At 44.5% G+C, this 72089-nt stretch overlaps 1 protein-coding gene across 1 annotated transcript; it reads left to right on the top strand.

The window, feature by feature from the left end:
• Positions 1-30850: 30850 nt before the first annotated feature.
• Positions 30851-35513, top strand: LOC125544944 (purple acid phosphatase 2-like). The gene is made up of 8 exons (XM_048708741.1): positions 30851-31393; positions 33041-33241; positions 33326-33437; positions 33557-33783; positions 33981-34119; positions 34250-34470; positions 34754-34875; positions 34975-35513. The coding sequence occupies exons 1-8, from the start codon at positions 31211-31213 to the stop codon at positions 35168-35170; spliced, it is 1401 nt and encodes a 466-aa protein (XP_048564698.1). The 5' UTR covers positions 30851-31210; the 3' UTR covers positions 35171-35513.
• The last annotated feature ends 36576 nt before the right edge of the window (positions 35514-72089 follow it).

The following is a 72089-nucleotide window of genomic DNA, read 5'->3' on the forward strand; positions in this document are numbered from 1 at the left end:
TAGGGGGGCGCGCCCACCCCGACCAGGCGTGCCCTCCACCCTCGTGGGCCCCCTATTGCTCCACCGACGTACTCCTTCCTCCTATATATACCTACGTATCCCCAAACGATCAGATACGGAGCCAAAACCCTAATTCCACCGCCGTAACTTTCTGTATCCACGAGATCCCATCTTGGGGCCTGTTTCGGAGCTCCGCCGGAGGGGGCATCGATCACGGAGGGCTTCTACGTCAACACAATAGCCCCTCCAATGAAGTGTGAGTAGTTTACCTCAGACCTATGGGTCCATAGTTAGTAGCTAGATGGCTTCTTCTCTCTTTTTGGATCTCAATACAATGTTCTCCCCCTCTCTTGTGGAGAACTATTCGATGTAATCTTCTTTTTGCGGTGTGTTTGTTGAGACCGATGAATTGTGGTTTTATGATCAAGTCTATCTATGAATAATATTTGATTCTTCTCTGAATTCTTTTATGTATGATTGGTTTTCTTTGCAAGTCTCTTCGAATTATCAGTTTGGTTTGGCCTACTAGATTGATCTTTCTTGCAATGGGAGAAGTGCTTAGCTTTGGGTTCAATCTTGCGGTGTCCTTTCCCAGTGACAGTAGGGGCAGGAAGGCACTTATTGTATTGTTTCCATCGAGGATAACAAGATGGGGTTTTCTTCATATTGCATGAGTCTATCCCTCTACATCATGTCATCTTGCTTAAGGTGTTACTCCGTTTTTAACTTAATACTCTAGATGCATGCTAGATAGCGGTCGATGAGTGGAGTAATAGTAGATGCAGGCAGGAGTCGGTCTACTTGTCTCGGACGTGATGCCTATGTACATGATCATACCTAGATATTCTCATAACTATGCTCAATTCTGTCAATTTCTCAACAGTAATTTGTTCACCCACCGTAGAATACTTATGCTCTCGAGAGAAGCCACTAGTGAAACCTATGGCCCCCGGGTCTATCTTTATCATATTAATCTCCTACTACTTAGTTATTTTCTTTGCTATTTACTTTGCCTTTATTTTACTATGTATCTTTATCATAAAAATACCAAAAATATTATCTTATCATATCTATCAGATCTTACTCTCGTAAGTGGCCGTATAGGGATTGAATACCCCTATTTGTGTTGGTTGCGAGGATTTATTTGTTTTGTGCATGTACAAGGGACTCACGTGTAGCCTCCTACTGGATTGATACCTTGGTTCTAAAAAACTGAGGGAAATACTTACGCTACTTTGCTGCATCATCCCTTCCTCTTCGGGGAAAACCAACGCAGTGCTCAAGAGGTACCACTGAGCTTGACGGTTCAATAGTTGATGGATCAAGAATGGTTTCGTCAACAGACGGCTCTGGTAAATCCGGTCGAGCGTTGACAGCAGGATCTTCCGGTGCTTCAGAGTGTTCCGGTACAAGGGTTGGCTGATCCGATTCAGCAGTTTTTGGATCTTTGGCCGGTCTTGTCACCTTTGATTTTTTGGGCTTCGCTTGCCCGCTAAAGAGAATTTTGGGCAAGTCAGTATAATGATAAAGATATGAAGGTACGGAATAAAGATAATTTGCTTTACCCGGGGGCGTTCTTGAAAGCCGGTAGTTGAGTTTGTGATGAGTCGCCAGAGGAAGAACGGGAAATCTCCTGCAAGGATAGAATCAAAATTGAGTGATTAATAAAAGTAACTCATTGGTAAATACAAGGGTTAAGGTTAAAAAGAACCTAATTTTGGCATTTCCGAGGAGTGTTCGGTAAGCCGGAGGATAAATCGTCATCTCCACAATCCGGGTCTAGCGGCGGCTCTCATGTTGCGGTCATTTCAAAAGAAAATGAGGATCTAAATAAGCCAAGGGGTGTGAAAACCTTACTTTCCGGGTTACCCTCCGAAGTTTCTACCTTGGTAAAGGTTCTGAGTCGGAGGAAATAATAGTTACCTCTTCTTCGACTGCCTGGTGGCCCCCGTGTCATCCTGGCAATAGTCAGTGTCAATAAGGTTGTTAAAATATAGGCCAAGAGAGTCAAGGGCTACCTCCGACTCAGAGGTATGATCCAGCTTAAGTAATTCAGAGGCAGTTGGTTTCTTCTTAGACTTCCTAACAGTCTTTTTGGCGGCTCTCACAGTAGCTTTAGCCTTTTTGGCAGCCTCATGGTCATATTTGGCCTTCCAGAAATCAGATTTAGCCTATGGAAGGATAATATGTTGAAGTTCATGCAATACTTAACTGTTGAGGGAAAAAGAAGTCAAAAGATTTACCTCTGGCACCGGGTTAAACTTGCAGAAAGGGTTCAAACCCACTAAACTGCAATCTTCATATTTGCTATTGACAAGCGTGGTTGCCATCCCAATGATGGCCTCTTCAGTAAGACGCAAAGAGCTATGATGTAAGGGATCATCAGTTCCCCCGGTGTATGAATACATCAAGCCGGGTCGATGGCTTAAAGGTATGATCCGCCATGCGACCCAGTTCCGGATTAAGTTGACTCTGGTTAAGCCATTTCCTAGCAAGGCTTGTACTCTTTTGATTGTAGGGACAAGTTTCTTGCGTTCAGCAGGGGTAAGTTTATCAGGGAGTTGGTATTTGGCGTCAAGACGCTCAGGACGGTAACCCGGCATCGGATTTTCATCAGACGGCGAGATATCTTTATAGTAGAACCATGTTTGATTCCAGTCCTTGGGATGGCTTGGCAGGACTACTTGAGGGAAGATGGCATCTCGTCTGTTTTGAATTGAAATCCCGCCAAGTTCCAAGCTGGGACCATTGGTATACTAGTTCTAGCGGTTCAGGTAGAAGTATTCCCTGAAGAGCTCAACACTAGGTTCTTCTTGAAGGTATACCTCACAAAAAACTTGGAAGTTACAGATGTTTGATGCGGAATTGGGTCCGATATCTTGCGGATGGAGTTTGAAAACGTGCGGAACATCCCTAAAGAATTTCGATCCGGGCGGCGAGAAGCCCCGGGTCATATGATCAGTGAAGACAATAATTTCATCGTCCTTTGGCTGAGGTCTCTCTTCAGCCGGGTCAGGAGCACGATAATGCATGACACTTTTCTCTGGTAAATATCCAACAGTGACAAAATCCTTCAAAGTGCTCTCGGTGACTGTGGAAGGAACCCAGTTACAAGTTGTCATCGTCTTCAGCGACATGGTGAAAGGACAATCTAAAAGGAGATAATTTGCTGGCTCAAGTCAGTTGGTAGGATTGCAAGTTAACAATTACAGTACATGTTTATAATGGCAGCTTAAGCGAGGGCTAATGATATATGAAGTAAAGATAAGCCGGCAGAGTAAGCCACCATGACTAAGATATTCAAGAGTTACCGAAAGCAAAATTTGCTAAGTATTGGGACAAACAGATTTCATAGATTGAGGTTACAAATTTGGATCTACCGCTGTTCAGAAAAAGGAAATAAATTCATAACAATGGAAAAGCAGAGGTGCCTTAAAGGAGATCTGTCGTGGTGGGGATATATTCTGATGTTAAAACAAGTGTAATACTACTACCGTGCAAGTTTCCTATGGTTTTTGGATCTAACCTATGGATCTAAACAAAGAGAAAGAAGGACGGTGACGAACACTGATGAACACCGATGAAACCTAATGACAGATCTGTGAAGCAGGAAGGAAGGCTTACTGATGCTGTTAGAACGGCGGAGTGGCACCGCTATTTTCTGGTCTACTCAGGGCGATGCAGCGGCCGGAGTTGAGGTTGAGGACGGAGGTCGATGGCGGCGAGGTTCGTGCGGATGATGCGTTGCAAGGAGGAAGAAAGGAGAAGGAGAAGAATGGAAAGATGACCCTATGGTCCTATTTATAAGGAGACATGGAAATAGGAAGGCGCGAAAGACGAGGAGGCCAAATGATGGCTATCCAGCTAATTGGACGCCTCGATTTTCGGAAAGACATTAAGATAAAGATCTGTTAAAGATGACGTGATGGCGGGTTTCCGAAATTCTTGGAGATGACGTCATGGCGGGTTACAAGGTTTTCGTAGCGGAAATGGAGGGATTTTTCTAAGTCTTGAAGATTGACATGAACAAGTTCAAATCAACCTGGGGCGTAATGTTGGGGATATAACTATTAGGTATGACCCGCCCAGGAGGGGCCGGGTCATCCCTATGACGATTCATCACAATGAAGCCCATGATCAGATGGCGGTTCATAGATAGGCTTAGTACAGGGCCCATACCCGAAGGCGGCTTAAGGACCATAGATATAAACCGCCATGTATGTAAAACTTGTACTATAAGGTATGTAAGAAAGGTCACCGAGCCGGATACGTTGTATAAACCGGCCGGGACTCTATAGCTCGCAGGACGTCAACCCGTGTATATAATGGGACGACCTAGCGGCGGCTTAGGACAAGAAACAACAGATCGAGAGCCGGGTCAAGCGTATTCTCTCCCTGCTCATCGAAACCCTAGCAATACCACCTACAACTGGACTAGGCTTTTACCTTCACCGTAAGGGGCCGAACCAGTATAAACTCCTTGTGTCCTTTGTCCTGATTAACCCCTTTAAGCTAACCTCATCGCGATGGCTCCACGACTAAGTCCTCACACTAGGACATCTGCCGTGACAATTCTACGACACCCACCGTTTGCTATTTTTCTCGAGAGAAACCACTAGTGAAACCTACGACCCCCGGGTCTTCTTTCTCATATATTTGCCTTTGCGATCTACCTTTTTATTTGCTTTTATTTTCAGATCTATTAAACCAAAAATACAAAAATACATTTCTGCAATTTATTTTATTTGGCGTTCGATCTATCCATATTTACAACTTTATCTCCCGTCACACGCCGTTTCTGGCGCCGTTACCCGAAAGGGATTGACAACCCCTTTAACACGTGGGGTTGCGAGTGGTTGTTATTTGTGTGCAGGGGCTTTTTACGTTGTGTTGCTTGGTTCTCCTACTGGTTCGATAACCTTGGTTTCATATCTGAGGGAAATACCTACCCCCGCTGTGCTGCATCATCCCTTCCTCTTTGGGGAAATACCGACGTAGCTTCAAGCGATATCAGTGATACACATATTCATAATATTGATGCCAAAAAAATGCAAAGTTGATAATGATAATGCAACATATTTGTGGCACTATCGTTTAGGTCATATTGGTGTAAAGCGCATGAAGAAACTCCATGCAGATGGGCTTTTGGAATCACTTGATCATGAATCATTTAATACTTGCGAACCATGCCTCATGGGCAAGATGACTAAAACTTCGTTCTCCGGAACAATGGAGCGAGCCAATGACTTATTGGAAATAATACATACCGATGTATGCGATCCAATGAGTGTTGAGGTTCGCGGCATCTATTGTTATTTTCCGATCTTTACAGATGATTTGAGCAGTTATGGGTATATCTACTTAATGAAACACAAGTCTGGAACATTTGAAAAGTTCAAAGAATTTCAGAGTGAAGTGGAGAATCAACGTAACAAGAAAATAAAGTTTCTACGATCTGATCGCTAGGCGAATATTTGAGTTACGAGTTTGGCCTTCATTTAAAACAATGTGGAATAGTTTCACAACTCACGCCACCTCGAACACCACAGCGTAATGGTGTGTCCGAACATCGTAACCGCACTTGATTAGATATGGTGCGATCTATGATGTCTCTTACCGATTTACCACTATCGTTTTGGGGTTATGCATTAGAGACAACTGCATTCACGTTAAATAGGGCACCATCTGAATCCGTTGGGACGACACCGTATGAACTATGGTTTGGCAAGAAACCTAAGCAGTCGTTTCTTTAAGTTTGGGGTGGCGATGTTTATGTGAAAAACTTCAGCCTGATAAGCTCGAACCCAAATCGGAGAAGTGCGTCTTCATATGATACCCAAAAGAAATTGTTGGGTACACCTTCTACCACAGATCCGAAGGCAAGATCTTTGTTGCTAAGAATGGATCCTTTCTAGAGAAGGAGTTTCTCTCGAAAGAAGTGAGTGGGAGGAAAGTAGTACTTGATGAGGTAATTGTACCTTCTCTCGGATTGGAAAGTAGCTCATCAGAGAAATGCGTTCCCATGATGCCTACACCAACTAGAGAGGAAGCTAATGATAATGATCATGAAACTTTAGATCAAGGTACTACAGGACCTCGTAGGTCGAACAGAGCATGTTCCGCACCAGAGGGGTACGGTAACCCTGTTCTGCAAGTCATGTTACTAGACCATGACGAACCTACGAACTATGAGGAAGCGATGATAAGCCCAGATTCCACAAAATGGCTTGAGGCCATGAAATCTAAGATATGATCCATGTATGAGAACAAAGTGTGGACTTTGGTGGACTTGCCCAACGATTGGCAAGCCATTGAGAATAAATGGAACTTCAAGAGGAAGACAGACACTGATGGCAGTGTTACTATCTACAAAGCTTGAGTTGTCGCAAAAGGTTTTCAACAAGCTCAAGGTGTTGACTACGATGAGATTTTCTCACTCGTAGCGATGCTTAAGTCTGTCTGAATCATGTTAGCAATTGCCATATTTTATGAAATCTGGCAAATGGACGTCAAAACTGTATTCCTTAATGGATTTCTTAAAGAAGAGTTGTATATGATGCAACCAGAAGGTTTTGTCGGTCCTAAAGGTGATAACAAAATGTGCAAAGCTCTAGCAATCCATCTATGGACTGGTGCAAGCATCTCGGAGTTGGAATATATGCTTTGATAAGGTGATCAAAGCATATGGTTTTATACAAAATTGTGGTGAAGCCTGTATTTACAAGAAAGTGAGTGGGAGCTCTGTAGCATTTCTGATATTATATGTGGATGACATATTTTTAATCAGGAATGATATAGAATTTCTGGATAGCATGAAAGGATACTTGAATAAGATTTTTTCAATAAAAGACCTCGGTGAAATTGCTTATATATTGAGCATCAAGATCTATAGAGATAGATCAAGACGCTTGATAGGACTTTCACAAAGCACATACCTTGACATGTTTTTGAAGGAGTTCAAAATGGGTTAGTCAAAGAAAGGGTTCTTAGCTGTGTTACAAGGTGTGAAGTTGAGTAAGACTCAAAACCCGACCACGGCAGAATATATAGAGAGAATGGAAGTCATTTCTTATGTTTTAGTCATAGGTTCTATAAAGTATGCCTTGCTGTGTACCAAACCTATTGTGTGTCTTACCATAAGTCTAGCAGGGAGGTACCAATAGTGATCCAGGAGTAGATCACTAGACAACGGTCAAAATTATCCTTAGAGGACTAAGGAAATATTTCTCGGTTATGGAGGTGATAAAGAGTTCGTCGTAAAGAGTTACGTCGATGCAAGCTTTTACACCGATCCAAATGACTCCGAGTCTCAATATGGATACGTATTGAAAGTGGGAGCAATTAGCTAGAGTAGCTCCATGCAGAGCATTATAGACATAGAAATTTGCAAAATACATACGGATCTGAATGTGGTAGACCCGTTGACTAAACTTCTCTCACAAGCAAAAACATGATCACACCTTAATACTCTTTGGGTATTAATCACATAGCGATGTGAACTAGATTATTGAATCTAGTAAACCCTTTGGGTGTTGGTCACATGGCGATGTGAACTATGGGTGTTAATCACATAAATATGTGAACTATTGGTGTTAAATTACATGGTGGTGTGAACTAGATTATTGACTCTAGTGCAAGTGGGAGACTGAAGTAAATATGCCCTAGAGGCAATAATAAAGTTGTTATTTATATTTCCTTATATCATGATAAATGTTTATTATTCATGCTAGAATTGTATTAACCAAAAACTTGATACATGTGTGGATACATAGACAAAACATAGTGTCCCTAGTAAGCCTCTACTAGACTAGCTCGTTAATCGAAGATGGTTAAGTTTCCTAGCCATAGACATGTGTTGTCATTTGATGAACGGGATCACATCATCAGGAGAATGATGTGATATGGACAAGACACACCCGTTAGCTTAGCATGTTGATCGTTCAGTTTTATTGCTATTGCTTTCTTCAAGTCAAATACATATTCCTTCGACTATGAGATTATGCAACTCCCGGATACCGGAGGAATACCTTGTGTGCTATCAAACGTCACAACATAACCGGGTGATTATAAAGATGCTCTACAGGTATCTCCGAAGGTGTTTGATGCGGCTTGAAGATACGTCGGTATTTCCCCGAAGAGGAAGGGATGATAAAGCACAACGACGGTAGGTATTTCCCTCAGTGATGAAACCAAGGTTATCGAACCAGTAGGAGAACCAAGCAATACTACGTAAACAGCACCTGCGCACAAATAACAAATACTTGCAACCTGACGTGTTAAAGGGGTTGTCAACCCCTTTTGGGTAACGGTGCCACAAATTGGCGAACAAACGTGAGAGAGTTGTAACTACGGCCGGATGCGTTCCCGTGATGCCTACACTAACTAGAGAGGAAGCTAATGATAATGATCATGAAACTTCAGATCAAGGTACTATAGGACCTCATAGGTCGAATAGAGCATGTTCCGCACCAGAGTGGTACGATAACCCTGTTCTGCAAGTCATGCTACTAGACCATGACGAACCTACGAACTATGAGGAAGCGATGATAAGCCCGGATTCCGCAAAATGGCTTGAGGCCAAGAAATCTAAGATAGGATCCATGTATGAGAACAAAGTGTGGACTTTGGTGGACTTGCCCATCGCGCCGCCGCCACCCACTCACAATTCCCCTCGGGATCGTCCCGGTCCAGTTCCACCCGAGATGAATCGAAGCCTCCACTTTCTCCTCGTTTTCCCCTCCCGTCCAACCACCGTCGTTGCCCAAATCCTACAGGAGCCAGAGCTCCTCTGCCCGTGAGCCTACCTCTCCCGTAGCTCCCATGGCGCCGGGGTGCACCTCGACCCCGTCATCGACCCAGCCGCTGCCGGCGAGCAGCAGCAACCAGCAGACCATCCTAAGCAGCAACAAGGAGCACGAGCACCCATGGCCGCCACCGAGCCGCTTGAGCACCTCCTCCTTCCTCTCGTCGCCTCGCCGCACCAGCAACCCCGAGCATCCAACTCCTCCCGTCGCGCCTGTCCTTCTGTCCCCGAGCAAGCCGCAGCTCACCATAGCCAGCAGCAGCTCCAGGCCGGCTCCCTCGCCCCGCGCCCTTGTCTCTTCTCCCTTTGCTTTCTCTCTCTCCATCTCATATCCCTGCTTCCTCTCTCTTGTAGGGAACACAGGGCACATCAAGCTCCATGGCCTCCCGATGCTCAAGCCGCCATCGGGAACCGCTCCTCCGCCTTGGGTCCTCCCAGATCGGACGTCCCGGCCTTCCTCGCACCTCTTGACACCAACTGCCACCCCGCTCCTAGTTCCTCGCTATCGTCTCTTCTCGGGAACGTGCACGAGCTCGCCAGACCGTGCGCGTTGACCGAGCCCCCTCCACCTCGTTCGATCCAGCCTGCCAGCAGCCAGATCCACCAAGCCCAACCGGCCTCCTCTGCTTCCAGCTGGGCCATGGCCCACTGGGTGAGGCCACACCCCAGCGCCCCACCTTTTGTTTTTTTCTGTTGGGTTTGTCTCAGTTTCGGCCCATATAGTGTTTTCCCTATCTGCGAATTTTAGCTATATCCAGAGTTTGCCCGTTTTACAGAAAACCCCTTGTACTTCATGCATTTAATAACTCTTGAACTATGCATCATATGTTAAAACTCCAAATATGAAACTTGCTTAGTTTTTCATCTAGTTTAATAATATGCAACTTTCATCTATGTTTAAAATGTTGTTTGTTTTAATTTGCTTAAATATCTTGCTAAAACGGCTTAATTCATAACTAAATAACCGTAGCTCGGTTTCTAATAAACTTTATATGTAAATGGGGTGGAAAATGCCTAGTTTAACATGGTGGCTTTACTTTGCATGTTCAACAACTCCAAAATATGGTTTAGGGCAGAACAGGACCAAACCTAATATATGCACATGAGGAGTTTTCGGATTTGTTGTTCGATGTTCCGGCCTCATTTAAACTTGCCTAGATAGGTAGTTTTACTTTGCTTCACCTCTTGCCATGCTAACAACATTTAATCTTGTTGGGTACATAAACAAGAGAGAACTAAATAAGTCATGTGGTGTTTCGTCAATATGCAACGGAGTTGCATGTTGAGCTCCACTTAATTTGTAGGATTGTTTGTGCACTTTGCCATGCCATGCTTCATTATACCGGACATGCATCATACTTGATTGTGCATCATGCCATGTTCATGTGTTGGTTGTTTACTATGTTGTTTGCTCCTTTCCGGTGTTGCTTCTTCGGGTTGGTTCCGATAACGTCGTGTTCGTGAGGATCCGTTCGACTACATCTGTTTGTCTTCTTCATGGACTCGTTCTTCTTCCTTGCGGGATCTCGGGCAAGATGACCATACCCTCGAAATCACTTCTATCTTTGCTTGCTAGTTGCTCGCTCTTTTGCTATGCCTACGCTGCGATACCTACCACTTGCTTATCATGCCTCCCATATTGTTAATCCAAGCCTCTAACCCACCTTGTCCTAGCAAACCGTTGTTTGGCTATGTTACCGCTTTGCTCAGCCCCTCTTATAGCGTTGTTAGTTGCATGTGAAGATTGGAGTTTGTTCCCATGTTGGAACATGGATATTTTGTTGGGATATCACAATATCTCTTATTAAATTAATGCATCTATATACTTGGTAAAGGGTGGAAGGCTCGGCCTTATACCTGGTGTTTTGTTCCACTCTTGCCGCCCTAGTTTCCGTCATATCGGTGTTATGTTGCCGGATTTTGCGTTCGTTACACGGTTGGGTTATAATGGGAACCCCTTGACAGTTCGCATTGAATAAAACTCCTCCAGCAATGCCCAACATTGGTTTTACCATTCGCCACCTAGCCTTTTCTTTCCCTTGGGTTCTGCAGACTCAAGGGTCATCATTATTTTAACCCCCCCGGGCCAGTGCTCCTCTGAGTGTTGGTCCGAAATGGGCAGCCTGCGGGGCCACCTCTGGGAAACTCGAGGGATGGTTTTACTCGTAGCTTGACCTATCTGAGTGTGCCCTGAGAACGAGATATGTGCAGCTCCTATCGGGATTTGTCGGCACATTCGGGCGGTGTTGCTGGACTTGTTTTACCATTGTCGAGGATGTCTTGTAACCGGGATGCCGAGTCTGATCGGATTGTCTTGGGAGAAGAAATATCCTTCATTGACCGTGAGAGCTTGTGATGGGCTAAGTTGGGACACCCCTGCAGGGTTTTGAACTTTCGAAAGCCGTGCCTGCGGTTATGGGCAGATGGGAATTTGTTAATGTCTGGTTGTAGAAAACCTGAAGTTGATCTTAATTAAAATACATCAACCGCGTGTGTAACCGTGATGGTCTCTTCTCGGTGGAGTCCGAGAAGTGAACACGGTGTTGGAGTAATGCTTGACGTAGGTTGTTCTAGGATCACTTCTTGATCATAGTTTCTTTACCGTGCTTTTGCCTTCTCTTCTCGCTCTCTTTTGCGAATATGTTAGCCACCATATATGCTAGTCGCTTGCTGCAGCTCCACCATCATACCTTTGCCTTACCTATAAGCTTAAATAGTCTTGATCGCGAGGGTGTGAGATTGCTGAGTCCCCGTGACTCACAGATACTTCCAAAACCATCTTGCAGGTGCCGAGGATACCGTGCAAATGACGCAACCAAGCTCAAAGAGGAGCTCTATGAAGATCTTGTCCTTTGTGTTGTTTCATTCTAGTCGATCAGTAGTGGAGCCCAGTTGGGACGATCGGGGATCTGTGTAACATTTGGGGTAGTCTTCTTTATTTTGGGTTCCGTAGTCGGACCTTGATTGTATCTGGATGATGTAATGCTTTAATTCATGTATTGTGTGAAGTGGCGATTGTAAGCCAGCTATGTATCTCTTTCCCTTATGTATTACATGGGTTGTGTGAAGATTACCCCACTTGCGACATTGCTTTCAATGTGGTTATGCCTCTAAGTCGTGCTTCGACACGTGGGAGATATAGCCGCATCGAGGGCGTTACAAGTTGGTAATCAGAGCCTTCCCCGACTTAGGAGCCCCCTGCTTGATCGAATCGTTGGCGTTGTTGAGTCTAGAAAAATGTTTTGAGTCATTTAGGATTATATATATCGGAGAGTAGGATTCTTTTTACTCCTCAGACCCTTCGTCGCTCTGGTGAGGCCTCCTGACGTAGAGTTTTGACTCTTCTCTTCTCAAATTTCACTAAAAAAAATTTTAGGATCACGCGGGTATCTTGGAATCGTTCTGATGGTTTTGTGACGAGAACATTGTTCTTGGTGCCTCCTGACATTTAGGGGTTGTGGCAGTGTCCCGGGGAGTTGAGCTCCGAGGTGTTGTCGTCACAATTTTATCGTTGCAGTTCTGGAATACCTGAGTTTTGCCGACATCGAAAATCCCTTTTATGCTGTTGTTGGTGAGATAACCTCGACGCCACCCAGTACTGGGGCGGGAGTTCAGGAGTATTGCCATAACTCATATAACGGATGCTTTTCGAAGGTTGAGGTAAACGATTTCCGAAGGTTTCTTGGTTATGTGTTGAAGGATGGATACAGCTGGATGTAGGATTTGTTAGTTTTGGGTGAGATATTATGCTTCCCCTGTATCCCCAACACCTGATTGCATGACCGGAAAATTCCGGGAGTTTATAAGTGGGAATTCAAGTAGCTCTTAGGATATCTTTTCGACAGAGGTATGATATGAAATTGGGGTTCGACGTCTAGTGGTCCGCCTATCCACGGTTGGTTTTACAGTGGTCTCGTTGTGTCTTAAAGAGTCTTTGGCTATGCCGACTCGGGGACGCTTCGTATGTCATGTGCACCGCCTTGTACATGATGGTGCTGTACGATCGAGCCCGTGTAGGCCCCACCACAAAAACTTCGGACGAAATCTATATCATATGTTTGTTCCGGCTTATTCCGCAAGCCAATCCTTTGTTTTGTTTTGAGTTGTGCTATTCGAGTTGCTTCGAAGTCAAATGTTGATTCCATACCTTTCCTAAATGGTATTCTCATGTTCCTATGTGAATACCAACCCTTCATGATAATCGAGATTGTCATGTCAATCCTTTTCAACCGGTGTGTCTCTCGTCAAGCGGATCCGTTCATTTACAACATCCGCAAGATTCAATCTCAGCTTTCTAAACGATGTTCGTTTCAGCCATCCCAAGTTGTCTTTGTTGTCCCTCCCTCCCACCCTTTTTCTTCAAGGACTCAGATTCCTTATTCAACTATCCATTTTATTGATGGGAACCCAATCCATTCTTTCAGTCAATGTTCTTATCCGGTGATTCTCATGAAGATGCTCTTCAAGTCCATCACTGTTCGTTCTCTTTCTTCTCCGGTGGATTCAAGTCAAGATGTGTTGATCATATCATTTCCTTGTTTCAAATGTCTTCTCTTGCTGGTGCACCTCTTAATCATCCATTTCTCGCTATTCAATTGTTCCGGAGTGCCGAAGATATCTCAGAAGATTCGTGTTTTCCACTTTGCATTCGTTCAAGATCTTTCAAGAATGTTCTCTCATTCAAGCCATTTAGTTCAACCGGTGCAATCTCCTTTTCAAGTAATCTTTCAACGGTGTATTTTTCAGTGGGCCCTAACCCATAGGTCTTTTTCCAGGATCTTACCTGACTCTTCTTCTTTTCCCGGAGCTATCCTAAATTCTTTTCGAAGTTTGACGTAAGAATGTTTTGTCATCAGTCATATGTGTCTCTCCAAGATCTTTCAATTTTTTTTCATCGTTGGCTTAACCTTTCCAATTTTAATTCTGGAGTGCCTCAATAATTCATGGTGGTGTTTCTCATCGTCATTCCCAGATTTTGAAGACCGAAGAAGATTTTTCTCTCAATCTTGCTCCATTCTCTTCAAGATTCATGATGCTAGCTTGCCGCCATCCTCTCATAGTTTTTTTGGATTGTGAGAATTCTTTTCACCTATCCGGAGCAATTCAAGAGTCTTCTCAGTTTGTTAACCGGAGTCCATCAATTCAGGTTTATTCATTCTCAGCTGTCAGTTATCATTCTCCAATCTTACCAGTGCATCGTTCAAGTGATCTCTAATCAGTTCGTGATCCCTTCGTTCTCATGTACCTAGATTGTCTCAAGTATCTTCGTTCATTTCATAATTTTTACCCGGTGATTCATCCTTTTTACTTCGTTTATTTTCAATTCTACCGGTGGTTCGTCGAAGACCTTCTCAAGTTTGAGCTATATCTCTCATAATCCTTTCTACGGGAAAAAGTTGTATGCAATCCATTTTCTTGTCATCAATTTAATTGGTGAAGGATACGCATAATGTAATTCTTATTCTTGTTTCACCCAAGTAATCAATTCCTTCCTTCGGAGTTTGCTCATGACGAATAGATTCTTGATCTCTTTGGCTAATCTTTCTTTTACGGATCTCCAAGTTATTTCAATTATATCATTTCAAAGCTCCATCTTATCATTGCAAGGTTTCAATCTTATTATTTTCATCCTTCACTTCCTTTTGATCATCCTTTTATTACCGGAGTTCTCACAAAGGCTCTACATGATGGTTCAGGAAGGATTTAATTCCTTCTCCAAGTCTTCATTGAGATTCTTTTCAGAGGAGCTCAAGCATTCTTCATCTTGCATTCCGAAGTGCAATTCGTTCTATCTTATCTTTTGAGGTGGTGTTATGTCATTTTTGATAATTTCCCTTCGTGTTTCATGGATCACAAGTTTTCCAAGAGTGACATATTTAAATCCATCATTTTCTCTTCGCTCAAGTCATCTTTTCTACCCATCAATTTCTTCGAGCATGAGCTCTTCTCAATCCATCAATATCTTCGTTGGAGTTATCTTGGGTTATATTTCACCTAAAGCTCTTCCCTAAGGATCGTGCTATTTATGGTTCTCATAAATGACCCAAGTTTTTCATCTATCCTCCAGGTGATATAGTTTCTCCTCTCCTTGTTAATATCTATCCAATCTATCGTTTCCGTTAGTGGCAGTATTTCACCTCTTGGTCTTGAGATGTTTTCTACAAGTCCACTACAACCTTGTTCTTCTCGTTGTTGGTTTTCCAAAAACTCCGTGAGACCCTTCTCCTATGGATGCCTTTTTCAAGCTCTTTTGGTGGCAGAAGTTGGCATTTTCTTCTCCATTCTTTTATTTCAATGATCCATCTTCTATTCTCTCTTCCGGAGGCGTTGTGATGTTGCTCTTTTCTCGCATCATCTCGGATGGTGTTCTTTTCGTGCTTACCCATTTAACCGGAGTGTTGTGCCCCTTTGCTCAAGTCCTTTTCATCCTATCAAGTCTTGTATCTTTTTTCAACCGGAGTGCTATACGAATTTGTTCTTCCTTGTTCCTCTTTTCTAACGGAGTGTTCAACTTTGTTCATCTTTGTTGTATTCTGTCTTTCTATCAATTTAACCTCTCAAGGTTCTTTGGTTTCACTCATTGGTCTAAGAAGCAACTTAGTATTACCTCTTCTCTTTCTCTTCCGTTTTCCCTCCGGTGCCATTCTAGATCTCGGGATGAGATCCCCTTGTAGTGGTGGAGTGTTGTGACGCCCCGAGACCGATCCGCCAGGTGTCTTCCACTTATTCGTTGTCTTTGCCATGTCATTCGCTTGCGTGTTGCATCTTGTCATGTCATCATGTGCATTGCATCATCATGTTTTCAAAACTTGCATTCGTCCGGGTCTCCCCGTTCTTTCCATTGTCCGTTCTGAGCCCAGACACACTCGCATGTGCCCGCGGCATGTCCGAAATAGTATTTTTATAAGTAGCCGGAAAATGTTCTTGGAATGGGTTGAAAGTTGGCGTGCGGTCTTATTATAGTGTAGGTAGGCCGCCTGCCAAGTTTCATCGCATTCGGAGTCCGTTTGACGCCCCAACGGATAACTATAGCGGCAATATAGCCGGTCTAACGTCGGATGTTTTCGGTCTCCGGAAACAGTCGTCGGGCCTCCCTCTCTTCTCTTCTCTCAGCTCGAGACCGTCCACACAGCCCACTACCTACCGCCAGGTCCAACCTAACCTCTCTCGTCAGCCCGCGGCCCTCCTCGCGCGTGCATCCGAAAATTGTCCCGGACCCGACCGAGCAGTCGTCACCGTCGTGTCCAGATCATCCCCAAACATCTACAAAACGTCTCCGTTTTCTCATTTGGGCTCCCTAGCCTATTTTTCCCGACCGTCCGATTACGATCGGAGGGACGGATTAGCCCCTACCCAAAAATCCTTTTGCTATATATATGTCAGACCAACCCTAAAGATCCTCCCCCGTGTCCCATCGCGCCACCGCCACCCACTCACAATTCCCCTCGGGATCGTCCTGGTCTAGTTCCACCCGAGACGAATCGAAGCCTCCACTTTCTCCTCGTTTTCCCCTCCCGTCCAACCACCGCCGTCGCCCAAATCCTACAGGAGCCAGAGCTCCTCTGCCCGTGCACCTACCTCTCCCGTAGCTCCCATGGCGCCGGGGTGCACCTCGACCCCGTCGTCGACCCAGTCGCTGCCGGCGAGCAGCAGCAACCAGCAGACCATCCCGAGCAGCAACAAGAAGCACGAGCTCCCATGGCCGCCGCTGAGCCGCTCGAGCACCTCCTCCTTCCTCCCGTCGCCTCGCCGCACCAGCAACCCCAAGCATCCAACTCCTCCCGTCGCGCCCATCCTTCTGTCCCCGAGCAAGCCGCAACTCACCATAGCCAGCAGCAGCTCCAGGCCGGCCCCCTCGCCCCGCGCCCTTGTCTCTTCTCCCTTCGCTTTCTCTCTCTCCATCTCATATCCTTGCTTCCTCTCTCTTGCAGGGAACACAGGGCACATGGATCTCCATGGCCGCCCGATGCTCAAGCCGCCATCGGGAACCGCTCCTCCGCCTTGGGTCCTCCCAGATCGGACGTCCCGGCCTTCCTCGCACCTCCTGCACCAACTGCCGCTCCGCTCCTAGTTCCTCACCGTCGTCTCTTCTCGGGAACGTGCATGAGCTCGCCAGACCACGCGCGTTGACCGAGCCCCCTCCACCTCATTCGATCCAGCCTGCCAGCAGCCAGATCCACCAAGCCCAACCGGCCTCCTCTGCTTCCAGCTGGGCCATGGCCCACTGGGTGAGGCCACACCCCAGCGCCCCACCTTTTGTTTTTTCTCTGTTGGGTTTGTCTCAGTTTCGGCCCATGTAGTGTTTTTCCCTATCTGCGAATTTTAGCTATTATCCAGAGTTTGCCCATTTTACAGAAAACCCCTTGTACTTCATGCATTTAATAACTCTTGAACTATGCATCATATGTTAAAACTCCAAATATGAAACTTGCTTAGTTTTTCATCTAGTTTAATAATATGCAACTTTCATCTATGTTTAAAATGTTTAAATGCTGTTTGTTTTAATTTGCTTAAATATCTTGCTAAAACGGCTTAATTCATAACTAAATAACCATAGCTCGGTTTCTAATAAACTTTATATGTAAATGGGGTGGAAAAATGCCTAGTTTAACATGGTGGCTTTACTTTGCATGCTTAACAACTATAAAATATGGTTTAGGTCAGAACAGGACCAAACCTAATATATGCACATGAGGAGTTTTCGGATTTGTTGTTCGATGTTCCGGCCTCATTTAAACTTGCCTAGATAGGTAGTTTTACTTTGCTTCACCTCTTGCCATGCTAACAACATTTAATATTGTTGGGTACATAAATAAGAGAGAACTAAATAAGTCATGTGGTGTTTCGTAAATATGCAACAGAGTTGCATGTTGAGCTCCACTTAATTTGTAGGATTGTTTGTGCACTTTGCCATGCCATGCTTCATTATATCGGACATGCATCATACTTGATTGTGCATCATGCCATGTTCATGTGTTGGTTGTTTACTATGTTGTTTGCTCCTTTCCGGTGTTGCTTCTTCGGGTTGGTTCCGATAACGTCGTGTTTGTGACGATCCGTTCAACTACGTCTGTTTGTCTTCTTCATGGACTCGTTCTTCTTCCTTGCGGGATCTCGGGCAAGATGACCATACCCTCGAAATCACTTCTATCTTTGCTTGCTAGTTGCTCGCTCTTTTGCTATGCCTACGCTGCGATACCTACCACTTGCTTATCATGCCTCCCATATTGTTTGAACCAAGCCTCTAACCCACCTTGTCCTAGCAAACCGTTGTTTGGCTATGTTACCGCTTTGCTCAGCCCCTCTTATAGCGTTGTTAGTTGCATGTGAAGATTGGAGTTTGTTCCCATGTTGGAACATGGATATTTTGTTGGGATATCACAATATCTCTTATTAAATTAATGCATCTATATACTTGGTAAAGGGTGGAAGGCTCGGCCTTATACCTGGTGTTTTGTTCCACTCTTGCCGCCCTAGTTTCCGTCATATCGGTGTTATGTTGCCGGATTTTGCGTTCGTTACACGGTTGGGTTATAATGGGAACCCCTTGACAGTTCGCATTGAATAAAACTCCTCCAGCAATGCCCAACATTGGTTTTACCATTCGCCACCTAGCCTTTTCTTTCCCTTGGGTTCTGCAGACTCAAGGGTCATCATTATTTTAACCCCCCCGGGCCAGTGCTCCTCTGAGTGTTGGTCCGAAATGGGCAGCCTGCGGGGCCACCTCTGGGAAACTCGAGGGATGGTTTTACTCGTAGCTTGACCTATCTGAGTGTGCCCTGAGAACGAGATATGTGCAGCTCCTATCAGGATTTGTCGGCACATTCGGGCGGTGTTGCTGGACTTGTTTTACCATTGTCGAGGATGTCTTGTAACCGGGATGCCGAGTCTGATCGGATTGTCTTGGGAGAAGAAATATCCTTCGTTGGCCGTGAGATCTTGTGATGGGCTAAGTTGGGACACCCCTGCAGGGTTTTGAACTTTCGAATGCCGTGCCCGCGGTTATGGGCAGATGGGAATTTGTTAATGTCTAGTTGTAGAAAACCTGAAGTTGATCTTAATTAAAATACATCAACCACGTGTGTAACCGTGATGGTCTCTTCTCGATGGAGTCCGAGAAGTCAACACGGTGTTGGAGTAATGCTTGACGTAGGTTGTTCGAGGATCACTTCTTGATCATAGTTTCTTGACCGTGCTTTTACCTTCTCTTCTCGCTCTCTTTTGCGAATATGTTAGCCACCATATATGCTAGTCGCTTGCTGCAACTCCACCTCATACCTTTACCTTACCCATAAGCTTAAATAGTCTTGATCGCGAGGGTGCGAGATTGCTGAGTCCCCGTGGCTCACAGATACTTTCAAAACCAGCTTGCAGGTGCCGATGAGTCCGTGCAGATGTCGCAACCAAGCTCAAGGTGGAGCTCGATGAAGATCTTGTCTTTTGTGTTGTTTCATTCTACTTGATCAGTAGTGGAGCCTAGTTGGGGTCGATCGGGGACCTTGTCGCATTTGGGGTTCTTCTTTTATTTTGGTTCCGTAGTCGGACCTTGATTATATCTGGATGATGTAATGCTTTATTTATGTATTGTGTGAAGTGGCGATTGTAAGCCAACTATGTATCCCTTTCCCTTATGTATTACATGGGTTGTGTGAAGATTACCTCACTTGCGACATTGCTTTCAATGCGGTTATGCCTCTAAGTCATGCTTCGACACGTGAGAGATATAGCCGCATCGAGGGCGTTACAGCTGTCCGTCTCTCACGGCCTGGTCTACATCAACATACCGGGCCGCACCTGTCTGCATCAGATGTTTATTGGGTATGAGCAAGTCACAGCTTGGGTAGCCCGGTTTTCTTTCAAATTGGAGACAGATTATCATCAACCGCCGTTTGCACTGGATGGTTCAATGGGCAGGCGCACAAGCCGCCGCCACTACAGTTTTGATTAACTTCAAATCACCAGTTGGAAGGAACCATTGGCCGAGTTGCTGACACAGCTCATATGGGATCATTTACAACCCGCCGCAGTCACCTCAACCTTCTATGGATTCACATCATGCTATCAACACCAATGATATACAAGTTATGCCGGTTTATATCACGGTCAAATATGGAGAATCTCAAGGCAACTCCTCGAGTCACCTTGAGACTTGGGGGCTACAATGATATGACTTAGCAAACGTTGCCGGTTTTCAGTGAAGTCAAGAACCCCAATATGTTCCGGATTAGAAAGTATATGACAGTTACAAAATCCCGGCTCAATAAAGAAGTTTCGGGTCATCAGAAAAGGATTCCGGTTTACAATCCGGTACAAGGGAAATTTGTTCTCCGACAAAGCTCTGAAGCTCTCAAATCCGGTTTAAGAATTTCCGGTTCAAAAAGGAATTAACTTCTCGCAAGTTCGAGTTTAAAGGCCGTCAGAAAATTTCCGGCTGAAAATGAAGATTCCGGTTTAAAATCCGGTTCAAGGGAAAGATGTCTCCCACAAAGCTTTGACGCTCTCAATATCCGGTTCAAAATCCCGGTTCAAGAAGAATTTGTCTCTTGCAAAAAGTTAAAAATTGCCGAAGAGGACCTGCTGCCACGATGCGCGGTTCGAACATGGGTATCCCGCCTTACTGGCCTGACATATTATTGATCACATGGGGGCTTCTGCTTCATAAAGCGGGGTCTCTGTTCTTTTACATCATGTGTGGTTACACGGAGTTGTTCTAAAACGGCCTCCGGTTTACCCCTTGAGTTAGCTTTTCAAAAGCATCATGTTATATCACTTGGGGCTTGGTCGTGTCCGAACCAATGCAATACCTCTTGATAGGCGAGAGCCACCAGATCACTTGGGGACTTGGTCATGTCTGAACCAGTCATGCCTCTTGATCGGCCTAAGGCCACAGAATCACTTGGGGGCTTGGTCGAACCCGAACCATTGCCATGCCACTTGATCGGCATAAATGCCACGGTTTCATTTGGGGACCTGGCTGACTTGAACCATAGCTACACCTATCGGGAGCTTGGTCGTGTCCGACCATGGTAACGCCATCTGATCAGCTCAAATAAGCCTCTTTTTGCAAACGGTTTTGTCATTGCCTTTGCTTCACATTTTTCTTTGAAAGATATTTCTTTCTTTTTATTGCGTTTTTTAAATTGACAAAGTTTTAAGCCGGTTCAAACTGTCAATTGACGGAACACAGTCCATTTTAATCCAGAGACTATTTGCTCGGTTTGATTTTCTGTTACCATCCTATTATGGAGTAAACCGGTGTTTATTACAACCCGGTACGGTTTCATCATAAACCGGTACAGTATGATGAGAAATTATCCGGTGTTTGTTAAACTGGCCTGGCTTTTGACTATAAGTCGCTAGTATGATGAGAAATTATCCGGTGTTTGTTAAACTGGCCTGGTTTTTGGACTATAAGTCGCTAGTATATATATATTTGGATTGCGCCATCGGAATTATGCGCTTATAAATCATTGGGTGATATTATTCAAATAGCCAAACTTGGCTGAATTTTCATTATGATATTGAATGAATAAGGTTTTCACCGGATTATATTATCTTGAATAGCCAACATGGCTGGATTTTTATGGTTATTAATAACCGGTATTATTGAGTTTTCAAAGTCGCTATAGCGCAATGTCTACTATTTTATCAAAGGATACGATTTATTCTACAATGGAAGGAATAGTCCCGAGTCGCTGCAGGCTTACAACCGGGCACTTGGGGGCTACATTATTCAAATCGAGATTACATGCAAGTCTCATGTCGCTGCAAGCATGCATCATGACACTTGGGGGCTAATGCCAAGTCATTTTTAGTCTTATTGAAGACCCGACTCATCATATTATAATAAGCCGGCCCTTGGGGGCTACCAATTGCTCCTGTCAACAATTCAAGGTACACAAGTTTTTATCCATTATATTGAAGGGTCCACTCCTCAGTTGGTAAAGCACAAAGCTCTTAACCTTGTGGACGTGGGTTCAAGCCCCATGATGGGAGTTACATCATATGATGTTATTTTCAATGAAGTATATATAAAGTCCCAGCTCAATATTATCTTACTGAACCGGCCCTTGGGGGCTACACTGATTGAAGTTTTTATAAGCAATTACAAGTCCCAGGTTGCTGCAAGCATGACAACCCGACACTTGGGGGCTACATATATGGAGTATTCAGTTTATATAATTGAGATGAACAAACCGGATTTCTTCAAGGTTAAAACACTTATTGGAGCAAGTCTTAAGTTATCACTATGTTCTCCTCTTAAGACTTGGGGGCTACAGGTATTATGCATATAAAGGAGGAACATCTTCATTTTATCAGTTTTAAGCAAATCAGGAAGATCAATTACATGACCCGATGTCGACAAAAATTATGACCCGGCGCCATCAATATTTATAAACCGACTATTTTGGTAATATTAAACCGGCAAGTTTTACATCTTCAAACCGGTTGAATATCAGATAAGTATTTTCAGACCCATGTTTCTTAAACCGGCGCTTTGGGAGCTGAGTCAAAGGAGTTATTCTTCACGATATTTCTTTGTGACAAACCAAGGTCGGCAAATTGATTATGAAGCTGGTCTGTTGACCCAGATTTCTCAAAAGGAGGAAATAACAAGGACTTAAGGATGATCAGGTACCGGTTTACAAAAATTCTTAACCCGGAGCATAACCTGTCAAATTTGTTCTTGTGTTTATTTTGCAGCATAAGTTTACCATGAATAAATCCAAGCTAAACTTGGGGGCTAATGTCGGGGATATACCCCGCGGCATAAACCGGCCGGAAGTATAACCCGGCCGGACTAGGCGTTTCATTGGTAAACCGCCAGAGGATTGGCGGTTTACATGTCTGGCGGTTTACATGTCTGGCGGTTCACTGGTATGACGATTCACGAGCCTGAAGACTCATTGGTGATCCGGCGCGTATTCCAGATGGATGACAAGGCCCAAGGCCCAGCAGGCCGGTTTAGGTTAATGGTGGGCCGGTTTAAGAGGAAAGGCATGAGGAACATTTATCTTACAAGGAGTTAAGACCTGGACTTGTATCCGGTTTGTATTAAAATAGACTAGTCCTAATCCTAATAGGACTCCACATGTAACCCGCCCCTTCAACATATATAAGGAGGGGCAAGGCTCCCCAAAAGGGGACAAGATTGACAAGTTCCACAAGTTGGACAAGTTAGGTTTAGACAATAGCTCTTGAGATAGAGCACTCTTGTAATCGTGATCATCATCATCAATATCAATGAAGCAGGATGTAGGCTTTTACCTCCACCATGAGGGGCCGAACCTGGGTAAAACATCGCGTCTCTCGTCCCGCTCAACCCCTCTCAAGCTACCACGTAGATGCGTTGGCCTCGCGACTAAGTCCTGACACTAAGGACATCTGCCGTGATAGTTCCACGACAGTACCTCCCTGCTAAACTGATAGCAAGGCACACATCAGGACTGGTACACTGCATTGCATACATGATAGAGCCTATGGCTGAAGCATAGGGAACACCTTTCATTTTCTCTCTATCTTCTGCATTGGTCGGGCATTGAGTCTGACTCAACTTCACACCTCGTAACACAGGCAAGAACCCTTTCTTTGCTTGATCCATTTTCAACTTCTTCAAAACATTATCAAGGTATGTGCTCTGTGAAAGTCCAATTAAGCATCTTAATCTATCTCGATAGATCTTGATGCCTAATATATAAGCAGCTTCACCGAGGTCTTTCATTGAAAAACTTTTATCCAAGTATCCTTTTATGCTATCTAGAAATTCTATATCATTTCCAATCAACAATATGTCATCCACATATAATATAAGAAATGCTACAGAGCTCCCACTCACTTTCTTGTAAATACAGGCTTCTCCAAAAGTCTATATAAAACCATATGCTTTGATCACACTATCAAAACGTTTATTCCAACTTCGAGATGCTTGCACCAGTACATAAATGGATTGCTGGAGTTTGCACACTTTGTTAGCATCCTTTGGATTGATAAAACCTTCAGGTTGCATCATATACAACTCTTCTTCCAGAAATCCATTCAGGAATGCAGTCTTTACAACAATTTGCCAAATTTCATAATCATAAAATGCAGCAATTGCTAACATGATTCGGACGGACTTAAGCATCGCTACGGGTGAGAAAGTAACATTGTAGTCAACTCCTTGAACTTGTCGAAAACCTTTCGCAACAAGTCAAGCTTTGTAGACAGTAACATTACCGTCAGCGTCTGTCTTCTTCTTGAAGATCCATTTATTCTCGATGGCTTGCCGATCATTGGGCAAATCAACCAAAGTCCACACTATGTTCTCATACATGGATCCCATCTCAGATTTCACGGCCTCAAGCCATTTTGCGGAATCTAGGCTCATCATCGCTTCCGCATAGTTCATAGGTTCATCAAGGTCAAGTAACATGACCTCCAGAACAGGATTACCGTACCACTCTGGCGCGGATCTTACTCTGGTTGACCTACGAGGTTCAGTAGTAACTTGATCTAAAGTTACATGATCATCATCATTAGCTTCCTCACTAATTGGTGTAGGAGTCACATGAACATATTTCTGTGATGAACTACTTTCCAATAAGGGAACATGTATAGTTACCTCATCAAGTTGTACTTTCCTCCCACTCTCTTCTTTCGAGAGAAACTCCTTCTCTAGAAAGGATCCATTCTTAGCAACGAATATCTTGCCTTCGGATCTGTGATAGAAGGTGTACCCAACAGTCTCCTTTGGGTATCCTGTGAAGACACATTTCTACGATTTGGGTTCGAGCTTATCAGGTTGAAGTTTCTTCACATAAGCATCGCAAACCCAAACTTTAAGAAACAACAACTTTGGTTTTTTGCCAAACCATAGTTCATAAGGAGTCGTCTCAACGGATTTTGATGGTGCCCTACTTAACATGAATGCAGCCGTCTCTAAAGCATAACCCCAAAACGATAGCGGTAAATCGGTAAGAGACATCATAGATCGCACCATATCTAGTAAAGTATGATTACGACGTTCGGACACACCATTACATTGTGGTGTTCTGGGTGGCGTGAGTTGTGAAACCATTCCACATTGTTTCAAATGAAGACCAAACTCGTAACTCAAAAATTCTCCTCCACGATCAGATCGTAGAAACTTTATTTTCTTATTACGATGATTTTCCACTTCACTCTAAAATTCTTTGAACTTTTCAAATGTTTCAGACTTATGTTTCATTAAGTAGATATACCCATATATGCTCAAATCATCTGTGAAGGTGAGAAAATAACGATACCCGCCGCGAGCCTCAACATTCATCGGACCACATACATCAGTATGTATGATTTCCAACAAATCTGTTGCTCGCTCCATTGTTCCGGAGAACAGAGTTTTAGTCATCTTACCCATTAGGCATGGTTCACAAGTACCAAGTGATTCATAATAAAGCGATTCGAAAAGTCCATCAGAATGGAGGTCTTCATGCGCTTTACACCAATATGACCCAAACGGCAGTGCCACAAATAAGTTGCACTATCATTATCAACTCTGCATCTTTTGGCTTCAATATTATGAATATGTGTATCATTACTATCGAGATTTAATATAAACATACCACTCTTCAAGGGTGCACGACCATAAAAGATATTACTCATATAAATAGAACAACCATTATTCTCTGATTTAAATGAATAACCGTCTCGCATCAAACAAGATCCAGATATAATGTTCATGCTCAACGCTGGCACCAAATAACAATTATTCAGGTCTAATACTAATCCCGAAGGTAGATGTAGAGGTAGCGTGCTGACTGCGATCACATCGACTTTGGAACCATTTCCCACGCGCATCGTCACCTCGTCCTTAGCTAATCTTCGCTTAATCTATAGTCCCTGTTTCGAGTTGCAAATATTAGCAACAGAACCAGTATCAAATACCCAGGCACTACTGCGAGCATTAGTAAGGTACACATCAATAACATGTATATCACATATATCTTTGTTCACCTTGCCATCCTTCTTATCCGCCAAATACTTGGGGCAGTTTCGCTTCCAGTGACCAGTCCCTTTGCAGTAGAAGCACTTAGTCTCAGACTTAGGTCCAGACTTGGGTTTGTTCACTTGAGCAGCAACTTGTTTGCCGTTCTTCTTGAAGTTCCCCTTCTTCCCTTTACCCTTTTTCTTGAAACTGGTGGTCTTGTTGACCATCAACACTTGATGCTCCTTCTTGATTTCTACCTCCGCAGCCTTTAGCATTGCGAAGAGCTCGAGAATTGTCTTATCCATCCCTTGCATGTTATAGTTCATCACGAAGCTTTTGTAGCTTGGTGGCAGTGATTGAAGAATTCTGTCAATGACACTATCATCCGAAAGATCAACTCCCCAGTTGAATCAAGTGATTGTTATACCCCAGACATTTTGAGTATATGTTCACTGACAGAACTATTCTCCTCCATCTTGCAGCTATAGAACTTATTGGAGACGTCATATCTCTTAATCCGGGCATTTGCTTCAAATATTAACTTCAACTCCTGGAACATCTCATATGCTCCATGACGTTCAAAACATCGTTGAAGTCCCGGTTCTAAGCCGTAAAGCATGGCACACCGAACTATCGAGTAGTCATCAGCTTTGCTCTGCCAGACGTTCATAACATCTGGCGTTGCTCCTGCAGCAGGTTTGGCACCTAGCGGTGCTTCCAGGACGTAATTCTTCTATGCAACAATGAGGATAATCCTCAAGTTATGGACCCATTCCGTGTAGTTGCTACCATCATCTTTCAACTTAGCTTTCTCTAGGAACACATTAAAATTCAATGGAACAACAGCACGGGCCATCTATCTACAACAACATAGACATGCAAAATACTATCAGGTACTAAGTTCATGATAAATTAAAGTTCAATTAATCAAATTACTTAAGAACTCCCACTTAGATAGACATCCCTCTAATCATCTAAGAGATCACGTGATCCATATCAACTAAACCATGTCCGATCATCATGTGAGATGGAGTAGTTTTCAATGGTGAACATCACTATGTTGATCATATCTACTATATGATTCACGCTCGACCTTTCGGTCTCAGTGTTCCTAGGCCATATCTGCATATGCTAGGCTCGTCAAGTTTAACCCGAGTATTCTGCATGTGCAAAAATGGCTTGCACCCGTTGTATGTGAACGTAGAGCTTATCACACCTGATCATCACGTGGTGTCTCGACACGACGAACTTTTGCAACGGTGCATACTCAAGGAGAACACTTGTACCTTGAAATTTAGTGAGAGATCATCTTATAATGCTACCGTCGATCTAAGCAGAATAAGATGCATAAAGGATAAACATCACATGCAATCAATATAAGTGATATGATATGGCCATCATCATAGAGGCAATAATAAAGTCGTTATTTTATATTTCCTTATTCATGATAAATGTTTATTATTCATGCTAGAATTGTATTGATCGGAAACCTAAATACATGTGTGAATATATAGACAAACATTGTGTCCCTAGTAAGCCTCTACTTGACTAGCTCGTTAATCAAAGATGGTTAAGGTTTCCTAACCATGGACATGAGTTGTCATTTGATAACAGGATCACATAATTAGGAGAATGATGTGATGGACAAGACCCATCTGCTAGCTTAGCATAATGATCGTTCAGTTTTATTGCTATTGCTTTCTTCATGTCAAATACATATTCCTTCGGCTATGAGATTATGCAACTTCCGGATACCGGAGGAATACCTTGTGTGCTATCAAACGTCACAACGTAACTGGGTGATTATAAAGATGCTCTACATGTATCTCCAATGGTGTCTGTTGGGTTGGCATAGATCGAGATTAGGATTTGTCACTACGAGTATCGGAGAGGTATCTCTAGGCCCTCTCGGTAATACACATCATAAGAAGCCTTGCAAGCAAAGTAACTAATGAGTTAGTTATAGGATGATGTATTACGGAACGAGTAAAGAGACTTGCCCGTAACGAGATTGAACTAGGTATGTGGATACCGACGATCGGATCTCGGGCAAGTAATATACCGATGGACAAAGGGAATAACGTATGTTGTCATAACGGTTCGACCAATAAAGATCTTCGTAGAATATGTAGGAGCCAATATGAGCATCCAGGTTCCGCTATTGGTTATTGACTGGAGAGGTGTCTCGGTCATGTCTACATAGTTCTCGAACCCGTAGGGTCTGCATGCTTAACGTTCGATGACGATTTTGTATTATATGAGTTATGTGATTTGGTGACTGTTGTTCGGAGTCCCGGATGAGATCACGGACATGACGAGGAGTCTCGAAATGGTCGAGAGGTAAAGATTGATATATAGGACGATATATTCGGACACCGGGAGTGTTCTGAAGGGTACCGGGTACATATCTGGTCACTAGAAGGGGTTCCGGGCACCCCCGGCAAAAGATATGGGCCTAATGGGCCAGGAGGGGAAACGCAGCAGCCAGCAGGGGCTGCTACGCCCCCCATATGGGTCGAACCAGCGGAGAAGGAAAGAGGGGAAGAGAGAAGGAAGGGGAGGGATTCGGTCTCCCCCTTCCTTCCCTCCCTCCTCCTTCCTTCCCCCTCCGAAACTTACGGAAGGGGGGAGGCCGAATTGGGGAGGCGCCCAAGTAGGATTCCTCCTACTTGGGGCGCTCCCTTGCTACTTCCCTCCCTCTCCCACCTATATATACATGGGGAGGGGGCGCCTAGGACACACACCAACAATTGTTAGCCGTGTGCGGCGCCCCCTCCACTTTTTCACGCCTTCGGTCATATTCTCGTAGTGCTTAGGCGAAGCCCTGCGTGGATCACTTCACCATCACCGTCACCACGCCGTTGTGCTGACAGAACTCATCTACTTCCTCGACACTTTGCTGGATTAAGAGTTCGAGGGTCGTCATCGAGTTGAACGTGTGTAGAACTCGGAGGTGCCATACGTTCGGTGCTTGATCGGTTGGATCTAGAAGAAGTTCAACCACATCAACCGTGTTGTCAAAACGCTTCCGCTTTCGGTCTACGAGGGTACGTAGACACACTCTCCCCCTCGTTGATATGCATCTCCTAGATAGATCTTGCTGAGCGTAGGAACTTTTTGAAATTACATGCTACATTTCCCAACAAAAATCTCTATCCAATACTGGGTGGGCCAATCAAAATAATAATTTAGAATGGTCTATCCGGGCGCACATCCAGGAAGTTTTTTCCCTCCATCTAAAATTTGCCACGTTAACCGAGGAAGCTTATGATGACACTAAGTGGAAATTTACCGCCATTGAAATATGTTCAGAGGCTTCGGCTTAGAAGATGCAATTCTTGGAAACCATGGTGTTGGACAATGCCAAAGTTGATTTGGAAGAATGGGCACCTCCAATGCTTTTTTTTGTGGCTTATCACACATGAAAAAGTATGGACATCACAGAAATTGGAGTTTCATGGTTAACAGAATTGCAACCTTTATCAACTTTGCAAAAGCAAAGATGGTTCCACATGTCATGTTTAAATTTCACTACGCTTCATGGATTTGAAACATGATCAATAAGTGTTAGCGCCTATACAACCTCGACACTAGTTCATGTATTATTCCGTCAACAATCAAAGCTCGACAATGCTCGAGGATTATTGATATTCACAGAAAAGCCATGAATTCCCTCATCATGCTTCTCTCCTAGAGGTTTGGTGCGAGCGGAACACACAAGGTTTCAACAACATTACCACCTTGCTTCGACCATAGTCTGCCGGATCAACAGCAACATGAGAAATTGGGTCATCGCCGATGCTGAGCACTCGAGTGCTATTTTATTAGGAGAGTAATCCTTTTGCACATGCCTTTGTTTCATCTTTTCTCTCTTACTTTGTGACTCATCTCCTTAATTAATGAGATGAGGCGGCTCTTTTGATCCATTTCAAAAAACAAAATGCACGCCAAATTCCTTTGTTATTGGACAACCAAACAACAAATGCTATGTCTTCTGAACCTGGCATGCCTATAGGGTATTAATCGCTTGTTCCAATGTGCCGGGAAACCACAATAGACTTGAGACGTAGAAAAGCTTGTAGCGCCCTCCAACAATGAACATTTATCTTGCCCGACACGTACACGTTCCAAGGATTATCCAGTACAGAATGAGTTGTCGATGGTCAAGCCTATAGATTTGTGTGGCTAAATTGGTGCCGCCACTCCACATGATAAGCATATTGGACCAAGAATTGCTTCCACCTTGTATATTGCCGTGTAACAAAATCATCAAAAAACTTTACGTTAAACATTGTTTGTAATATTTTTCTTATATCCACCGGCCAGAATATAAACCTTATAAGACATTCATCCCATTTTGCAGTCAATGAGTATATGGGATTATTCACTTTTCTACTGACAACCCCCCCCCCCCTCTCCCAGGGTTAGTATTTTCCTTGATGAGCTTACTGGGTCTTCCCAAATGAAATGCTATCCCTGGATTCTCCAAATATATCCGTATTTAGAAGTTCAGATCGAGGCAACAGTGATTTGAAGTAAGCATTTGAACCGCTCCTAGGTAGCCTTCGATAACATCACAATTTGGCGACAATTCTGATAGTGGATTATCAAAGATTGCCAAATAAAATGAGCCTAAATATGGAAAATCATGACCACCCTCCCACGTAGGAAAACTCAATTTCCGCCAAGCATATCAATGCATAACATCCATGACACTCTCGCATGCCCCTTTTGGAGCTTTCAAAGCTAGCATAGGATATGAGTGGAATATATTTTCCTCCCATTGATAGTTGTTTCTCCTTCCATGCATGCAACTTTTGATTCACCCTCTTTTGGAAGGAAACAGCCACTTGCATCTGCCCCAACCAAGGCGTCCAATCCCAATTATTTCTTTTTAGTGTAGTAATAAACAAATTCTGCGTGGCCAAGCCATCTTCAAATGATCAAATCGTTCAAGAAACAAAAACATATCATGTTTTTTTAGAAACGAAAAACAAATCGTGCACTGTATACATAAATCAATTGTTTGAAGGTCCTTGCCTGCAAAAAAAAAATTAGATAAATAAACAAGTGAAGTTCTTGTCCCCTCCAAAATCCGGCCCACTCTTCCACTTGGCGGCTTCCGATCGCCGACAAGTCCCAACCTGGCCGCTCCCTACAATCCCCGTCCTACCTCAACCCGCGTGCGTGTTCGAAGTTCAAACCATGAAGTAATCAATCAATGCTCGCCGGCGGTCGCCATCCCCGATTTTATTTCTTGGCAGCCCGGATGAGCATATTCCATCCCCCCTCCAAATCCCCCGCCTTCCCCCTTTGACCCATCTTTATTTATCGGTCAAGAAATCGAACAAGCGATCCCATTCCCGTCCCCGGAGTGCAGCCTCCAAGAAGCCGCGACAGGAAGGAAACCAAGAACCAGGGCGCGGAGCAGAGCAGAGGAGGCGGAGAGCCCCCCGGGAATGGGGCTGGCCAACCGGATCGGCGCGGTGGCCCTGGCCGTGGCCTGCGCCGTCCTGCTGCTGGGCGTCGCGTGCCGGGCCGGCCAGACTAGCGAGTACCGGCGGCTGCTCGGCCAGGCCATCGACATGCCGCTCGACGCCGACGTCTTCCGCGCTCCACCCGGCCACAATGCGCCGCAGCAGGTAACCAACCGCGGACTGCTCTTGTGCCTCGTTGATACTGCCATCTGTTTAGGCTACAGTCTACCTGTACCTGGCGTTTGGCGAACAGTTGACCACACTGCTGGTAATTGCAGCATGAGATGGATATACTATTGTGGATTCTTCTGTCCTTATTCTTCAGTGAAACATATAATTGTGGATTCATTTGCCCTTTCTCGCCATGTGGTTGGTATATATCCTGCAGTTGTCGTGAACTCAAGCTGTAATTACGTGTAGTACTTGTTTTACATGCTGGTCTTACAGTAGCTGTTACTTGTCGATACTATGATTCAGCCAAAGACTTTCAGGATGACTCCAAAACTTCCGGTTGGTTGGCATTTCAGTACTTTCTATTTTCCTCCTCTAAAGCCATATGTTCCTGAGTTCGAGCTTTTCTGCTTCGTAAACTATGCCTCCTAAATGGACTTATACTTGTGTTCATTTTTAGTTCTTTTCATCAGTTTACCAGTGAGCCTTTTGTGCTTGAAATAAATAATAATTGTTCCGAGAGAACCTTGTACTAAGATAAGAGTTGGCCATTGATACATGGTATAAACATAGCCACCTTAATGAATTAACTGACTTGTTTTACTTAAAATAAAAATCTAAAATTTGACCTGTTAGTGTTCTAAGTTCAAAAGTCTAGTAAAGTAAAAAATATTTTTTATGTATCCTTAAATGATATAGGGTTAAATGTTAAATGGGGGTTCTTATGTCTCATAAAACTTGTTTGTTACGTCAGAATCTGAAGAAACTAATTCTGTATGGAGAAACAAAAAATCTCTCATTTCCGACACGAATAGATTTTTTTTATTTCGAAATAAAGGTTCTTGTCTTGTGGGGAAACCTATTATTGAAAATTTCGTATGGTTCCTTTATGTTTGGCTGTTGGCACAGTTGCGCTTCAACAAGTTCAGTTTTTCAATTCATTAACTGTGCATTTTCAGTATCCGGTGTAAACCAGCTTCTCCATGAAAGCTTCTTCAAAAACATGTGTAAATACAATCACTGTTTTACTGCTTCATTGACCTATGCTATGCTCTCAGGAGATCTACAGTTTCCAGTTAACCTCATGGTCTCGAAACAGTTTCCAGTTAACTCAGTGATTGTGTAGCAGATTTTCAGTGTACTCTGATACTCTGCGGATGGGTTCAGTGGCTTCCAATTATGTGCTGTGCTTTTTGAGCTACTTCCAACACTTACTTAATGCCAGTCTACAGTTTAACCTCACAAATCAGCGATCTTGTTTTAAAGTAATTGTTGTTCGTCTCATCTTTACTTTAGTCAGTTCTAAAGGCATCTTTGGGGCTACTCTGCCATCATATATTTCTGTTGGACTGTTGCTTATTGGCTGCGGAGGCCCTTTTTAAGAAGTTCTTTATTCTTAGTCTTACTCCATAGAATTAATTACTATGGCACCTTTTCCATGACAAGTACTTCTCCGATCTTTCTTTATCTTAGTTCACAATTTTATAATTCGGTGCCTTTTCCATGATACTGATGTGTGCTATTTCTTACTCCATATAGTTACTTAACATCGCTGTTGCATAAACAAATAGTACAAAACGCGTGCCCACGCTCTGTGGTGTATTCTCCACTCTCATACTGATTGATGAGGTGCTCTAACAGGTTCATATAACGCAAGGCGACCACGAAGGTACAGCCATGATAATCTCATGGGTGACAACAGTCGAACCTGGATCAAGCACAGTGCTTTACGGGACTTCAGAAGATAATCTCAACTGTTCCGCAAAGGGAAAGCATTCGCAGTATACATTCTACAAATATACCTCGGGATACATTCATCATTGTACAATCAAGAAGCTGAAGGTTACCGGCCCGGCAAACATTTAATGCTTATGTTTTATGAAGATTGGAATCTTGATTCAAGACTTAATTATAACTTTATTGCAGTTTGACACAAAGTATTACTATGCCGTTGGAACTGAAGAGACGCTGAGGAAGTTTTGGTTCAGGACCCCTCCGAAAAGTGGCCCAGATGTTCCATATACATTTGGTCTGATAGGTACTAGTATTATCTAATTTGCTCAGGATATAGCTTGCATGCTCATGTCTGAACTCCAACATAATTTTACTATTGTGGTTTATGAGTAATATTACTTAGAATTTTACTATTGTGTTTAGGTGATCTTGGTCAGAGTTTCGACTCGAATGTCACGCTCGCTCATTACGAGTCCAATTCAAAAGCCCAGGCGGTACTTTTCGTCGGGGACCTGACATATGCAGATAATTACCCATATCATGATAATACAAGGTGGGATACGTGGGCAAGATTTGTAGAACGGAATCTTGCATACCAGCCTTGGATCTGGACAGCTGGAAACCATGAGATAGATTTCGCTCCTGAACTTGTAAGGATAGTTCTCTGAGATACTTTATTGCATTTCTTATGTTTCAGTGGATGCATTTACAGTTCAAATAGAAGCACCAAGTAGAAAACAATCCAGTGGAGCCATGATATATACATTTAAGCGCTCATTGAATTACACTGTGCTACATTTAAAAGTTCATATTGCTAGTTAAAAAAGAACATCACACGTATTTGCAGGGCGAAACGAAGCCATTCAAGCCATACAGCAGCAGGTATCACACACCCTATAAGTCTTCCGGTAGCACGGCACCTTACTGGTATTCCATCAAAAGAGCCTCAGCCTATATCATTGTCCTGGCATCATACTCTGCATACGGTATGTTCTGTTCTTCTGACTCCGTGTTTTAGCAAGTTCAGCATATACTAGTGCGGAATCTGCAGCATATTTGAAGATAAGCCGGTACCAGAGCTGAAGGTGACTTGACAGGTCTGTTGCTTTTTCCCAGGAAAATACACCCCTCAGTACAAGTGGCTTGAATCCGAGTTCCCCAAGGTAAACAGGAGCGAGACGCCATGGCTGATCGTTCTGATGCACGCCCCATGGTACAACAGCTACAACTACCATTACATGGAAGGTGAAAGCATGAGAGTGATGTACGAGCCGTGGTTCGTGAAGTACAAAGTCGATCTTGTGTTCGCAGGGCATGTCCACGCCTACGAACGGACAGTAAGTGGACTAATCCTCTCCAAAGTTTGCTTGCTTACATTCCAAGTTATCCTCCAAGGATACCTATCATTTTGTTGAATTCAGTTTCATTTGAAATTGGAGCTATCTTGGGTGCATTTCTTTGGGTTTCAGTGACGCAGAATATTTCTCTCTTTACGCCTCTTAGCACTCCATCCAGTACTGACTGTATCAGTTCAGTGCGCTAGCTCCATTCTTATGCTTAAGAGTAACACCTCAGTCATGACTTACTTACATAGAGCTTTTTTTCTTTCTGTGATTGCAGCATAGGATTTCAAATGTTGCATACAACATCGTAAATGGCTTGTGCTCCCCAATCCAAGACCAGTCGGCGCCGGTCTACATAACCATCGGCGACGGAGGGAACCAGGAAGGGCTGGCCACCAAGTAAGATCGAACAGAACTCACATCCTCTAAATCAGTGATCAAGAGCATTTTGGAATAACCATGTAACTTTGGCTTGCTTTATCTGTGGGGATGGTGCAGCATGTCAGAGCCGCAGCCAAGCTACTCAGCCTTCAGGGAGGCGAGCTTCGGGCACGCCATCCTGGACATCAAGAACCGGACGCACGCCTACTACGCCTGGCACCGCAACCAGGACGGCGCCGCCGTGGCCGCAGACTCCCTCTGGTTCACCAACAGGTACTGGATGCCCACCGACGACTCCTTCGACGATGTCTGAAACAGACGGTGGGGATGGATGGTCCACGCTTCCTCTCGTTGAATAAGCATTGTTCGCCTCCAGCGCGTATAGAGGGTACTACGGGTTAGAGTCGCTGCTCAATCTGTACCCCAAAACTGTGTATAGAGAGGAAAAAATTGCCGTACGTGCATTGCGTGCGAGTGAGCAAGGCACGCACCGTGTGGATTGTATTAGCCGATTCTTGTATGCGCGCCAGTAACGATTTGATTTGGAGGCACATCGTATGTTGTGCTTTGGGGTCCTTGGTGTCGAGACTTTGTTGGATCACACGTGAATGAATGCTCATGAAAAATAGATACACATGAGTGGTGGAGTTCTCTTCTTTTTCTTTTTTTACGGTGCAAGGTAGGACCTCTTTTATAAGATAGAAAAAAGAATACAGTGATTCCTCCTATAGACTGGACGGTGGAAAATGCCTAGAGCGTGCGCATGCGATGCATGTTATGGGACGCCTAGACTGGATGATCTTAAGGCCATTGGATTAGATTATATCTGTTATGAAGACATGACACATTTATATACTTGTAGGTGTAGCGACTTTGTTCGCCTAGAAGGTGGCTTTGGATTGATGCTTGTATTTATTTTGTTAGGCTTTGATGAATAAGTAATAAAGATGGTTGTGTGCATCATGCTGATGCAGAGGCAGGGGTAATCCTCCTTTTCCAAAAAACTATTGAGTGACCCAGTTTATGAGAAGAAACTAAAACCACAATACCCCAATAGAAGTCCCCGCATAAACCAAAAAAAAACACTAGAGGTGGGGATGGTGACTAGTAGAAAAAACCCACACACAATATCAAGGAACATCGTCTCAGCGCGACACAAGAGTGCCAATGCCCTAAAACTAACAAATGAAACTCCATAGCAACCAAAACAACCACAATGACCACCACACCGTCGAAGACTCTTCCACACCGAGCGAGGCCACCGCCTATGCATTCAAACATCATGGACTAAAATTATCATGTGGAAGACATCCTGCAAGGTCGACCTTCGACTTCCCGATGCCCGCCAAAGCTTTGAATGCCTTGATCACTTGCGATGAGAGCATTTTTTCTGTACATTTCCACATAGGCCTTCATCTTGAGAAAGCCTTCAACAATCTATGCTCAACATGCTTGTCGTTGGGATGTTGCACATATCGCTCTTCTTTACTATGCATCCGCTATGCTGCTCTAGGAGCATCTCTAGCAAACCCCGTATAAGTGGTCAAACCCTTATAATTTTTGCGTTTTACAGTTTTGGTCGAAAAAAGTGTCCAGAACAGAAACCGTAAAAGTGGTTCAAAACTCATAATTTTTTTAAGGGCCACCGAAAATGCACACCCGAAACCCTTATATTTGGAGGTTGGAAGGCCGAATCTAAGGGGCCCCATATACCGGTCAAACCTCGTCGGAGCAAACATGCCGCCGCGGAGTTTGCCGGAATCCGCCCTAAACTCACCGGAATTCATCACCGTACACCGGAAAAGGCCGCTAGACTCTGCAATCGATCGTCGCCGGTTCGAATTGGACGAGCTCGACATCACTGTGGCCTCCCATGACCTCAGCCTGGCCGCCGGAATCCTCCCGGTGTGGCAGGCAAAGAGGCACGTCTCAGCTGGCGCGGCTAGCAATAGAGCAAGGCGCGGACGGCGGAGGCGACGGGGCGTGGCAGGCAAGGCTGGGCGCGGCCGATGGAGGCGACGGGGCGTGGCCGGCGAGGTTGGGGGCGGCCGACGGGTGACGGGGCGAGGCTGGGCGCGGCCGACGGGTGACGGGGCACGGCCGACGTGGCCGGCTGGGGGAAGGGGCGGCAGTGGTTGGATCGGAGGAAGGATCTCTTTATCCCAATTTTAAAGGTTGTTTTACAGTATCTGTTTGGCCGTCGCTAAAATGAACTCTTAAAATGCATTTTACTCGATCCGTATCTCAGTTTTACAGTTTGCAATTTTAAAAGGTCTACTAGAGATGCTTTAAGAGGGAGGCTTTTTGTGAGCATATGGTGGTATGTCGGTGTCCCAAGCAGAGGACATTAAACTACACGATTAATCTTACTGAGAAAGTCCTCCAGAGAAATTGATGGTGTAGCTGTTGGGGAACGTTGCAGAAAACAAAAAAATTCTACTCGTTTCACCAAGATCTATCTAGGAGTTCATCTAGCAATGAGTCATCAGATGCATCTACATACCTTGTAGATCGCGTGCGGAAGCGTTCAAAGAACGGTGATGATGTAGTCGTAAACGACGTGATCCAAATCACCGATGACCAAGCGCCGAACGGACGGCACCTCCGCGTTCAACACACGTACGGGACGGGAGACGTCTCCTCCTTCTTGATCCAGCAAGGGGGAAGGAGAGGTTGATGAAGATCCAGCAGCACGACGGCGTGGTGGTGGATGCAGGGCGTCACAGTAGCAGGGCTTCGTCTATACTGCGAGAGAGAGACGTAACGGGAAGAGAGGGAGGCGCCAGGGGCTGGTGTCAAGTCTCTCCTCTCCCCCACTATATATAGGAGGGCCAAGGGGGGGGTGCGCAGCCTAGGAGATCTGATCTCCTAGGTGCGGCGGCCAGGGGGAGGATTCCCTCACCCCCAAGGCACCTAGAAGTGCCTTCCACCACTTGGACTCCTCCCCCATGGAAACCCTAGGCGCATGGGCCTAGTAGGGCTGGTGCCCTTGGCCCATGTAGGCCAAGGCGCACCCACTACAGCCCATGTGGCCCCCGGGACAGGTGGCCCCACCCGGTGGGCCCCCGGGACCCCTCTGGTGGTCCCGGTACAATACCGATAACCCCGAAACTTGTCCCGATGGCCGAAACAGCACTTCCTATATATAATTCTTTACCTCCGGACCATTCCGGAACTCCTCATGACGTCCGGGATCTCATCCGGGACTCCGAACAACATTCGGGTTCCTGCATATACATATCTTCACAACCCTAGCGTCACCGAACCTTAAGTGTGTAGACCCTACGGGTTCGGGAGACAAGCAGACATGACCGAGACGACTCTCCGGCCAATAACCAACAGCGGGATCTGGATACCCATGTTGGCTCCCACATGCTCCACGATGATCTCATCGGATGAACCACGATGTCAAGGATTCAATCAACCCCGTATGCAATTCCCTTTGTCAATCGATATGTTACTTGCCCGAGATTCGATCGTCGGTATCCCAATACCTCGTTCAATCTCGTTACCGGCAAGTCACTTTACTCTTACCGTAATGCATGATCCCGTGACCAGACACTTGGTCACTTTGAGCTCAATATGATGATGCATTACCGAGTGGGCCCAGTGATACCTCTCCGTCATACGGAGTGACAAATCCCAGTCTTGATCCATGTCAACCCAACAGACACTTTCAGAGATACCTGTAGTATACCTTTATGGTCTCCCAGTTATGTTGTGATGTTTGGTATACCCAAAGCACTCCTACGGTATCCGGGAGTTACACGATCTCATGGTCTAAGGAAAAGATACTTTGACATTGGAAAACTCTAGCAAACGAACTATACGATCTTGTGCTATGTTTAGGATTGGGTATAGTCCATCACATCATTCTCCTAATGATGTGATCTCGTTATCAATGACATCCAATGTCCATAGTCAGGAAACCATGACTATCTGTTGATCAACGAGCTAGTCAACTAGAGGCTTACTAGGGACATGTTGGTGTCTGTTATTCACACATGTATTACGATTTCCGGATAATACAATTATAGCATGAATAAAGACAATTATCATGAACAAGGAAATATAATAATAATGCTTTTATTATTGCCTCTAGGGCATATTTCCAACAGTCTCCCACTTGCACTAGAGTCAATAATCTAGTTACATTGTGATGAATCAAACACCCATGGTATTCTGGTGTTGATCATGTTTTGCTCTAGGGAGAGGTTTAGTCAACGGATCTGCTACATTCAGGTCCGTATGTACTTTACAAATCTCTATGTCTCCATTTTGAACATTTTCACGAATGGAGTTGAAGCGACGCTTGATGTGCCTTGTCTTCTTGTGAAACCTGGGCTCCTTGGCAAGTGCAATAGCTCCAGTGTTGTCACAAAAGAGTTTGATTGGCCCCGACGCATTGGGTATGACTCCTAGGTCGGTGATGAACTCCTTCACCCATATTGCTTCATGTGCTGCCTCCGAGGCTGCCATGTACTCCGCTTCACATGTAGATCCCGCCACGACGCTCTGCTTGCAGCTGCACCAGCTCACTGCTCCACCATTCAACATATACACGTATCCGGTTTGTGACTTAGAGTCATCCAGATCTGTGTCGAAGCTAGCGTCGACGTAACCCTTTACGACGAGCTCTTCGTCACCTCCATAAACAAGAAACATCTCCTTAGTCCTTTTCAGGTACTTCAGGATATTCTTGACCGCTGTCCAGTGTTCCTTGCCGGGATTACTTTGGTATCTGCCTACCAAACTTACGGCAAGGTTTACATCAGGTCTGGTACACAGCATGGCATACATAATAGAACCTATGGCTGGGGCATAGGGGATGACACTCATCTCTTCTATTTCTTCTGCCGTGGTCGGACATTGAGCTGAGCTCAATTTCACACCTTGTAACACAGGTAAGAACCCCTTCTTAGAATGATCCATATTGAACTTCTTCAATATCTTATCAAGGTATGTGCTTTGTGAAAGACCTATGAGGCGTCTCGATCTATCTCTATAGATTTTGATGCCTAATATATAAGCAGCTTCTCCAAGGTCCTTCATTGAAAAACTCTTATTCAAGTAGGCCTTGATGCTGTCCAAGAGTTCTATATCATTTCCCATCAATAGTATGTCATCTACATATAATATGAGAAATGCTACAGAGCTCCCACTCACTTTCTTGTAAACGCAGGCTTCTGCATAAGTCTGTGTAAACCCAAACGCTTTGATCATCTCATCAAAGCGAATGTTCCAACTCCGAGATGCTTGCACCAGCCCATAAATCGAGTGTTGGAGCTTGCATACCTTGTCAGCATTCTTAGGATCGACAAAACCTTTCGGCTGCATCATATACAATTCTTCCTTAAGGAAACCATTAAGGAATGCCGTTTTGACGTCCATTTGCCATATCTCATAATCGTAGAATGCGGCAATTGCTAATATGATTCGGACGGACTTTAGCTTCGCTACTGGTGAGAAAGTCTCATCGTAGTCAACCCCTTGAACTTGTCGATAACCCTTAGCGACAAGCCGAGCTTTATAGATGGTCACATTACCATCCACGTCTGTCTTCTTCTTAAAGATCCATTTATTTTCTATGGCTCGCCATTCAACGGGCAAGTCAGTCAAAGTCCATACTTCATTTTCATACATGGATCCTATCTCGGATTTCATGGCTTCTAGCCATTTGTCGGAATCCGGGCCCGCCATCGCTTCTTCATAGTTCGAAGGTTCACCGTTGTCTAACAACATGATTTCCAAGACAGGGTTGCCGTACCACTCTGGTGCGGAACGTGTCCTTGTGGACCTTCGAATCTCAGTAGGAGCTTGATCAGAAGTATCTTGATCATTATCATTAACTTCCTCTCTAGTCGGTGCAGGCACCTCAGGAACATTTTCTTGAGTTGCGCCATTTGCCGGTTCAAGAGGTAATACTTCATCAAGCTCTACTTTCCTCCCACTTACTTCTTTCGAGAGAAACTCTTTCTCTAGAAAGGACCCATTCTTGGCAACAAAGATCTTGCCTTCGGATCTGAGGTAGAAGGTGTACCCAATAGTTTCTTTTGGGTATCCTATGAAGACGCATTTTTCCGACTTGGGTTCGAGCTTCTCAGGTTGAAGTTTCTTCACATAAGTATCGCATCCCCAAACTTTTAGAAACGACAGGTTAGGTTTCTTCCCAAACCATAATTCATACGGTGTCGTCTCAACGGATTTCGACGGAGCCCTATTTAAAGTGAATGCGGCAGTCTCTAAAGCATAGCCCCAAAAAGATAGCGGTAAATCAGCAAGAGACATCATAGACCGCACCATATCCAATAGAGTGCGATTACGACGTTCGGGCACACCGTTACGTTGAGGTGTTCCAGGCGGCGTGAGTTGTAAAACTATTCCACATTTTCTTAAGTGTGTACCAAATTCGTGACTCAAGTATTCTCCTCCACGATCTGATCGTAGAAACTTGATTTTCCTGTCACGTTGATTCTCAACCTCACTCTGAAATTCCTTGAACTTTTCAAAGGTTTCAGACTTGTGTTTCATTAAGTAGACATACCCATATCTACTTAAGTCATCAGTGAGGGTGAGAACATAACGATAGCCACCGCGAGCCTCAACACTCATTGGACCGCACACATCAGTATGTATGATTTCCAATAAGTCGGTTGCTCGCTCCATTGTTCCTGAGAACGGAGTCTTGGTCATTTTACCCATAAGGCATGGTTCGCACGTGTCAAATGATTCATAATCAAGAGACTCTAAAAGTCCATCTGCATGGAGCTTCTTCATGCGTTTGACACCTATGTGACCAAGGCGGCAGTGCCACAAGTATGTGGAACTATCATTATCAACCTTACATCTTTTGGTACTCACATTATGAACATGTGTAGCATTACGTTCGAGACTCATTAAGAATAAACCATTCACCATAGGAGCATGACCATAAAACATATCTCTCATATAAATGGAACAACCATTATTCTCAGATTTAAATGAGTAGCCATCTCGAATTAAACAAGATCCCGATACAATGTTCATGCTCAAAGCTGGCACTAAATAACAATTATTGAGGTTTAAAACTAATCCCGTAGGTAAATGTAGAGGCAGCGTGCCGACGGCGATCACATCGACCTTGGAACCATTCCCGACGCGCATCGTCACCTCGTCCTTCGCCAGTCTCCGTTTATTCCGCAGCTCCTGCTGTGAGTTACAAATATGAGCAACGGCACCGGTATCAAATACCCAGGAGTCACTATGAGTACTGGTAAGGTACACATCAATTACATGTATATCAAATATACCTTTAGTGTTGCCGGCCTTCTTGTCCGTTAAGTACTTGGGGCAGTTCCGTTTCCAGTGACCCTTCCCTTTGCAATAAAAGCACTCTATCTCAGGCTTGGGTCCATTCTTTGGCTTCTTCCCGGCAGCTTGCTTGCCGGGCGCGGCAACCTCCTTGCCGTCCTTCTTGAAGTTCTTTTTACCCTTGCCTTTCTTGAACTTAGTGGTTTTATTGACCATCAACACTTGATGTTCTTTCTTGACTTCTACCTCCGCTGATTTCAGCATTGAGAACAACTCAGGAATGGTCTTTTGCATCCCCTGCATGTTGAAGTTCATCACAAAGCTCTTGTAGCTTGGTGGAAGCGACTGGAGGATTCTGTCAATGACTGCATCATCCGGGAGATTAACTCCCAGCTGAGACAAGCGGTTATGTAACCCAGACATAGTGAGTATGTGCTCACTGACAGAACTATTTTCCTCCATCTTACAGCTGAAGAACTTATCGGAGACTTCATATCTCTCGATCCGGGCATGAGCTTGAAAAACCATTTTCAGCTCTTCGAACATCTCATATGCTCCATGTCTCTCAAAACGCTTTTGGAGCCCCGGCTCTAAGCTGTAAAGCATGCCGCACTGAACGAGGGAGTAGTCGTCAACACGTGTCTGCCAAGCGTTCATAACATCTTGGTTCTGTGGGACGGGTGGATCACCTAGCGGTGCTTGTAGAACATAATCTTTCTTGGCAGCTATGAGGATGATCCTCAGGTTCCGGACCCAGTCTGTATAGTTGCTGCCATCGTCTTTCAGCTTGGTTTTCTCTAGGAACGCGTTGAAGTTGAGGACTACGTGGGCCATTTGATCTACAAGACATAGTGTAAAATATTTTAGACTAAGTTCATGATAATTAAGTTCATCTAATCAAATCATTAATGAACTCCCACTTAGATTAGACATCCCTCTGGTCATCTAAGTATTACATGATCCGAGTTAACTAGGCCGTGTCCGATCATCACGTGAGACGGACTAGTCAACGTCGGTGAACATCTTCATGTTGATCGTATCTTCTATACGACTCATGCTCGACCTTTCGGTCTTCTGTGTTCCGAGGCCATGTCTGTACATGCTAGGCTCGTCAAGTTAACCCCAAGTGTTTTGCATGTGTTCCGAGGCCATGTCTGTACATGCTAGGCTCGTCAACACCCGTTGTATGTGAACGTAAGGATCCATCACACCTGATCATCACGGCGTGCTTAGAAACGACGAACTTTAGTAACGGTGCACAGTTAGGGGAGAACACCTCTTGAAATTGTTATGAGGGATCATCTTATTTACTACCGTCGTTCTAAGTAAACAAGATGAAAAAACATGATAAACATCACATGCAATCAAATAATAAACGTGACATGATATGGCCAATATCACATAGCTCCTTTGATCTCCATCTTGGGGCTCCATGATCATCCTGTCACCGGCTTGACACCATGATCTCCATCATCGTGTCTCCATGAAGTTGCTTGCCAACCATTACTTCTACTACTATGGCTAACGCGTTTAGCAATAAAGTAAAGTAATTTACATGGCGTTTCTCGATGACACGCAGGTCATATAAAAGAATAAAGACAACTCCTATGGCTCCTGCCGGTTGTCATACTCATCGACATGCAAGTCGTGATTCCTATTACAATAGCATGAACATCTCATACATTACATATAGATCATTCATCATTCATCACAACTTTGGCCATATCATATCACAAACCACTTGCTGCAAAAACAAGTTAGACGTCCTCTAATTGTTGTTGCAAGTTTTACGTGGCTGATTTAGGGTTCTAGCAAGAACGTCTTCTTACCTACGTTAAAGCCACAACGTGATTTGTCAACTTCTATTTACCCTTCATAAGGACCCTGTTCATCGAATCCGCTCCAACTAAAGTGGGAGAGACAGACACCCGCCAGCCACCTTATGCAACTAGTGCATGTTAGTCGGTGGAACCGGTCTCACGTAAGCGTACGTGTAAGGTTGGTCCGGGCCGCTTCATCCCACAATACCGTTGAAGCAAGAAAAGACTAGTAACGGCAAGAAAGTTGACAAATCTACGCCCACAACTCATTGTGTTCTACTCGTGCAAGAAGAACTACGCATAGACCTAGCTCATGATGCCACTGTTGGGGAACGTTGCAGAAAACAAAAAAATTTCTACTCGTTTCACCAAGATCTATCTAGGAGTTCATCTAGCAACGAGTCATCAGATGCATCTACATACCTTGTAGATCGCGTGCGGAAGCGTTCAAAGAACGGTGATGATGTAGTCGTAAACGACGTGATCCAAATCACCGATGACCAAGCGCCGAACGGACGGCACCTCCGCGTTCAACACACGTACGGGATGGGAGACGTCTCCTCCTTCTTGATCCAGCAAGGGGGAAGGAGAGGTTGATGAAGATCCAGCAGCACGACGGCGTGGTGGTGGATGCAGGGCGTCACAGTAGCAAGGCTTCGCCTATACTGCGAGAGAGAGAGACGTAACGGGGAGAGAGGGAGGCGCCAGGGGCTGGTGTCAAGTCCCTCCTCTCCCCCACTATATATAGGAGGGCCAAGGGGGGGTGGTGCGCAGCCTAGGAGATCTGATCTCCTAGGTGCGGCGGCCAGGGGGAGGATTCCCTCCCCCCCAAGGCACCTAGAAGTGCCTTCCACCACTTGGACTCCTCCCCCATGGAAACCCTAGGCGCATGGGCCTAGTAGGGCTGGTGCCCTTGGCCCATGTAGGCCAAGGAGCACCCCCTACAGCCCATGTGGCCCCCCGGGACAGGTGGCCCCACCCGGTGGGCCCCCGGGACCCCTCCGGTGGTCCCGGTACAATACCGATAACCCCGAAACTTGTCCCGATGGCCGAAACAGCACTTCCTATATATAATTCTTTACCTCCGGACCATTCCGGAACTCCTCATGACGTCCGGGATCTCATCCGGGACTCCGAACAACATTCGGGTTCCTGCATATACATATCTTCACAACCCTAGCGTCACCGAACCTTAAGTGTGTAGACCCTACGGGTTCGGGAGACAAGCAGACATGACCGAGACGACTCTCCGGCCAATAACCAACAGCGGGATCTGGATACCCATGTTGGCTCCCACATGCTCCACGATGATCTCATCGGATGAACCACGATGTCAAGGATTCAATCAACCCCGTATGCAATTCCCTTTGTCAATCGATATGTTACTTGCCCCGAGATTCGATCGTCGGTATCCCAATACCTCGTTCAATCTCGTTACCGGCAAGTCACTTTACTCGTACCGATGCATGATCCCGTGACCAGACACTTGGTCACTTTGAGCTCATTATGATGATGCATTACCGAGTGGGCCCAGTGATACCTCTCCGTCATACGGAGTGACAAATCCCAGTCTTGATCCAGTCAACCCAACAGACACTTTCGGAGATACCCGTAGTATACCTTTATGGTCACCCAGTTACGTTGTGACGTTTGGTATACCCAAAGCACTCCTACGTTATCCGGGAGTTACACGATCTCATGGTCTAAGGAAAAGATACTTTGACATTGGAAAACTCTAGCAAACGAACTATACGATCTTGTGCTATGTTTAGGATTGGGTCTTAGTCCATCACATCATTCTCCTAATGATGTGATCTCGTTATCAATGACATCCAATGTCCATAGTCAGGAAACCATGACTATCTGTTGATCAACGAGCTAGTCAACTAGAGGCTTACTAGGGACATGTTGGTGTCTGTTATTCACACATGTATTACGATTTTCGGATAATACAATTATAGCATGAATAAAGACAATTATCATGAACAAGGAAATATAATAATAATGCTTTTATTATTGCGTCTAGGGCATATTTCCAGCAGTAGCAACCTCATTTAGGAGCTCTCTTCTTATCAATGACAAGATGTGTACCAATAGCAATAGCAATAGCAAAGCCGGGGGGGGGGGGGGCTAAATATTTGTGAGTTTCAATTCTCAACATACAACTATACCAACTCACTATGCCACTATGCATAGAAAAGACCCACTTTAACATGCATTATGCATGTTACTTATCTATAATACCTAAATAGTTCATTCCCACTATCTTATTTCTCTTCACATGCAAGCTATCCACCTCACCACATGTGTCTCATACATGCCACCACATCTCCGAAAAAAAATCCTTTATTCCAAAATAGCTGTCCCCACTATTGAATTTTCCTACAAGTGGCGAAGCCATATTATACACAGACGTCATTAGTGCTTAAAGAAGGAAATGTAGAGCTTCGGCTTCAGCATTTGGCCGTATGTGGCTGTGTCTCTTCAGTTACTCCACCACCAATCGACTCTTTCACTATTAATATTGCGGGGCACATCGTCATCCTCTTTCTTCTTTGCCAAATCGTTTTCCTCTTTCTTTTGTGCCAGATCGTCTTCCTCTTCATCTTATCAACCAAAGAAATTCCAGAATAATGGATTGAGCTGTTTTTCCATAAGCAACATACCTGCTATTTTCCTCTACCCTCCACCACATCTAGCGTCCTTGCTCTAGAAGATTATTTTGGTTTTGCCGTTGACAAATCAAGGTGCTAATGGTAACGAATTTGAAGCCTCCAGCCGTCGACCATACGTCGCCTACTGCTGCCCCACGGATTTACCATGAACATGTTGGACATAATGAATTAAGCAGAAGGGGGCATTGAACTGAAGCTCCCTGCCTCTAGGCGGTAGCGGATGCGCCACGTCCGATCTGGTACCATTATCTCCAGCGTATCCACCTTAAAGAATCATGTATCTCTTGCCACACTGTGTCATAGACAAGCGCGCCCTGCTCCTATCTTGCCATCAACGGCACTGAAGTCTCGCGTATGAGCAGGTAAGTAATCCCCTATGTTATTCCATGATTATATCTCTTAACTTAATCTCATTGTGTCGTTAATTTTCTTTATGTATCTCTGTTTCACTCATACAAATTGCTGTGCTCAGGAAAATTTGGAGTCCCCGTCACCTGCTACCCTGCTGGTGCTTCCCTCACGGCACCCATATCACGTATCAGGTTGTCCCTGAGTCTTCCATGCCCCCACTCCCAATATTCCCCTTACGTTCTTGCTAATTTAGCATGAGGTTATCCCACGTCATTTTCTTATTATTTCTTCTCATGACTCTCTTTATTTGTATTCTCTCTGTTCCGAATTACTTATCTTGGATTTGTCTAAATACAGATGTATCTAGACTCATTTTAATACTAGATACTTCCGTATCTAGACAAATCTAAAACAAGTAATTTGAAACGGAGAAAGTAGTTATGTTTATAGGTTAATGCCCGTCCGTATTATCTGCTATCTGACTTCCTATATATGAGCATAGATGGTTATGGTACATGGATCGGTTGTTTTAGCAAAACAAGTTGGACTGACTTGGTTCCATTAGGTTGGAGTCTCATAATTTATTTTGATTGGAAACATAGGGGAATAAGTCTTTACAAAAAGAACTTAGCCATTAGCAGGAGTGCACAACATCAAAACAAGAAAAAAGGTTACAGCAAATTGCTCGGGCCAATCTTGAGTATTATAGATTATTGTCCAAGCACACGTCGCTTCACCATATAGCCTCAGTTTGAGCAGGAGATCATGCAGCCTCTGCTCATCTATCAACGACCTCGATGCAGCTGTTAGAGCAACTCCAACGCAAGGACCCAAACGGACACCAATTTTGTCTGTTTCGTGTCTGTTTGGGTCACATGTCCGCCTAGTGGACATGGGGTGGACAAGCCTTGTATCCAACGCACGTCGACCCAAACTCTTCGCGCCGCCCGCCCCTTCCTCTCTCCCTCGCGCCGCCCGTCCCCTTCTCTCTCCCTCGCGCCGCCCCTCCTCTCCTCCTCGTGGATCCCCTCCCCTGCGAGATTTTTCTTTACCCGCGCCTCTGCTGCAGCCACCCTCTGCTCGCTCCGCTGTCCGGGCCTCGAGCCCCAGCAGGAGCGCACGGAGGAGCCCTGCGCCGGTGGCCTCGCTGGGGCGTGGAGGAGCGGCCGAGCACGCCGTGGCGACCTGCTCCGGTGGCCTCGCGGCGGCGCGGAGGAGCGGCCGAGCGCGCGTCGGCGACCTGTGCCGGTGGCCTTGCTGCGGTGCGGAGGAGCGGCCGAGCGCGCAGTGGAGACCAACACCGGTGGCCTTGCTGCGGGCGTTGCAGTCGCTGACATATGGGACCAGGGGCGGACACGAGCGGGCGACAGCGGTGGACGAGAGCGTCCGCTTCCGTCCGCTTCGTACCCATTTGTTCCCAGATTTGGGTCAGGTTTGGGTCGGGGACGGACAGCAGGCGGACACGGACGTCCGTTTGGGTTGCCCCGTTGGGCCAAGTTTTCTGTCCAGATAATCCAAACGGACAAAATGGGTCCTCCCATTGGAGTTGCTCTTATGTACCAAGATATGATGAGTCCTTTCTCCAAGTGTTACGGTTATCTCCCCAAAAATATTATTCTTAATTTTGGTCGTTTTTAAGACTGCCAAGGACAACACAGATAAGTAAAAAATAGTTGTGTTTCAGGAACAGTTCCTGTAAGCCTGGAGTGCTGATGGCATGTTGTCATGAATACTAACTAGCTGCATGGATGATGTGATCTCCTCATCTACTGGATTTATTTCTAATTGTTGTTTTGTTTGGAATGTAAAAGAGAAAACCATATGAGTCTTTAAGGTTTCTACGCAAGTCATCATTTTGTCTCTTTTATTTTTAATAACTCACTGGTATTATTGCTTACATACCAATTTCGAGAGCTATATAGCTGTATGTTATTCACTATGTGTTTGAATGTGTAGAACATACATCTCAGTTGGCTGTAAACGTCTTGATTGATGACACAATGGCTAGCTTACAGGCGCGCTTTACCTCTCCTATCATATGGTCATAGTTTATTCTTGTATCCTATTCTATAAATTTTACAACTATATAATAATAATAATATATAACACGTCACTTTTTTCTTCATTCTCATATTCAAATGTTAGACATCCAAATCTCATGAAAATAATATTGCAACCAATTCCCGCAGCAACGCGCGGGGATATCATCTAGTATTAGATATATTTTCTACAACTACTTCCTCCGTTCCTAAATATAAGTCCTTTTAGAGGTTTCAAATGGACTACAACATACGGATGTATGTAGACATATTTTAGAGTGTAGATTCACTCATTTTGCTTCGTATATAGTCATTTGTTGAAATCTCTAGAAAGACTTATATTTGGAAACGGAAGGAGTATATAATAATTAAATACATTAAATTATATGTGCTTGAGTCTCTGTTCTCATATTGCTAATCAGAATACTAAAATTTCATATCACCAAATCTTACGGAAATCACTATATCCAATTCCCTCTGCAGCGCGCGGGTATCATCTCTAGTAAATTCAAAGTTGCAATGAGTTACACTAAATAGCTGGTGTTTGCTGTAACAAATACCTAAATAGCTGGTGTTTGCTGTAACAAATACCAAGAATAAGTAATCTGTGTACAAACATAAAAAAAGATGGTGTACTTTGCACCTCGAGATGATGCTATCTATTACGACTCATATTTTTTTATCTGTATATACATCGATTTTCAGTGAAGGGGAGCCTTGACGCGGTGGTAAAGTTGTTGCCTTGTGACCATGAGATCACGGGTTTAAGTCCTGAAAACATCTTATTACAGAAATGTAGGGACATGTTGCGTACAATAGACCCAAAGAGGTCGTACCCTTTCCCGAACCGTGCGCAAGCAGGAGCTACATGCACCGGGCTGCTCATTTTATATATCGGTTTTCAAAAAATATGCAATACATATTGGTTAGCGGCCGTTGCAAGAATGACAAGGTCTTTTTTTCTTTTGCGGAAGAAACTTTCAATCTATTTATCATCTGTCATGACAATGCATAGCGCATCAGAAATAAGAAAAAATACAACTAGGTTTATAGATTACCTAGCGATGACTATAAGCATTGAAGCGGGTCGAAGACGCGCCACCATCATCGCCCCTTCGTTGCCGAAGCCAGGCAAACGTTGTTGTAGTAAACGGTCAAAAAATTGTCATGCTAAAGCCCCTGGTGACCAGCGCACTTTTTGGGCATCAAAGTGAATACACACGATGGCCGTTGCAAGAATGACAAGGTCTTTTTTTCTTTTGCGGAAGAAACTTTCAATCTATTCATCATCTGTCATGACAATGCATAGCGCATCAGAAATAAGAAAAAATACAATCAGGTATATAGATCACCTAGCAATGACTATAAGCATTGAAGCAGGCCGAAGACGCGCCACTATCATCGCCCCTTCGTTGCCGAAGCCATGCAAACGTTGTTGTAGTAAACGGTAAAAAAAATTGTCATGCTAAAGCCCTTGGTGACCAGCGCACTTGTTGGGCATCAAAGTGAATACACACGATGGCATAGCATACCAAGTACTTAAACTAGCCTATTACAAGGCGCTTTGATGCCCAAAAGGATAATTGTTTTCAACAAGTGTTGCAGTATGCAGAAGGCTAAACCGGCCTCCGAATCATGACTCTTCGCCGGGCTGACTTGACGGCTGTGGATCATCCTGCGCCGGTTCATCCTCCTCTCCACCCAGCGGCTGGAAGTCAATGGTTGCCCAGTCAATTCCAGTTAGGGCCTTGAATACAGCTTCATCGCTTATAAGTGTGGAGGGTTCAACATCAGGGGCGTAGGTATGCTTACAGATTGGCGGGATAAGATTTTGCACATCATAAGTTGGCGCATTAACCCGTTTGTTGTCGGCGTCATAAATCGACTAGTAATGAGAAAGATCCGTCTCTTCATCCAATTTGCTCGCTAATGGGCGCATTTCCTTCGTCAAAGTTCGGAGATCATCATTGTCAAAATCTGACCCGGCCTCCTTTGTGCTCGGATAGCCGCTTCCTACATCAGCCGGGTCAAGATCTGGTATCCATGCTTTAGCCCGGATTAGCGCGGTCAGAGCACCTGCCCTTGCAGCTGATCTTTTTAACTCCTCAAACCGGGCAGGCAGCATTGACAGCTTCTCTAATGTTTCCTTGATCAAGGTTGGGGCGGTTTGTTATGAGAGGCAGTACAAATGATCCGTTGCGCGCCGCTATATAGTTGCTCTATAAGAGTATAGGCAACCTTCAATTTCTTTTGCATATCAGAGCCCAAATGGGTAATGCGAGATCCTGCATCATTACGCACATCAATAAACCGACAGCTTATGGGATAATACATGTTAACCGCTTATAATCAATGTTGACGATATCGCTTATAGTTATCGTCTCGGTCAGCTAGGGATTAGAGATTAATTGAAAATTGGCTAATTATTTGATTTTGTCGGTCGACTATTAATCAGATTTTTTTTTGCAAATCTCAGGTTTCCAACACCAAAATATGCTATGTTCAACACCATAACAATATTTGACAGAAGTGTTGCCTTGATTCCTATCCTTTGAATCCTCGTATAATGACAAACAAAATAGGACAACACTACATATTGCGTAACAAGCTCCACAAAACGTAAATAAACATAGTTTTTGCAAACATAGTGCTATGAATAGGTCAGATTTATCAGTAGATTCCCCAAAAATCGCTTGTCAGAGCGATAAATCGGTCCAAAAGATAAACGGTGAAGATAAGGCATAATCTTATCGGTCACCCCCCGATTAGCAATAAATCGGAAGATTAATCACTGAATCGGAAGATTTTTTGAACAATGCTTATAATAAGGATACTTACCAAACACAGCAGTGGTCATGGCATTTATTTGCCGCTTCAAACCAGTCAGTTCTTCTACCACCGGGTTAAGGGCTACTTCTGCATCCTCATCCCTCTTTTGTAGTGTGGTTTTCTCTATGTCCTAGTCTGCCCGCTCCTTCTTGAAGTTTTCCTTCAATTTCTTCATGGCTGCTAAGGCACTGGTCAGCTCCTCTTTGGTTTTGGAAGTTTATGCTTGTTGGGACTTGATATTTTCTTGAAGATCAGCGGTTTGAGATTCCTTTTTGCTCAGCTCAGCCTGTAAGAGACATACATGTTATGAAGTTGGTGTTGGAAATATGCCCTAGAGGCAATAATAAAATCATTATTATTATATTTCCTTGTTCATGATAATTGTCTTTATTCATGCTATAATTGTATTATCCGGAAATCGTAATACATGTGTGAATAATAGACACCAACATGTCCCTAGTAAGCCTCTAGTTGACTAGCTCGTTGATCAACGGATAGTCATGGTTTCCTGACTATGGACATTGGATGTCATTGATAACGAGATCACATCATTAGGAGAATGATCTGATGGACAAGACCCAATCCTAAACATAGCACAAGATCGTATAGTTCGTTTGCTAGAGTTTTCCAATGTCAAGTATCCTTTCCTTAGACCATGAGATCGTGTAACTCCCGGATACCGTAGGAGTGCTTTGGGTATACCAAACGTCACAACATAACTGGGTGACTATAAAGGTATACTACGGGTATCTCCGAAAGTGTCTGTTGGGTTGACACGGATCAAGACTGGGATTTGTCACTCCGTATGACGGAGAGGTATCACTGGGCCCACTCGGTAATGCATCATCATAATGAGCTCAAAGTAACCAAGTGTCTGGTCACGGGATCATGCATTACGGTACGAGTAAAGTGACTTGCCGGTAACGAGATTGAACGAGGTATTGGGGTACCGATGATCAGATCTCGGGCAAGTAACATACCAATTGACAAAGGGAATTGTATACGGGGTTGCTTGAATCCTCGACATCGTGGTTCATCCGATGAGATCATCGAGGAGCATGTGGGAGCCAACATGGGTATCCAGATCCCGCTGTTGGTTATTGGCCGGAGAGTCGTCTCGGTCATGTCTACATGTCTCCCGAACCCGTAGGGTCTACACACTTAAGGTTCGGTGACGCTAGGGTTGTAGGGATATGTATATGCAGTAACCCGAATGTTGTTCGGAGTCCCGGATGAGATCCCGGACGTCACGAGGAGTTCTGGAATGGTCCGGAGGTAAAGAATTATATATAGGAAGTGCTATTTCGGCCATCGGGACAAGTTTCGGGGTCACCGGTATTGTACCGGGACCACCGGAAGGGTCCCGGGGGTCCACCGGGTGGGGCCACCTATCCCGGAGGGCCCCATGGGCTGAAGTGGGAAGGGATCCAGCCCAAAGTGGGCTCAGGCGCCACTTCCCCCTAGGGCCCATGCGCCTAGGGTGGGGGAAACCCTAAAGGAAGAGTCCTAGGAGGGGAAGGCACCTCCTAGGTGCCTTGGGGAGGAGGGATTCCTCCCCTTGGCCGCACCCCCCTAGGAGATTGGATCTCCTAGGGCCGGCGCCCCCCCCCCTTGGCCCTCCTATATATAGTGGGGAGATGGAGGACTTCTCACCCCATGCCTTTGGTGCCTCCCTCTCCCTCTCCAACACCTCCTCCTCCTCCATAGTGCTTGGCGAAGCCCTGCCGGAGTACTGCAGCTCCATCACCACCACGCCGTCGTGCTTCTACTGGAGCCATCTTCCTCAACCTCTCCTTCCCCCTTGCTGGATCAAGAAGGAGGAGACGTTACGCTGACCGTACGTGTGTTGAACGCGGAGGTGCCGTCCGTTCGGCGCTAGGATCTCCGGTGATTTGGATCACGTCGAGTACGCCTTCCTCATCCCCGTTCTTTGAACGCTTCCGCGTGTGATCTACAAAGGTATGTAGATGCAATCCAATCACTCATTGCTAGATGAACTCATAGATGGATCTTGGTGAAACCGTAGGAAATTTTTTTGTTTTCTGCAATGTTCCCCAACAGTTGGCAGCATTTTGAAGTACCAAGCACATAACAAGTTATACACTTGGCACTTGGGGGCTAATGCCTATTGCTTCTTATCAAATTTTTCTTGTAAGTCCCAAGATCAATTCAAGTATTATTCTTGGCACTTGGGGGCTAATGTATATCTGCTCAATAATACAGTCCCGATTCATCTTGAAAAGATAAACCGGCCCTTCGGGGTTACGCAGGCAAAGTTGAAGTATTACAAAGTCCCGGTTTACATTGATATCATAAACCGACCCTTGGGGGCTACTGGAGTTGATATTATAAATTGGACACAAGAGAGAAACAATTATGCAGAGTTAATAGTATTTACCTCATATCACTCTTTCATCAGATTCACTAAACCGGCTTCATAGTCGCGGCTTGTGTACAGGCGGTTTAAAAAACCCAGAGTGGATATCTTGGGCGCTGAGGTGGGCATAGCTTTCCAAATCTGTTTTCCACTTGCCCTTATCCATAGCAGAAAATTCTTCCTTGGCACTACGTTTTGATAAAACAATGGGGTTGCCAGGAGTTGTGTAGCCTAAACCAGTAACAATAACATCATCCGATTGGTCATCAGCCGCTTTGACTGGGCTTGGCGGTTTATCTGCAGCTTTAGCCGGGCTTGGCAGGTCAGTAGCGTGGCCTGTGGGATCATTTTCCATCTGTTCAGCAAAGGTTTCATGATGTTGCGGTGGCGGATCATCAAGAATAGCGTCAGCATTTGGCTCAAACTGTTCTGGGATCTGTTCCGGTTCAATGGCCGGGTTATCATTAGTCGGTTTATTCAATTTGGCCTTTTTCCTGGGCCTGGCGTTGTCTCTGAAAGGAATGAACATAAAGGTTAGTATGAGAAGCAAGCACGAGGTATAAAGGGTTAGTTTAATATACTTACCCAGGAACAGTTTTTAGAGGTGGAAGCTGTGTCCCTATTGACTCGCCAGAGGATGAATGAGATGTTCCCTGATAGTTTGAATCAGATGGATTAAGAGGTCGTCGGAAATAACCTGCCTTGGGATAAGATGTGTCGGGAATAGGTGAAACCTCTGGGTGACGTTTACGAACCGGCGAGTTCGGTAAACCGGATGAGGTCACCACCTGACCACTATGCCGGGTTGTGGTGCGAGCTTCATGTTGTTGTTTCTTCAAAAGAAAGTTTGGATCCAGATAAGCTAGAGGGTGTGAAAATTTTACCTTCCGGTTTGCTTGATGGGTTTTTGGTGTTGGCAGAGGATCTGAACCGGAGGAAAGAATAATTACCTCTACATCATCAGCCCAGCTAGCTTCAGCGTCATCCTGATAATGGTAATTGTCAATGAGGTGTATTAAAAAGGAACCAAGAGAATCAAGTTCTACCTCTAATTCTGGGTTGTCAAGATCCTCGTCGATGTTCAGCTCGGCGGACTGCTACCTCTTGAGCACTGCGTTGGATTTCCCCGAAGAAGAGAGGATGATGCAGCAAAGTAGCGTAAGTATTTCCCTCAGTTTTTGAGAACCAAGGTATCAATCCAGTAGGAGGCTATGCACGAGTCCCTCGTACCTACAGAAAAACAATAGCTCAACGCAACCAACGCGCTTAGGGGTTGTCAATCCTTTGACGGTCACTTGCGAAAGTGAGATCTGATAGAGATGATAAATAATATTTTTGGTATTTTTGGTATAGAGATGCAAAGTAAAAAGTAAAAGGAAAAGTAAAAGCAAAGCAATAATAAAGTGATGGAGATTAATATGATGAGAAAGAGACCCGGGGGCCATAGGTTTCACTAGTGGCTTCTCTCAATAGCATAAGTGTTCTACGGTGGGTGAACAAATTACTGTTGAGCAATTGACAGAATTGAGCATAGTTATGAGAATATCTAGGTAGGATCATGTATATAGGCATCACGTCCGAGACAAGTAGAACGACTCCTGCCTGCATCTACTACTATTACTCCACTCATCAACCGCTATCCAACATGCATCTAGAGTATTAATTTAAAAACAGAGTAACGCCTTAAGCAAGATGACATGATGTAGAGGGATAGTTTCATGCAATATGATAAAAACACCATCTTGTTATCCTCGATGGCAACGATACAATACGTGCCTGACTGCCCCTTCTGTCACTGGGAAAGGACACCGCAAGATCGAACCCAAAGCTAAGCACTTCTCACATGGCAAGAACAACCGATCTAGTAGGCCAAACCAAACTGATAATTCGAAGAGACCTGCAAAGATAACCAATCATACATAAAAGAATTCAGAGAAGATTCAAATATTATTCATAGATAGACTTGATCATAAACCCACAATTCATCGGTCTCAACAAACACACCGCAAAAAGAAGATTACATCGAATAGATCTCCACGAGAGAGGGGGAGAATATTGTATTGAGATCCAAAAAGAGAGAAGAAGCCATCTAGCTACTAACTATGGACCCGTAGGTCTGAAGTAAACTACTCACACTTCATCGGAAGGGCTTGGATGATGATGTAGAAGCCCTCCGTGATCGATGCCCCCTCCGGCAGAGCTCCGAAACAGGCCCCAAGATGGGATCTCGTGGATACAGAAAGTTACGGCGGTGGAATTAGGTTTTTGGCTCCGTATCTGATTGTTTGGGGGTACGTGGATATATATAGGAGGAAGAAGTACGTCGGTGGAGCAACATGGTGGGGGGCGCGCCTGGGGGGGTAGGGCGCGCCCCCCTACCTCGTGGCCTCCTGTTACGTGCCTTGACGTAGGGCCCAAGTCTCCTGAGTTGTATTCGGTGAGAAAATCACGTTCCCGAAGGTTTCATTCCGTTTGGACTCCGTTTGATATTCCTTTTCTTCGAAACCCTAAAACAGGCAAAAAAACAGCAATTCTGGGTTGGGCCTCCGGTTAATAGGTTAGTCCCAAAAATAATATAAAAGTGGATAATAAAGCCCAATAATGTCCAAAACAGTAGATAATATAGCATGGAGCAATCAAAAATTATAGATACGTTGGAGACGTATCAAGCACCCCCAAGCTTAATTCCTGCTCGTCCTCGAGTAAGTAAATGATAAAAACATAATTTTTGATGCGGAGTGCTACTTGGCATAATTTCAATGTAATTATTCTTAATTGTGGTATGAATATTCAGATTCAAAAGATTCAAGACAAAAGTTCATGTTGACAGAAAAATAATAATACTTCAAGCATACTAACAAAGCAATTATGTCTTCTCAAAACAACATGGCCAAAGAAAGCTATCCCTACAAAATCATATAGTCTAGCTATGCTCTATCTTCACCACACAAATTATTTAAATCATGCACAACCCCGATGACAAGCCAAGCAATTGTTTCATAAGCCAAGCAATTGTTTCATACTTTTGACATTTTCAAAACTTTTTCGATCTTCACGTAATACATGAGCGTGAGCCATGAATATAGCACTATATGTGGAATAGAATGGTGGTTGTGGAGAAGACAAAAAGAGGGGAAGATAGTCTCACATCAACTAGGCGTATCAACGAGCTATGGAGATGCCCATCAATAGATATCAATGTGAGTGAGTAGGGATTGCCATGCAACGGATGCACTAGAGCTATAAGTATATGAAAGATCAACAAAAGAAACTAAGTGGGTGTGCATCCAACTCGCTTTCTCACGAAGACCTAGGGCATTTCGAGGAAGCCCATCATTGGAATATGCAAGCCAAGTTCTATACTGAAAAATTCCCACAAGTATATGAAAGTGACAGAATGAGAGACTCTCTATCATGAAGATCATGGTGCTACTTTGAAGCACAAGTGTGGTAAAAGGATAGTAACATTGTCTCTTCTCTCTTTTTCTTTCATTTTTTTTTGTTTGGGCCTTCTCTTTTTTATGGCCTCTTTTTTTCGTCCGGAGTCTCATCCCAACTTGTGGGGGAATCATAGTCTCCATCATCCTTTCCTTACTTGGGACAATGCTCTAAAAATGATGATCATCACATTTCTTTTTTTCTTACAACTCAACAATTACAACTCGATACTTAGAACAAAATATGACTCTATATGAATGCCTCCGGCGGTGTACCGAGATATGCAATGAATCAAGAGTGACATGTATGAAAGAATTATGAACGGTGGCTTTGCCACAAATACGATGTCAACTACATGATCATGCTAGCAATATGACAATGATGGAGTGTGTCATAATGAACAGAACGGTGGAAAGTTGCATGGCAATATATCTCGGAATGGCTATGGAAATGCCATGATAGGTAGGTATGGTGGCTGTTTTGAGGAAGGTATTTGGTGGGTGTATGATACCGGCGAAGATTGCGTGGTATTAGAGAGGCTAGCAATGGTGGAAGGAAGGAAAGTGCGTATAATCCATGGACTCAACATTAGTCAAAAAGAACTCATATACTTATTGCAAAAATCTAGAAGTTATCAAAGCAAAGTATTACGCGCATGCTCCTGGGGGGATAGATTGGTAGGAAAAGACCATCGCTCGTCCCCGACCGCTACTCATAAGGAAGACAATCAATAAATAAATCATGCTCCGACTTCATCACATAACGGTTCACCATACGTGCATCCTACGGGAATCGCAAACTTTAACACAAGCATTTCTCAAATTCACAACTACTGAACTAGCATGACTCTAATATCACCATCCTCATATCTCAAAACAATTATCAAGCATCAATTTTTTCTTAGTATTCAATGCACTCAAAAGAAATTTTTACAAATCTTGAATACCAAGCATATTATTATTAAGCAAATTACCATGCTATTAAGACTCTCAAAATAATCTAAGTGAAGCATGAGAGATCAATAGTTTCTATAAAATAAATCCACCACCATGCTCTAAAAGATATAAGTGAAGCACTAGAGCAAAATTATATAACTCAAAAGATATAAGTGAAGCACTAGAGTAAAACTATAGAGCTCAAAAGATATAAGTGAAGCACATAGAGTATTCTATCAAATTCCAAATTATGTATGGCTCTCTCAAAAGGTGTGTACAGCAAGGATGATTGTGGTAAACTAACAAGCAAAGACTCAAATCATAAAAGACGCTCCAAGCAAAACACATATCATGTGGTGAATAAAAATATAGCTCCAAGTAAAGTTACCGATAGAAGTAGACGAAAGAGGGGATGCCTTCCGGGGCATCCCCAAGCTTTGGCTTTTAGGTGTCCTTAAATTATCTTGGGGTGCCATGGGAATCCCCAAGCTTAGGCTCTTGCCACTCCTTATTTCATAATCCATCAAATCTTTACCCAAAACTTGAAAACTTCACAACACAAAACTTAAAGTAGAAAACTCGTAAGCTCCGTTAGCAAAAGAAAACAAAAGACCACTTCAAGGTACTGTAATAAACTCATTATTTATTTATATGGGTGTTATACCTACTGTATTCCAACTTCTCTATGGATTATAAACTATTTTACTAGCCATAGATTCATCAAAATAAGCAAACAACACACGAAAAACAGAATCTGTCAAAAACAGAACAGTCTGTAGTAATCTGTAGCTAGCGCAAGATCTGGAACCCCAAAAATTCTAAAATAAATTGCTGGACGTGAGGAATTTATCTATTAATCATCTTCAAAAATAATTAACTAAATAGCACTCTCCAAATAAAAATGACAGCAGTTCTCGTGAGCGCTAAAGTTTCTGTTTTTTACAGCAAGTTCAACAAGACTTTCCCCAAGTCTTCCCAACGGTTGTACTTGGCACAAACACTAATTAAACACAAAAAAAACACAACCAAAATATAGGCTAAATAATTTATTTATTACTAAACAGGAGCAAAAATCAAGGAATAAAAATAGAATTGGGTTGCCTCCCAACAAGCGCTATCGTTTAACGCCCCTAGCTAGGCATAACAAGCAAGAATAGATCTAGGTATTGCCCTCTTTGGTAGGCAATTCTTCAATGAGGCATCTATCTCATTTAGGAATTTCTTTCTTTCTAGTGATTACCAAACTCTTAGGCACAAGATAGAAAAATTCATTTGTAACAATTGGTTCCTTAATGATAGCAAAAAGATTGGGATGAATACTTATAGATTTAAGATCCACAGTTTCCTTACTAGATGATTCACCCTTATGTTTAGGAACATACATAAGCTTGGAAATTTTAGTAGGAGGACTTGGAGTATTCTTTACGGAAGAAAAAGCGGTTCCCAAGTTTGTAATGATACCCTCAAGTTTATCGATTCTAGTGGAATCTAGATTTATTTTCTCATTAACTATGGGTTCCTTTTCCTTAATATTTTTCAAAGTCATTCCTACCCTAGATCCATATTGGGTAATTTCATTGTGGATCTTTTTATCTAGATTTTCAATTAATTCAATGGTAGCAACTTTATTTTCAATAATTTCAAGTCTTTGCATAACATGCTCCAAAGTTAACATAGTTCCATTAACCAAAAGAGGTGGTGAGCCAAATAAATCTAACATAGCATTATAAGAATCAAAAGTATGGCTACCCAAGAAATTCCCTCCGGTAATGGTATCAAGGATATATCTATACCAAGGACTAGCACCTACATAAAAATTGCAGAGAAGAACTGAAGTAAATTGCTTCCTGGTAGATCTATTTTGAGCATTGCAAATTCTATACCAAGCATCTTTTAGATTTTCTTCCTCCCTTTTTTAAAATTTAGAACTTCATTCTCGGGAGACAACGGAGAAGATATGAGACTAGTCATAACGACAAGCAAGCAAACTAACACACAACCAAACAAAAAGCAAACGGGCAAAAGAGGAAAATAGAGAAAGAGAGGGAGGATAGAGAGAGAGGGCAAATAAAACGGCAAGGGTGAATTGGGGGAGAGGAAAATGAGAGGCAAATGGCAAATAATATAATGAGGGAGATAGGGATTGTGATGGGTACTTGGTATGTTGACTTTTGCGCAGACTCCCCGGCAACGGCGCCAGAAATTCTTCTTGCTACCTCTTGAGCACTGCGTTGGATTTCCCCAAAGAGGAGAGGGTGCTGCAACAAAGTAGCGTAAGTATTTCCCTCAATTTTTGAGAACCAAGGTATCAATCTAGTAGGAGGCTACGCACGAGTCCCTCGTACCTACACAAAAAACAATAGCTCAACGCAACCAACGCGCTTAGGGGTTGTCAATCCCTTGACGGTCACTTACGAAAGTGAGATTTGATAGAGATGATAAATAATATTTTTGGTATTTTTGGTATAGAGATGCAAAGTAAAAAGTAAAAGGCAAAGTAAAAGCAAAGCAATAATAAAGTGATGGAGATTAATATGATGAGAAAGAGACCCGAGGGCCATAGGTTTCACTAGTGGCTTCTCTCAAGAGCATAAGTGTTCTACGGTGGGTGAACAAATTAATGTTGAGCAATTGACAGAATTGAGCATAGTTATGAGAATATCTAGGTATGATCATGTATATAGGCATCACGTCCGAGACAAGTAGACCGACTCCTGCCTGCATCTACTACTATTACTCCACTCATCGACCGCTATCCAGCATGCATCTAGAGTATTAAGTTAAAAACAGAGTAACGCCTTAAGCAAGATGACATGATGTAGAGGGATAGTTTCATGCAATATGATAAAAAAACTCATCTTGTTATCCTCGATGGCAACGATACAATACGTGCCTTGCTGCCCCTTCTGTCACTAGGAAAGGACACCGCAAGATCAAACCCAAAGCTAAGCACTTCTCCCATTGCAAGAACAACCAATCTCGTAGGCCAAACCAAACTGATAATTCGAAGAGACTTGCAAAGATAACCAATCATACATAAAAGAATTCAGAGAAGATTCAAATACTATTCATAGATAGACTTGATCATAAACCCACAATTCATCGTTCTCAACAAACACACCACAAAAACAAGATTACATCGAATAGATCTCCATGAGAGAGGGGGAGAACATTGTATTGAGATCCAAAAAGAGAGAAGAAGCCATCTAGCTACTAACTATGGACCCATAGGTCTGAAGTAAACTACTCACACTTCATCGGAAGGGCTTGGATGATGATGTAGAAGCCCTCCGTGATCGATGCCCCCTCCGGCGGAGCTCCAGAATAGGCCCCAAGATGGGATCTCATGGATACAGAAAGTTGCGGCGGTGGAATTAGGTTTTTGGCTCCGTATCTGATTGTTTGGGGGTACGTGGATATATATAGGAGGAAGAAGTACGTCGGTGGAGCAACAGGGGGCCCACGAGGGTGGGGGGTGTGCCTGGGGAGGGGGGGTAGGGCACGCCCCCTACCTCGTGGCCTCCTGCTACGTGCCTTGACGTAGGGTCCAAGTCTCCTGAGTTGTATTCGGTGAGAAAATCACGTTCCTGAAGGTTTCATTCCGTTTGGACTCCGTTTGATATTCCTTTTCTTCGAAACCCTAAAACAGGCAAAAAACAACAATTCTAAGCTGGGCCTCCGGTTAATAGGTTAGTCCCAAAAATAATATAGGAGTGTTGGGGAACGTAGCAGAATTTTAAAATTTTCTACGCATCACCAAGATCAATCTATGGAGTCGTCTAGCAACGAGGGAGAGGGGAGTGCATCTACATACCCTTGTAGATCGCGCGCGGAAGCGTTCAAGAGAACGGGGTTGATGGAGTCGTGCTCGTCGTGATCCAAATCACCGATGACCTAGTGCCGAACGGACGACACCTCCGCGTTCAACACACGTACGGTTGGGAAGACGTCTCCTCCAACTTGATCCAGCAAGGGGAAGGAGAGGTTGATGAAGATCCAGCAGCACGACGGCGTGGTGGTGGAAGCAACGGTGATCTCGGCAGGGCTTCGCCAAGCTCAGGGAGAGGGAGGAGTGTCATGGGAGGGAGAGGGAGACGCCAGGGGCTAGGGTGCGGCTGCCCTCCCTCCCCCCACTATATATAGGACCCCTAGGGGGGGCGCCAGCCCTAGGAGATGCAATCTCCAAGGGGGGCGGCGGCCAAGGGGGGTGGAGTGCCCCCCAAGCCAAGTGGGGTGCCCCCACCCCTAGGGTTTCCAACCCTAGGCGCAGGGGAGGCCCATGGGGGGGCGCACCAGCCCACTAGGGGCTGGTTCCCCTCCCACTTCAGCCCATGGGCCCCTCCAGGATAGGTGGCCCCACCCGGTGGACCCTCGGGACCCTTCCATTGGTCCCGGTACAATATCGATTACCCCCGAAACTTTCCCGATGGCCGAAACTTGACTTCCTATATATAAATCTTCACCTCCGGACCATTCCGGAACTCCTCATGACGTCCGGGATCTCATCCGGGACTCCGAACAACTTTCGGGTTACCGTATACTAATATCTCAACAACCCTAGCGTCACCGAACCTTAAGTGTGTAGACCCTACGGGTTCGGGAGACACGCAGACATGACCGAGACGACTATCCGGTCAATAACCAACAACGGGATCTGGATACCCATGTTGGCTCCCACATGCTCCTCGATGATCTCATCGGATTAACCACGATGTCGAGGATTCGATCAATCCCGTATACAATTCCCTTTGTCAATCGGTACGTTACTTGCCCGAGACCCGATCGTCGGTATCCCAATGCCTCATTCAATCTCGTTACCGGCAAGTCACTTTACTCATACCGTAATGCATGATCCCATGAACAACCACTTGGTCACATTGAGCTCATTATGATGATGCATTACCGAGTGGGCCCAGAGATACCTCTTCGTCATACGGAGTGACAAATCCCAGTCTCGATTCATGCCAACCCAACAGACACTTTCGGAGATACCCGTAGTGTACCTTTATAGTCACCCAGTTACGTTGTGACGTTTGGCACACCCAAAGCACTCCTACGGTATCCGGGAGTTGCATTATCTCATGGTCTAAGGAAATGATACTTGACATTTGGAAAAGCTATAGCAAACGGACTACACGATCTTTGAGCTATGCTTAGGATTGGGTCTTCTCCATCACATCATTCTCCTAATGATGTGATCCCGTTATCCATGACATCCAATGTCCATAGTCAGGAAACCATGACTATCTTTTGATCAACGAGCTAGTCAATTAGAGGCTCACTAGGGGCGTGTTGTGGTCTATGTATTCACACATGTATTACGATTTCCGGATAACTCAATTATAGCATGAATAATAGACAATTATCATGAACAAAGAAATATAATAATAACCATTTTATTATTGCCTCTAGGGCATATTTCCAACAGTCTCCCACTTGCACTAGAGTCAATAGTCTAGTTACATTGTGATGAATCGAACACCCATGCAGTTCTGTTGTTGACCATGTTTTGCTCTAGGGAGAGGTTTAGTCAACGGATCTGCCACATTCAGGTCTGTATGTACTTTACAAATATCTATGTCTCCATTTTGAACACTTTCACGAATGGAGTTGAAGCGACGCTTGATATGCCTGGTCTTCCTGTGAAACCTGGGCTCCTTGGCAAGGGCAATAGCTCCAGTGTTGTCACAGAAGAGAGTCATCGGGCCCGACGCATTGGGTATGACTCCTAGGTCGGTAATGAACTCCTTCACCCAGATTGCTTCTTGTGCTGCCTCCGAGGCTGCCATGTACTCTGCTTCACATGTAGATCCCGCCACAACGCTTTGCTTGCAACTGCACCAGCTTACTGCCCCACCATTCAAAATATACACGTATCCGGTTTGTGACTTAGAGTCATCCAGATCTGTGTCGAAGCTAGCATCGACGTAACCCTTTACGACGAGCTCTTCGTCACCTCCATAAACGAGAAACATATCCTTAGTCCTCTTTAGGTACTTCAGGATATTCTTGACCGCTGTCCAGTGTTCCATGCCAGGATTACTTTGGTACCTTCCTACCAAACTTACGGCAAGGTTTACATCAGGTCTGGTACACAACATAGCATACATGATAGACCCTATGGCCGAGGCATAGGGGACGACACTCATCTTTTCTCTATCTTCTGCTGTGGTCGGGCATTGAGCCGTGCTCAATCTCGTACCTTGCAATACAGGCAAGAACCCCTTCTTTGACTGATCCATATTGAACTTCTTCAATATCTTGTCAAGGTACGTACTCTGTGAAAGACCAATGAGGCGTCTCGATCTATCTCTATAGATCTTGATGCCTAATATGTAAGCAGCTTCTCCAAGATCCTTCATTGAAAAACACTTGTTCAAGTAGGCCTTTATGCTTTCCAAGAATTCTATATCATTTCCCATCAACAGTATGTCATCCACATACAATATGAGAAATGCTACAGAGCTCCCACTCACTTTCTTGTAAATGCAGGCTTCTCCATAAGTCTGCGTAAACCCAAACGCTTTGATCATCTCATCAAAACGAATGTTCCAACTCCGGGATGCTTGCACCAGCCCATAAATCGAGCGCTGGAGCTTGCACACCTTGTCAGCATTCTTAGGATTGACAAAACCTTCCGGCATCATATACAATTCTTCCTTAAGGAAACCATTAAGGAATGCCATTTTGACGTCCATTTGCCATATCTCATAATCATAGAATGCGACAATTGCTAACATGATTCGGACGGACTTCAGCTTCGCTACGGATGAGAAAGTCTCATCGTAGTCAACCCCTTGAACTTGTCGATAACCCTTAGCGACAAGCCGAGCTTTATAGATGGTCACATTACCATCCGTGTCTGTCTTCTTCTTAAAGATCCATTTATTTTCTATGGCTCACCGATCATCGGGCAAGTCAGTCAAAGTCCATACTTCGTTTTCATACATGGATCCTATCTCGGATTTCATGGCTTCTAGCCATTTCTCGGAATCTGGGCCCACCATCGCTTCCTCATAGTTTGAAGGTTCACCGTTGTCTAACAACATGATTTCCAAGACAGGGTTGCCGTACCACTCTGGTGCGGAACGTGTCCTTGTGGACCTATGAAGTTCAGTAGCAACTTGATCTGAAGTTTCATGATCATCATCATTAACTTCCTCTCTAGTCGGTGCAGGCACCTCAGGAACAATTTCCTGAGCTGCGCCACTCCCCGGTTCAAGAGGTAATACGTCATCAAGTTCTACTTTCCTCCCACTTATTTCTTTCAAGAGAAACTCTTTCTCTAGAAAGGATCCATTCTTGGCAACAAAGATCTTGCCTTCGGATCTGAGGTAGAAGGTATACCCAATAGTTTCTTTAGGGTATCCTATGAAGACGCATTTTTCCGATTTGGGTTCGAGCTTTTCAGGTTGAAGTTTCTTGACATAAGCATCACATCCCCAAACTTTTAGAAACGACAGCTTAGGTTTCTTCCCAAACCATAATTCATACGGTGTCGTCTCAACGGATTTCGACGGAGCCCTATTTAAAGTGAATGCAGCAGTCTCTAAAGCATAGCCCCAAAATGACAGCGGTAAATCGGTAAGAGACATCATGGATCACACCATATCCAATAGAGTGCGATTACGACGTTCGGACACACCATTACGCTGAGGTGTTCCAGGCGGCGTGAGTTGTGAAACTATTCCACATTTCCTTAAGTGTGTGCCAAATTCGTGACTCAAGTATTCTCCCCCACGATCTGATCGCAAGAACTTGATTTTTCTGTCACGTTGATTTTCAACCTCACTCTGAAATTCCTTGAACTTTTCAAAGGTCTCAGACTTGTGTTTCATTAAGTAGACATGCCCATATCTACTCAAGTCATCAGTGAGGGTGAGAACATAACGATAGCCACCACGAGCCTCAACGCTCATTGGACCGCACACATCAGTATGTATGATTTCCAATAAGTTGGTTGCTTGCTCCATTGTTCCTGAGAACGGAGTCTTGGTCATTTTACCCATGAGGCATGGTTCGCACGTGTCAAATGATTCGTAATCAAGAGACTCCAAAAGTCCATCTACATGGAGCTTCTTCATGCGTTTGACACCTATGTGACCAAGGCGGCAGTGCCACAAGTATGTGGGACTATCATTATCAACCTTACATCTTTTGGTATTCACACTATGAATATGTGTAACATTACGCTCGAGATTCATTAAGAATAAACCATTCACCAGCGGAGCATGACCATAAAACATATCTCTCATATAAATAGAACAACCATTATTCTCGGATTTAAATGAGTAGCCATCTTGAACTAAACGAGATCCTGATACAATGTTCATGCTCAAAGCTGGCACTAAATAACAATTATTGAGGTTTAAAACTAATCTTGTAGGTAAATGTAGAGGTAGCATGCCGACGGCGATCACATCGACCTTGGAACCATTCCCGACGCGCATCGTCACCTCGTCCTTTGCCAGTCTCCGCTTATTCCGCAGCTCCTGCTTTGAGTTACAAATGTGAGCAACCGCACCGGTATCAAATACCCAGGAGCTACTACGAGTACTGGTAAGGTACACATCAATTACATGTATATCACATATACCTTTAGTGTTGCCGGCCTTCTTGTCCGCTAAGTATTTGGGGCAGTTCTGCTTCCAGTGACCACTTCCCTTGCAATAAAAACACTCAGTCTCAGGCTTGGGTCCATTCTTTGACTTCTTCTCGGTAGCTTGCTTACCGGGCGCGGCAACTCCCTTGTCGTCCTTCTTGAAGTTCTTTTTACCCTTGCCTTTCTTGAACTTAGTGGTTTTATTCACCATCAACACTTGATGTTCCTTTTTGATTTCCACCTCTGCTGATTTCAACATTGAATATATCTCAGGAATGGTCTTTTCCATCCCCTGCATATTGAAGTTCATCACAAAGCTCTTGTAGCTCGGTGGAAGCGGCTAAAGGATTCTGTCAATGACCTCGTCATCCGGGAGATTAACTCCTAGCTGAGTCAAGCGGTTATGCAACCCAGACATTTTGAGTATGTGCTCACTGACAGAACTATTTTCCTCCATCTTACAACTGAAGAACTTGTCGAAGACTTCATATCTCTCGACCCGGGCATGAGCTTGGAAAACCATTTTCAGCTCTTCGAACATCTCATATGCTCCGTGTCGCTCAAAACGCTTTTGGAGCCCCGGTTCTAAGCATGCCGCACTGAACGAGTGAGTAATCATCAGCACGTGACTGCCAAGCGTTCATAACGTCTTGGTTCTCTGGGATGGGTGCGTCACCTAGCGGTGCTTCTAGGACATAATCTTTCTTGGCAACTATGAGGATGATCCTCAGGTTCCGGACCCAGTCCGTATAGTTGCTGCCATCATCTTTCAGCTTGGTTTTCTCTAGGAACGCGTTGAAGTTGAGGGCAACATTAGCATGGGCCATTTGATCTACAAGACATAGTGTAAATATTTTAGACTAAGTTCATGATAATTAAGTTCATCTAATCAAATTATTCAATGAACTCCCACTCAGATAGACATCCCTCTAGTCATCTAAGTGAAACATGATCCAAGTCAACTAGGCCGTGTCCGATCATCACGTGAGACGGGCTAGTCAACATCGGTGAACATCTTCATGTTGATCATATCTTCTATACGACTCATGCTCGACCTTTCAGTCTTCTGTGTTCCGAGGTCATGTCTGTACATGCTAGGCTCGTCAAGTCAACCTAAGTGTATTGCGTGTGTAAATCTGGCTTACACCCGTTGTATTCGAACGTTAGAATCTATCACACCCGATCATCACGTGGTGCTTCGAAACAATGAACCTTCGCAACGGTGCACAGTTAGGGGGAACACTTTCTTCGAATTATTACGAGGGATCATCTTATTTAAGCTACCGTCGTTCTAAGCAAATAAGATGCAAAACATGATAAACATCACATGCAATCAAATAGTGACATGATATGGCCAATATCATTTGCTCCTTTTGATCTCCATCTTCGGGGCTTCATGATCATCGTTGTCACCAGCATGACACCATGATCTCCATCATCATGATCTCCATCATCATGTCTTCTTGAAGTTGTCTCATCATCTATTACTTCTACTACTATGGCTAACGCTTTAGCAATAAAGTAAAGTAATTACATGACGTTTATGTTAACACGCAGGTCATAAATAAATTAAGACAACTCCTATGGCTCATGCCGGTTGTCATACTCATCGACATGCAAGTCATGATTCCTATTACAAGAACATGATCAATCTCATACATCACATATATCATTCATCACATCCTTTTAGCCATATCACATCACACGACACATGCTGCAAAAATAAGTTAGACGTCCTCTAATTGTTGTTGCAAGTTTTTACGTGGCTGCTATAGGTTTCTAGCAAGAACGTTTCTTACCTACGCGACGTGATATGCCAATTTCTATTTACCCTTCACAAGGACCCTTTTCATCGAATCCGATCCGACTAAAGTGGGAGAGACAGACACCCGCTAGCCACCTTATGCAACTAGTGCATGTCAATCGGTGGAACCAGTCTCACGTAAGCATACGTGTAAGGTCGGTCCGGACTGCTTCATCCCACGATGCCGCCGAATCAAGATAAGACTAGTAACGGCAAGCAAATTGACAATATCCACGCCCACAACTGCTTTGTGTTCTACTCGTGCATAGAACTACGCATAGACCTAGCTCATGATGCCACTGTTGGGGAACGTAGCAGAATTTTAAAATTTTCTACGCATCACCAAGATCAATCTATGGAGTCATCTAGCAATGAGGGAGAGGGGAGTGCATCTACATACCCTTGTAGATCATGCGCGGAAGCGTTCAAGAGAACGGGGTTGATGGAGTCATACTCGTCGTGATCCAAATCACCGATGACCTAGTGCCGAACGGACGACACCTCCGCGTTCAACACACGTACGGTTGGGAAGACGTCTCCTCCAACTTGATCCAGCAAGGGGGAAGGAGAGGTTGATGAAGATCCAGTAGCACGATGGCGTGGTGGTGGAAGCAACGGTGATCTCGGCAGGGCTTCGCCAAGCTCAGGGAGAGGGAGGAGTGTCACGGGAGGGAGAGGGAGGCGCCAGGGGCTAGGGTGCGGCTGCCCTCCCTCCCCCCACTATATATAGGACCCCTAGGGGGGCGCTGGCCCTAGGAGATGCAATCTCCAAGGGGGGCGGCGGCCAAGGGGGGTGGAGTGCCCCCCAAGCCAAGTGGGACACCCCCACCCCTAGGATTTCCAACCCTAGGCGCAGGGGAGGCCCATGGGGGGCGCACCAGCCCATTAGGGGCTGGTTCCCCTCCCACTTCAGCCCATGGGGCCCTCCGGGATAGGTGGCCCCACCCGGTGGACCCCCGGGACCCTTCCGGTGGTCCCGGTACAATACCGATTACCCCCGAAACTTTCCCGATGGCCGAAACTTGACTTCCTATATATAAATCTTCAGCTTGGACCATTCCGGAACTCCTCGTGACGTCCGGGATCTCATCCGGGACTCCGAACAACTTTCGGGTTACCGTATACTAATATCTCAACAACCCTAGCGTCACCGAACCTTAAGTGTGTAGACCCTACGGGTTCGGGAGACACGCAGACATGACCGAGACGACTATCTGGTCAATAACCAACAGTGGGATCTGGATACCCATGTTGGCTTCCACATGCTCCTCGATGATCTCATCGGATTAACCACGATGTCGAGGATTCGATCAATCCCATATACAATTCCCTTTGTCAATCGGTACGTTACTTGCCCGAGACCCGATCGTCGGTATCCCAATACCTCGTTCAATCTTGTTACCGGCAAGTCACTTTACTCGTACCGTAATGCATGATCCCGTGAACAACCACTTGGTCACATTGAGCTCATTACGATGATGCATTACCGAGTGGGCCCAGAGATACCTCTCCGTCATACGGAGTGACAAATCCCAGTCTCGATTCGTGCCAACCCAACAGACACTTTCGGAGATACCCGTAGTGTACCTTTATAGTCACCTAGTTACGTTGTGACGTTTGGCACACCCAAAGCACTCCTACGGTATCCGGGAGTTGCACAATCTCATGGTTTAAGGAAATGATACTTGACATTCGGAAAAGCTATAGCAAATGAACTACACGATCTTTGAGCTATGCTTAGGATTGGGTCTTGTCCATCACATCATTCTCCTAATGATGTGATCCCGTTATCAATGACATCTAATGTCCATAGTCAGGAAACCATGACTATCTTTTGATCAACAAGCTAGTCAACTAGAGGCTCACTAGAGACGTGCTGTGGTCTATGTATTCACACATGTATTACGATTTCCGGATAACACAATTATAGCATGAATAATAGACAATTATCATGAACAAAGAAATATAATAATAACCATTTTATTATTGCCTCTAGGGCATATTTCCAATAAAAAGTGGATAATAAAGCCCAATAATGTCCAAAATAGTAGATAATATAGCATGGAGCAATAAAAAATTATAGATACGTTGGAGATGTATCACGGACTGAGTTGTTTTCTTCTTGGCAGGCTTTTTGATGACCTTTGTCTTGGGTCGAGGGGTCTTGGCCGGTTTATCCTGAGCCTTCTTCTTCCAAAAGGGGTCGTCACCCTGTTAAAAGATTGACAAAGGTTATAAGGAAGGGTTAAGAATGTCAGGTTCAAATAGGAGCTAGGCAATTCTTACAACTGGTGGTTTATTTGAAACGCAGAAGGGACTTAGCCCTGTTTTGCTGCAGACAGCCACCGATTCATCTAGTATCTTTTTGACAGCTTCAGTGATTTCAGCATCAGTTAACTGAATGTCGGTGTGCCGTTGAGGGTCTTTCAAATCCCCTGTGTACTCGCACATTAAACCAGGGCGACGACTTAAAGGGAAAATACCCCAAGATATCCAGCAACGAACAAAGTCAATCCCTGTTAAACCATTAGCCACAAAGGCTCTGAGCTTTGCAAGCTGTGGTGCATATTTGGCCCGTTCCTTTGCAGTCAGCCTTTGGGGAAATGGGTGTGTATTGGTAAGCCGGTGAGCACGATAACCCGTCAGAGGATCCTCGTTATGTGGGGACGTATCTTTGCAATAGAACCAAGTCTGATTCCAATCCTTAGGGTGACTGTGATGCTTGGTGTGAGGGAAGCTGGCGTCTTTCCTTTTTTGAATTGAAACGCTGCCAAGTTCAGTATTAGGACCATCTGTAAATTCAGTACGGCGGTTTAAATAGAAAAGTCTCTGAACAGTTCAATGGTCGGCTCTTCTTGCAGATAAGCCTCGCAAAACACTTGAAAGTTACAAATATTGGACATAGAGTTAGGTCCAATATCTTGAGGGTGGATTTGGAAGCTAGCAAGCACATCATGGAATTTTTTTGATCTGGGAGGTTTAAAACCACGGCTCAGATGATCAACAAACACAACTATTTCGCCATCCTTGGGCTCAGGAGGACTTTCTAGACCGGCAGCCCTCCAATGGATT

This window comes from Triticum urartu, chromosome 3 (assembly GCF_003073215.2).
Source record: "Triticum urartu cultivar G1812 chromosome 3, Tu2.1, whole genome shotgun sequence".
Classification (NCBI taxonomy): domain Eukaryota; kingdom Viridiplantae; phylum Streptophyta; class Magnoliopsida; order Poales; family Poaceae; genus Triticum; species Triticum urartu.

What these genes read in the sequence shown, in the direction of transcription:
- LOC125544944 (XM_048708741.1), top strand. Translation starts at nt 31,211, where the DNA reads ATGGGGCTGGCCAACCGGATCGGCGCGGTGGCCCTGGCCGTGGCCTGC. An exon ending in GCCACAATGCGCCGCAGCAG is followed by an intron (nt 31,394 to 33,040) that starts GTAACCAACCGC and finishes GTGCTCTAACAG; the next exon opens with GTTCATATAACGCAAGGCGA. An exon ending in GGCATCATACTCTGCATACG is followed by an intron (nt 34,120 to 34,249) that starts GTATGTTCTGTT and finishes GCTTTTTCCCAG; the next exon opens with GAAAATACACCCCTCAGTAC.